Below are 72,089 nucleotides of genomic sequence, written 5' to 3'. Positions count from 1 at the left end.
GGGGCTTTGGTTTTGTGACTTAACTCTTGTGTTGAAGAAGTGGATGCAGCAATGTGTGCTCGACCACACAAGGTTGATGGGCGTGTAGTGGAACCAAAGAGAGCTGTTTCTAGAGAGGATTCTGTAAAGCCTGGTGCCCATCTAACAGTGAAGAAAATTTTTGTTGGTGGTATTAAAGAAGATACAGAAGAATATAATTTAAGAGACTACTTTGAAAAGTATGGCAAGATTGAAACCATAGAAGTTATGGAAGACAGGCAGAGTGGAAAAAAGAGAGGATTTGCTTTTGTAACTTTTGATGATCATGATACAGTTGATAAAATTGTTGTTCAGAAATACCACACTATTAATGGGCATAATTGTGAAGTGAAAAAGGCCCTTTCTAAACAAGAGATGCAATCAGCTGGATCACAAAGAGGTCGTGGAGGTGGACCTGGCAACTTTATGGGTCGTGGAGGAAACTTTGGAGGTGGTGGAGGTAACTTTGGCCGTGGTGGAAACTTTGGTGGAAGAGGAGACTATGGTGGTGGAGGTGGTGGCAGCCGAGGGAGTTATGGAGGAGGTGACGGTGGATACAATGGATTTGGAGGTGATGGTGGCAACTATGGCGGTGGTCCTGGTTATAGTAGTAGAGGAGGTTATGGTGGTGGTGGACCAGGATCTGGAAACCAAGGTGGTGGATATGGTGGCGGTGGTGGAGGATATGATGGTTACAATGAAGGAGGAAATTTTGGAGGTAACTATGGTGGTGGTGGAAACTATAATGATTTTGGAAATTACAGTGGACAACAGCAATCAAATTATGGACCCATGAAAGGGGGTAGTTTTGGTGGAAGAAGCTCGGGCAGTCCCTGTGGTGGTGGTTATGGATCTGGTGGTGGAAGTGGTGGATATGCTAGCAGAAGGTTCTAAAAACTCAGAAGAAAAGGGCTACAGTTCTTAGCAGGAGAGAGAGCGAGGAGTTGTCAGGAAAGCTGCAGGTTACTTTGAGACAGTCGTCCCAAATGCGTTAGAGGAACTGTAAAAATCTGCCACAGAAGGAACAATGATCCATAGTCAGAAAAGTTACTGCAGCTTAAACAGGAAACCCTTCTTGTTCAGGACTGTCATAGCCACAGTTTGCCAAAAGTGCAGCTATTGATTAATGCAATGTAGTGTCAATTAGATGTACATTCCTGAGGTCTTTTATCTGTTATAGCTTTGTCTTTTTCTTTTCATTACATCAGGTATATTGCCCTGTAAATTGTGGTAGTGGTACCAGGAATAAAAAATTAAGGAATTTTTAACTTTTCAATATTTGTGTAGTTCAGTTTTTCTACATTTTAGTACAGAAACTTTAACAAAATGCAGTTTTGAAGGTGTTTCCTTGTGAGTTAACAAGTAAAGAAGATCATTGTTAATTACTATTTTGTATGAATTTTGCTAAAGTTAACTGTAAAGAAACACCTGCTGACTGGCAGTTTAAGGGGAATCTATTCTCCCCATTTCCAAACCATGAAGTGAATGGCTCTGACATGTGGAGAGAATAGATATTTGTATGTTTGCAATGTGTGTTTTAGATAATAGAATTGGGTATTTAAATTAGCATATTTGTGAATTTAATAGCATTAAGATTTACCTTCAAATGAAAAATCTCAAAATTTCAAAAAAAAGCAAACTATTAATAAAACAGGGAAAATGAACAGAAAAAAATAATAAAATGAGAACAAGAAAATAATTGGCATATTGCTAAATGGTACAGAGATACTAGAAGTATTACTATTTGTCAGAAATAAGGCAAAGATGCCACTATCATCTCTATTCCTTAACATTTATTGAGAACTTTCTAATGCATATAGAAAAGGGTGAGAAGAAAGAGGCATCAACATTAAAAGTAGGAGTTAATTCTTTAATTTTTCACAGATGCTATGACTCATATACGTTAAATTAACAATACAAATACATGTAAATTATTAAAAATAGTAACATCCTTCTTCCTTTTCTTTTCCCTTCTCTTGGAGATGGTCGTGTGACGGAAATTTTTTTTTTCTTTTTTAAAATTTATTTATTTTTAAAAATTTAATTGGAGGCTAATTACTTTACAATATTGTAGTGGTTTTTGCCATATATTCACATGAATCAGCCATGGATGTACATGTGTTCCCCAGCCTGACCCTCCCTCCCACCTCCCTCCCCATCCCATCCCTCAGGGTCATCCCAGTGCACCAGCCCTGAGCACCCTGCCTCATGCATTGAACCTGGACTGGTGATCTGTTTCACATATGATAATATACATGTTTCAATGCCATTCTCTAAAATCATCCCACCTCTAGCCTTCTCCCACAGAGTCAAAAAGTCTGTTCTTTACATCTGTGTCTCTTTTGCTGTCTTGCATATAGGGTCATCGTTACCATCTTTCTAAATTCCATATATATGCATTAGTATACTGTTTCATCCACCTCATTAGAACTGATTCAAATGCATTCTTTTTAATAGCTGAGTAATATTCCATTGCATATATGTACCACTGCTTTCTTATCCATTCATCTGGCGATGGACATCTAAGTTGCTTCCATGTCCTGGCTATTGCAAACAGCACTGCGATGAACATTGGGGTACATGTGTCTCTTTCAATTCTGGTTTCCTTGGTGTGTATTCCCAGCAGTGGGATTGCTGGGTTGTATGGCAGTTCTATTTCCAATTTTCTAAGGAATCTCTACACTGTTCTCCATAGTGGCTGTACTAGTTTGTATTCCCACCAACAGTGTAAGAGGGTTCCTTTTTCTGTGACAGAGATTTAGAAGCTGACAAGGCCAAGGAGCCAGTGGGCTGAGGAAATGCAATGGGTCTATGGGCTGAGGAAGTCACCAAGAGGGAAATTGATTATATATAAGAATATTGAGCATATCAGCAAATATATTGAGAATCATGAGAGCTAAATATCTCATTGTCAGAGAATTTACAAACACGTGGATTTACAAACACAGAAAGGGGAGGGCTAGAAAGAATCCTAGGATGTTGGGTTTGAATTGGAAATATTGATGTGTATTCATCACACACACACACATAGAAAAATAGATATGAATGTATGTGGGGTGTGAGTGTGTTGTGTACACATATAAACACATATATACAAAATATTTCCTAGTTCTATCTACTAGAGGGCACTGAAGGCACAGATCTTGGTTTATAAATATCACTCACTTCTGAAAAGAACCAAAGCTCCTTGGAAAATGACTGATTATGGGACGAGAGTGGGAAAAGTACAAGATGATCCTGGAACATCTAATTGTATTTGACAGATAGGAAGGCAATCAAAGAATAAAAGAGTTGTGTCAAAAGGGCAATGGAGCAAGCCTGAAAAGATGCCCACTAACCAAATATAGGATAATTTGAGCATCAAAATAAGTAATGATAAGGATTACAACCAAATATTTTAAGTATAGGATTCCACAAGTTCATATGAATACAAAAGATTAATGAATTTTTTAAAAAGAGGTGAAATAAAAATGTTTTTAGAGTAGAATATAAGCTAATGAATGTAAAGAAATAATATAAAGAGAAAATCATCATTTGAGAATTACCATAGTAGTGGTTAAGTTAGGCAGAAATCATCAAGGCATGTTAGTGGGTGACTGAAGAACAGGGTAGTGGAATAGATGAAGCACAAGCTGGAATCAAGATTGTCAGGAGAAATATCAATTACCTCAGATATGCAGATGACACCACCCTTATGGCAGAAAGTGAAGAAGAACTAAAGAGCCTCTTGATGAAGGTGAAAGAGGAGAGGGAAAATGTTGGCTTAAAGCTCAACATTCAGAAAACGAAGATCATGGCATCTGGTCCCATCACTTCATGGCAAATAGATGGGGAAACAGTGGAAACAGTGGCTGACTTTATTTTTCTGGGCTCCAAAATCACTGCAGATGGGGATTGCTGCCATGAAATTAAAAGACGCTTACTCCTTAGAAGGAAAGTTATGACCAACCTAGATAGCATATTAAAGAGCAGAGACATTACTTTGTCAACAAAGGTCCATCTAGTCAAGGCTATTTTTCCAGTGGTCATGCATGGATGTGAGAGTTGGGCTATAAAGAAAGCTGAGTGCCAAAGAATTGATGTTTTTGAACTGTGGTGTTGGAGAAGACTCTTGAGAGTCCCTTGGACTGCAAAGAGATCCAACCAGTCCATCCTAAAGGAGATCAGTCCTGGGTGTTCATTGGTAGGACCAATGTTGAAGTTGAAACTCCAGTACTTTGGCCACCTGATGCGAAGAGCTGACTCATTTGAAAAGACCCTGATGCTGGGAAGGATTGAGGACAGGAGGAGAAGGGGCTGACAGAGGATGAGATGGTTGGATGGCATCACCGACTCAATGGACATGGATTTGGGTGGACTCCGGGAATTGGTGATGGACAGGGAGGCCTGGCGTGCTGCGTATCATGGGGTCACAAAGAGTCGGACACAACTGAGCAACTTAACTGAACTGATCTTCTCAAAAAAAGACAACAATTATAAAGGGAAAAATGATAACTCTAAGTTTGAGAAACCTGAAAGACACCATCTTACGCAAGTAATGAAGACTATCATTATCACTGGTATTAACAGAACTGGATTGCCATCATTGCCTCTTGATGCTCTGTTTAAAGCATAATTTCATTTCTGTATTCTTTCTGCCAGGATTGCATTGCTTGAATTTGGAAATGAATAATTACCAAATTTCTTGGGCTCCAAAATCACTGCAGACAGTGACTGCAGCTATGAAGTTAAAAGACACTTGTTCCTTGGAAGAAAAGCTGTAACAAACCTGCTGCTGCTGCTGCTAAGTCACTTCAATCATGTCTGACTCTGTGTGACCCCATAGACGGCAGCCCACCAGGCTCCCCCATCCCTGGGGTTCTCCAGGCAAGAACACTCGAGTGGGTTGCCATTTCCTTCTCCAATGCATGAAAGTGAAAAGTGAAAGTGAAGCTGCTCAGTCGTGTCTGACTCTTCGAGACCCCATGGACTGTAACCCACCAGGCTCCTCCGTCCATGGGATTCTCCAGGCAAGAGTAACAACCTAGGTAGTGTATTAAAAAGCAGAGACATCACTTTGCTGACAAAGTCCATATAGTCAAAGCTATGGTTTTTCCAGTAGTCATGTATGGATGTGAAAATGACCATAAAGAAGGCTGAGCACTGAAGAATTGATGCTTTTGAACTGTGGTGTTGCAGAAGACTCTTGAAAGTCCCTTGGACTGCAAGAAGATCAAACTAATCAATCCTAAAGGAAATCAACCCTGAATATTCATTGAAAGGACCGATGCTGAAGCTGAAGCTCCAATACTTTGGCCATGTGAGGTGAATAGCCAACTCATTGGAAAAGACGCTGATGCTGGGAAGGATTGAAGGCAGGAGAAGAAGGGGATGACAGAGGATGAGATGGTTGGATGGCATCACTGACTCAATGGACGTGAGTTTGAGCAAGCTCTGGGAGATGGTTAAGGACAGGGAAGCCTGGTGTGCTGCAGTCTGTGGGGTCACAAATAGTCGGACACGACTGACAAACTGAACACCAACAGATTTTCAAATAAATCCGGTTTGAGGGATATCATATAAAATGGAAGACATGTATTTATTAAACTTCAAGGTCATGAAAATCAGAAAAGATTAAGAAAATGTTCTATATTGTGGGAGAGTACTAAAAAAATGAAGATTAAAAGTAAAATGTGTTCCTGGATTGGATCTTGGACCAGAAAATAAGAAGAGACATTGTTCTACATTTGGCACAATTTGAACAGAATTTGTAGGTTGTATCGTAGCACTGATCAATGTTAGTTTGTTGATATTTCTATTTGTGACTATGAGAGACAACATTCTTGCTTTTGAGAGTACACTCAATTGAACTGAGTAGTACTCAGTTGAGTACACACATTTCAATAGGGTACACTCAATTGAAATACTGGGGTATTTTGGAATGATTGGGCATATACATGAAATTTGCTCTCAAACCAACTGTTTTATTAAAAAAAAGTAATGATTTTGTGTGTGTTCATGTGTATGTGTGTCTATAGAGAAAGGGAGAAATAGAGTGAATATGCTAAAATATTAACAATAGGGTAATATGGATGAAGGGGATACAGGAGTTCTTTGAAGGCTGAAATAGTTCACAAAATACTGAATCACCATGCTGTACACCTGAGTAGTTTTACAATATAATACATTATAAATCAATTATGCCTCAATTTTTTAAAAAATGAAAAAATTAAATCTACCACACAACATTATAATTTAGACCCAAGAAGGTCTTTGAAATAAGTATCCTATAGGATAGAAAAAATAGGAACTATAAATAATGTTAAATCACCTTTTCTATAGCAGAGAAAGTATTATCAAGCATTCTGTTTTAAGATTTATAATGCCATTCAAAATTAATCCAAATGTATAGTTTATTTACTTAAAAATAAACATTTTATTCTTTAAAAAACAAGAGAGATAAAAAAGACAGATAACACAAAAATAAAAATTAAAAAGTGCAAGTGTTCAAATATAAACACATTTTTTAATGTCATGAAAACATAACATTTACAATTGCAACTATAAGAGCAAACAAACAAACAAACAAAAAGAATCTAGGAATAGACCTAACTAGAAATGTGTAGGGAGCACATAAAGAAAACATAAAACATTATGCTGGGTCATAAAAGTTAATGAATGGGATGACATACTTCACCTTAAATTCATCTATACTGTTAACAGGATCCTATTGATACATCTACTGATACACCGATAGGAAGCTTTAGACTTTATTTTTTAGAGCAGTTTTAAGTTTATGACATTTACAACATTGGGAGGTAGTACAGAAGTTTTCCACATGCCCCTTGCCACCACAGATACATACCCAACACCTTTATCAACATCATTCAGCAGAATGATACGTTTTTTTAAACCAAGGATGAACTCAAATTAATACATCATTATCAGTCAAAACTCATAGTTTACTTTAGAGTTCACTCTTGGTATTGTACATTCTCTGAATTTGGACAAACACATAGTGACATATATCCATCAATAAAGGAATTTTTAGAATTTTTAAGTTTATCAAGCTTATTTTAAAATTATCTGGGGAAAATCATTTAAGCATAAAATAGGACCTTTCTGCAAAAGAATAATGAAATGGAACTGGCATACAATCTCTTATGCATTAGACCCAAATCATATTGGAATGTGGTATTTCAAGCAGATGGCAGTTAAATAGGAAAAAGAAGAGATGATGATTTGATTAATAAATGGCCCTGAGACAAATGGATTTCCTACTAAGAAAAAAAAAGATTTTGCTCCTGATCTCATACCATATACCAAAATAAATTTCAGATGGCTCAAAGACGCAAATTTAAAAATGAAGACAAAGTACTAGAAGAAAATATGTTAGCTCTTGTCTTTCATTTCAGAGTAGAGATGAGCTCTCTAAGTATGACATGAACCAAGCAGTCATAAAAGAAAAGACAGATAAATTAACTATTCAAACCTTTATTAATTTCCACTTCTGGAAAAACAGAATATACCTAATTTTTCCTACTCACCCTGCTAAATACAGATTAAAACTTTCAATATTATATATAAAATAACCTTTAAAATACTGAAAGTGGAGAGAAAAAGATAGGCCTGGAACCTCAGGACCCATAATCAAAATTACAATAGTATTTTTCTCAGAAATGGAACAAACAGTCCTAAAATTTGTATGGAACCACAAATGACCCTGAATGGCCAAGGGGATCTTGAGAAAGAAAAATTTCTCCCTGATTTCAAATCATATTACAAAGCTATTGTAATTAAAGCAGTATGGTATTAGCATAAAAACAAACACACAAATCAATGGAACAGAATGGAAAGCTCAGAAATAAACCCACACATATATGATCCTTAATTTATAAGAAAGAAGCCAAGAATATACAGCTGGGAAAGGACATTGTCTTCAATAAATGGTGTTTGGAAAACAGGACAGCCACATGAAAAATAATGAATCTGGACCATTATCTTACACAATATAAAAGAAATTAAATAAGATGTATTAAATACTAGAATGTAAAACTTGAAATCATTAAACTCCAAGAAGAAAACATAGGTGGTAAGCTTCTTGACATAGGTCTTGCTGATGACTTTTTGAATCTAATACCCAAAGCAAAAGTAATAAGTGCAACTACATCATACAAATGTTGAAAGCTCCTGCACAGGGAAGAAAAACCAGCAACAAAATGAAAAGACAACCTACTGAACAGCAGAAAATAATTGCAACACATATATCTGTTAAGGGAATAATATCCCCAATGTGTAAAGAACTCATACAACTTAATTGTTAAAAAATATGATTAAAAAATGGACAGAAGGAGGTAGCCCCAAGATGGCAGAGGAATAGGACGGGGAGACTTTCTCCCCCACAAATTCATCAAAAGATCATTTGAATGCTGAGCACCTTCTACAAAACAACTTCTGAATGCTGGCAGAGGACACCAGGCACCCAGAAACACAGCCTATTCTCTTCAAAAGGATGTAGGACAAAATATAAAACACAAAAAGAGATACAAAAAGTTAGGGACAGAGACCCGTCCTGGGGAGGAAGTTGTGAAGGAGGAAAAGTTTCCAAACAGTAGGAAACCCTCTCACAGGCGAGTTTGTAGGCAGTTTTGGAATCTCAGAGGGCAACATAACTGGGAGAAAAAAAAAAACCCCACAGAATACGCACCTAACCACAACTGCCAGCAGAGAAGTAGCCCAGACACTTGCGTCCACTACCAGCGAGCTATCCACCAGGGGGCTGGACAGGGAGACACGGGCTGCATCATTGGTCCTTAGGGTAAGGACCAGGCCTGAATGCCCTGAGGACAATCTGAGGGAGCTAACATGAGATAGCAACCCAAACTGTGGGATGGCCAGGGAGAAAAAAAAGAGAGAGACAGAGAACTTTCCTGCGAAAGGGTCTAATGCACAGCCTGGCCCACTCACAGAACAAAGGATTGAGCAAATACCAAAGGAGAGCTAGCCAGCTGCATACAGACCCCACCCCCCTACCAGAGGCAGAGAGGCAGACAGGCACCTGACAGACAGAGCCAGAAGGCAAGGGGCAATCTCAGCCCCAGAGACCACCATTCTCCACCAAACTGTGAGCAGGCTCCCAGTTGCTAATCATGTCTTCCTGGGATCCTGGACAGTTGACATCTGCCAGGAGAGTCACAGCCTGAGATCAGCTCTCCAGAGGGGACACAGAGCACACCTGAGACGGAGCTCTTGTGGCACACCCGGGAAACTGAGCAGCCAGGACTGGGGAGGTGATTAAGACGCACAGCCCACCTAGGACTGTGTACTCATCAAGCACCTAGTCACCTGCGCTGCTCGGGCCTGGGAAGGGCACAAAACACTCGCCCAACCGAGTCTGTGCCCTTGTAGAATACCTGAGAACCTGAACCTGAGCAGCTCAGACCTGGGAAGGGCACAAAATGCAGGGCCCACTTTCGATAGTGCCCCTGCAGAGTACCGTGGACCCTGAGCAGTGTAGACCCAGAAATCATGTGTCACCGTGAGCTGGGGCAAGTCCAGTGTGGTCCATACACTGTGATCACTCACCACACATGCCAGCAATATCTGTTGCAGTGTTGCTCCCTCCCCACAGCACAACTGAACAAGTAAGCCTAAATAAGTGACCACCTTTGCCCCTTTGAGTCAGGGTGAAAATTAGACACTGAAGAGACTTGCAAACAGAGGAAGCCAAAATAAACAAAGAAGAGGGAACTGCTCTGGAAGTGATGGGTGCAACAGATTAAAACTCTATAGTTAACATTGATTAAGCATTGGAGGGGGCCTAAACACTTTGAGAACAAGTACAAGCTGGAACAAGGAACTATCTGAAACTGAACTGACCCCACAATGCCCACAACAGCTCGAGAGAAATTCCAAGATATATTTTTACTATTATCACCTTTCAATCTTTTTAATTTAAGTTTTTTATTATTCTTTTAATTTTCATTTTTATAACCTACTCAGTTCAGTCGCTCAGTTGTCTCCAACTCTGCAACCCCATGAACCGCAGCACACCAAGCCTCCCTGTCCATCAGCAACTCCCAGAGTCCACCCAAACCCATGTCCACGGAGTCGGTGATGCCATTCAACCATCTCATCCTCTGTCATCCCCTTCTCCTCCTGCCCTCAGTCCTCCCCAGCATCCGGGTCTTTTCAAATGAGTCAGCTCTTTGCATGAGGTGGCCGAAGTATTGGAGTTTGAACTTCAGCATCACTCCTTCCAATGAATATTCAGGACTGATTTCCTTTAGGATGGACTGGAAGGATCTCCTTGCAGACCAAGGGACTCTCAAGAGTCTCCAATACCACAATTCAAAAGCCTTAATTCTTCGGCACTCAGCTTTCTTTATAGTCCAACTCTCACATCCATACATGACCACTGGAAAAACCATAGCCTTGACTAGACGGATCTTTGTTGACAAAGTAATGTCTCTGCTTTTCAATATGCTGTCTAGGTTGGTCATAACTTTCCTTCCAAGGAGTAAGCGTCTTTTAATTTCATGGCTGCAATCACCATCTACAGTGATTTTGGAGCCCAGAAAAATAAAATCAGCCACTGTTTCCACTGTTTCCCCATCTATTTGCCATGAAGTGATGGGACCAGATGCCATGATCTTCGTTTTCTGAATGTTGAGCTTTAAGCCAACTTTTTCCCTCTCCTCTTTCACCTTCATCAAGAGGCTCTTTAGTTCTTCTTCACTTTCTGCCATAAGGGTGGTGTCATCTGCATATCTGAGGTTATTGATATTTCTCCTGGCAATCTGATTCCAGCCTGTGCTTCCTCCAGCCCAGTGTTTCTCATGATGTACTCTGCATATAAGTTAAATAAGCAGGGTGACAATATACAGCCTTGTATAAATAAGCAGGGTGACAATATACTCCTTTTCCTATTTGGAACCAGTCTGTTGTTCCATGTCCAGTTCTAACTGTTCTAACTGTTGCTTCCTGACTTGCACACAGGTTTCTCAAGAGGCAGGTCAGGTGGTCTGGTACTACCATCTATTTCAGAATTTCCCACAGTTTATTGTGATCCACACAGTCAAAGGTTTGGCATAGTCAATAAAGCAGAAATAGATGTTTTTCTGGAACTCTCTTGCTTTTTCGATGATCCAGCAGATGTTGCCAATTTGATCTCTGGTTCCTCTGTCTTTTCTAAAACCAGCTTGAACATCTGGAAGTTCACGGTTCACGTATTGCTGAAGCCTGGCTTGGAGAATTTTAAGCATTGCTTTGCTAGTGTGTGAGATGATTGCAATTGTGCGGTAGTTTGAGCATTCTTTGGCACTGCCTTTCTTTGGGATTGGAATGAAAACTGACCTACTATTACCTTGCAAAAAAGACCCTATTTTAAAACAAATTTCATATATATATATATTTATAATTTTTGTGATTGATTTTGTTTTGTAATTTTATTATTGTATTTTTGAGAGTCTAACTTCTATTCTAGGTTTTTAGTCTTTGCTTTTTTTAAAATTAATTTTGTATCTTTAAGAATCTAATCTTCAGTATCCATTTTCACTTAGGGGTGTGATTACTGGCTTATTGGTCTCTGCCCTTTTGACTCTCCCTTTTCTTCCCCAGGTCACCTCTATCCCCTCCTGCTCCCTTCTCTTGTCTACTTAACTCTGTGAATCTCTCTGGGTGTTCCAAGACTGTGGACAACACTTAGGGAATTGATTACTGGCTAGATTGCGCTCTCCTTTTTTGACTCCCCTTCTTCTCCTCCTTGTCTCCTCTATCTCCTTCCTCCCTCTTCTCTTCTCCATGTAGCTCTGTGAATCTCTCTGGGTGTCACTCGTGGTGGAGAATTGTTTCACCATACACAGACTATACTACAAAGCTACAGTCATCAAGACAGTATGGTACTGGCACAAAGACAGAAATATAGACCAATGGAACAAAATAGAAAGCCCAGAGATAAATCCACACACCTATGTACACCTTATCTTTGACAAAGGAGGCAAAAATATAGAATGGAAAAAAGATACTCTCTTTAACAAGTGGTGCTGGGAAATCTGGTCAACCACTTGTAAAAGAATGAAACTAGAACACTTTCAAACACCATACACACACACTCAAAAAAACTCAAAATGGATTAAAGATCTAAATGTAAGACCAGAAACTATAAAACTCCTAGAGGAAAACATAGGCAAAACACTCTCTGACATAAATTGCAAGATCCTCTATGACCTACCTCCCAGAGTAATGGAAATAAAAACAACAATAAACAAAAGGGACCTAATTAAACTTAAATGCTTTTGCACAATGAAGGAAACTATAAGTGAGGTGAAAAGACAGCCTTCAGAACGGGAGAAAAGAATAGCAAACAAAGCAACTGACAAAGAATTAACCTCAAAAATATACAAGCAGCTCATGCAGCTCAATACCAGAAAAATAAACCACCCAATCAAAAAACGGGCCAAAGAACTAAACAGACATTTCTCCAAACAAGACATACAGATGGCTAACAAACACATGAAAAGATGCTCAACATCACTCCTTATCTGAGAAATGCAAATCAAAACTACAATGAGGTAGCATCTCACACTGGTCAGAACGGCTGCCATCAAAATTTCTACAAACAATAAATGCTGGAGAGGGTGTGGAGAAAAGGGAACACTCTTACACTATTGGTGGGAATGCAAACTAGTACAGCCACTATGGAGAACAGTGTGGAGATTCCATAAAAAACTGGAAATAGAACTGCCATACGACCCAGCTTACACACCAAGGGAACCAGAATTGAAAGAGATACATGTACTCAAATGTTCATTGCAGCACTGTTTACAATAGCCAGGATATGGAAGCAACCTAGATGCCCATCGGTAGACGAATGGACAAGAAAGCAGTGGTACATATACACAATGGAATATTACTCAGCTATTAAAAAGAATGCATTTGAATCAGTTCTAATGAGGTGGATGAAACTGGACCCTATTGTGCAGAGTGAAGTAACTCAGAAAGAAAAATGCCAATACAGTATATTAATGCATATATATGGAATTTAGAAAGATGGTAACAACAATCCTATATGCAAGACAGCAAGATCCTATATGCAATACAGGAGAGGATGGGATGTTTTGAGATAATAGCATTGAAACATGTATATTACCATATGTGAAATAGACAACCAGTGCAAGTTGGTTGCATCAAGTGATGCATGAAGCAGGGCACTCAAAGCTGTTGCACTGGGACAACCCAGAGGGATGAGATAGGGAGAGAAGTGGGAAGGGGGTTTAGCATGGGGGACACATGTATATCCGTGGCTGATTCACGTCAATGTACGGCAAAAACCATCACAACATTGTAAAGTAATTAGCCACCAACTGATTTTCTCCAAGATCGAAAAGTAGAAGGACGTGCGCTCATCTTCTCATGCGAGAACTCCAAAATTACAACTCCCTGCTGAGGAACCATAGTCAAGAGATACCTGGACTAACAGGCAAATTTGGCCTTGGAGAACAAAACGAAGCAGGTCAAAGACTAACAGAGTTTCGCCAAGAGAACAGACTGGGCATAGCAAACACCATCTTCCAACAACAAAAGAGAAGACTCTACACATGGACATCACCAGATGGTCAATACCAAAATCAGATTGATTATATTCTTTGAAGCCAAAGATGGAGAAGCTCTATACGGTCAGCAAAAACAAGACCGGGAGCTGACTGTGGCTCAGATCATGTACCCCTTATTGCCAAACTCAGACTTAAATTGAAGAAAATAGCGAAAACCACTAGACCATTCAGGTATGACCTAAATCAAATCCTTTACGATTATACACTGGAAGTGACAGATAGCTTCAAGGGATAAGATCTGATAGAATGCCTTAAGAACTGTGGACAGAGGTTTGTGACATTGTACAGGAGGCCATGATCAAAACCATCTCCAGGAAATAGAAATGCAAAATGGCAAAATGGTTGTCTAAGGAGGCCTTACAAATAGCTGAGAAAAGAAGAAAAGCAAAAGGCAAAGGAAAAAAGTAAAGATATACCTGTTTGAATGCAGAGTTCCAAAGAATAGCAAGGAGAGATAAGAAAGCCTTCTTCAATGACCCTCAAAGCCTTCCTATGGTGTAGGTAATGAAGATAATGGCAAACTCCTTCAAAAGGTCCCATGCACGCACTGCTACACTCAGTAGCCCCAACCCTGCAGCAGGCCACCCCCGACCCACGCCTCCACCTGAAACTCCTGGACACTCACGGGCAAGTCTGGGTCAGTCTCTTGTGGGGTCACTGCTTCTTTCTCCTGGGTCCTGGTGTGCACAAGGTTCTGTTTGTGCCCTCCAGGAGTCTGTTTCCCCAGTACTGTGTAAGTTCTGGCGTCTCTGAGGTGGGGTTAATGGTGACCTCCTCCAAGAGGGCTTATGCCTTATCCAGGTCTACTGCACTCATAGCCGCTGCCTCTGTAGCATTCCACTGCTGACCCATACCTCCTCAGGAGACACTCAAACACAGTTCTGTCTCAGTCTCTGTGGGGTCTCTGGGTCTTGGTGCCCACATGGTATGTTTGAGCCCTCTGAGCATCTCTGATGGGTATGGGGTTTGATTCTAAACATTATTTCACCCCCCCCCACCATCTTCCTATGGCTTCCTCCAGTAATGCTGAAGAAGCTGAAGATGAATGGTTCTCTGAATACCTACAAGACCTTCTAGAACTAACACCTAAAAAAGATGTTCTTTTCATTATAAAGGACTGGAATGCAAAAGTAGGAAGGCAAGAAATACCTGGAGTAACAGAAAAATTTGGCCTTGGAATACAGAAAGAAGCAGGGCAAAAGCTAATACAGTTTTGCCAAAACACACTGGTCATAGCAAACAACCTCTTCCAACAACACAAGAGAGACTCTACATACGGACATCACCAGATGGTCAATACCAAATTCAGATTGATTATATTTTTTTGCAGCCAAGGATGGAGAAGCTCTATACAGTGATCGAAAACAAGACTGGGAGCTGACTGTGGCTCAGATCATGAACCCCTTATTGTCAAAATCAGACTTAAATTGAAGGAAGTAGGGAAAACCACTAGACCATTCAGGTATGACCTAAATAAAATCCCTTACGATTATAGAGTAGAAGTGACAAATAGATTCAAGGGATTATATCTGATAGACGGAGTGCCTGAAGAACTATGGATGGAGGTTTGTGACATTGTACAGGAGGCAGTGATCAAGACCAAGCCCAAGAAAAAGAAATGTAAAAAGGGAAAATGGTTGTCTGAGGAGGTCTTACAAATAGCTGAGAAAATAAAAGAGGTGAAAGGCAAAGGAGAAAAGGAAAGATATACCCAATTGAATGCAGAGTTCCAAAAAAATAGCAAGGAGAGATAAGAAAGCCTTCTTCAGTGATCAGTGCAAACAAATAGAGGAAAACAACAGAATGGAAAAGACTAGTGATCTCTTCAAGAAAATTAGAGATACCAAGGGAACATTTCATGCAAAGACAGGCACAATAAAGGACAGAAATGGTATGGGCCTAACAGAAACAAAAGATATTATGAAGAGGTGGCAAGAATACACAGAAGAAGTATACAAAAAAAATCTTCATCACCCAGATAACCACGATGGTGTGATCACTCACCTAGAGCCAGACATCTTGGAATGCAAAGTCAAATGATCCTTAGGAAGCATCACTATGAAGAAAGCTAGTGGAGGTGATGGAATTCCAATTGAGCTATTTCAAATCCTAAAAGATGATGATGTGAAAGTGCTTCACTCAATATACCAGCAAATTTGGAAAACTCAGCAGTGGCCACAGGACTGGAAAAGGTTAGTTTTCATTCCAATCCCAAAGAAAGGCAATGACAAAGAATGCTCAAGCTACTGCGCAATAGCACTCATCTCACACACTAGCAAAGTAATATTCAAAATTCTCCAAGATAGGCTTCAACGGTACATGAACCATGAACTTCCAGATGTTCAACTTGGATTTAGAAAAGGCAGAGGAACCAGAAATCAAATTGCCAACATCCAGGATCATCAAAAAAGCAAGAGAGTTCCAAAAAAACATCTACTTCTGTTTTATTGACTATGCCAAAACCTTTGACTGTGTGGATCACAACAAACTGTGGAAAATTCTGAAAGAGATGGGAATACCAGACCACCTGAACTGCCTCCTGAGAAATCTGTATGAAGGTCAAGAAGCAATAGTTAGAACTGGACATGGAACAACAGACTGGTTCCAAACCTGGAAAGGAGTACATCAAGGCTATATATTGTCACTCTGTTTATTTAACTTATATGCAGTGTATATATGAGAAACACCAGGCTGGATGAAGCACAAGCTGGAATCAAGACTGCTGGGAGAAATATCAATAACCTCACATATGCAGATGACACCACCCTTATGGCAGAAAGTGAGGAAGAACTGAAGAACCTCTTGATGAAAGTGGAAAAGGAGAGTGAAAAAGACTTCAAACTCAATAATCAGAAAACTAAGATCATGGCATCCAGTCCCATCACTTCATGGCAAATAGATGGAGAAACAGTGGAAACAGTGGCAGATTTTATTTTGGGGGCCTCCAAAATCAGTGCAGATGGTGACTGCAGCCATGAAATTAAAAGATGCTTGCTCCTTGGAAGGAAAGTTATGAACAACCTAGACAGCATATTAAAAAGCATAGACATTACTTTGCCAACAAAGGTCCATCTAGTCAAATCTATTGTTTTTCCACTAGTCATGTATGGATATGAGTGTTGGGCTATAAAGATAGTTGAGTGCCAAAGAATTGATGCTTTTGAACTATGGCGTTGGAGAAAACTCTTGAGAGTCCCATGGACTACAATGAGATCGAACCAGTCAATACTAAAGGAAATCAGCCCTGAATATTCATTGGAAGGACTGATGCTGAAGCTGAAACTCCAATACTATGGCTACCTGATGTGAAGAACTGACTCATTGGAATAAACTCTGATGCTATGAAAGATTGAAGGCAGGAGGAGAAGGAGACGACACAAGATGAGATGGTTGGATGACATCACCAGCTCTATGAACATCAGTTTGAGCACTCTCTGGGAGATTGTGACAACAGGGAAGCTTGGCATGCTGCAGTCCATGGGGTCACAAAATGTTGGATACTACTGACTGAACTGAACTAGCCTCCAATTAAAATAAATTAATTAATTTTTAAAAAATTGGACAGAAGATCCAATTAGACATTTTTGCAAAGAACACATACACATGGCCAACAGTTACATGAAAATATTCTCAGTATTGTTAATCACCCAGGAAATGCAAAGATACAGCACCTCACACCTCTCAGAATGGCTGTTATGAAAAAGACAAGATATAACAGGTTGAGGTGATGATGTGGAGAAAAGGGAGCATTCATACACTGTTGATGGAAATATAAGTTGGTGAAACCACTATGGAAACCAGTATAGAGGTTTCTGGGTATTTATTCAAAGAAAATGAAAATACTAATTCAAAAAGAAATATGCACTCTCATGTTCATTGCAGCATTATTTATATTAGCTAAGATATGGGAACAACCTAAGTGTTTATTGATGGATAAATGGATTAGGAAATTGTGGTATATATAATATTTCATTTTATATATGTATATAAAGCCATAAAAAATAATGAAATGATGCCATTTGCCACAACATGGATGGATATTGAGGACATTATGATAAGTGAAGTAAGCCAGACAAAGACAAGTAGTGTATGATTTCTCTAATATGTGGAATCTAAAATTAAAAAAAAAAAAGAGTCATAGATACAAAGAACAGATTTGTGGTTGTAAGAGGTGGTGGTGAGGGGGTGAGAGAAATGAGTGACCTGTTTTTTTTGTTTTGCTCTGTTTAAGTAAATTGAATATTTGTAATGATTTACAACATAAAAAGAGGAGAGTGAAAAAATTGGCTTAAAGCTCAACATTTAGAGAACTAAGATCGTGTCATCTGGTCCCATCACTTCATGGCAAATATATGGGGAAACAGTAGCAGACTTTATTTTTTTGGTCTCCAAAATCACTGCAGGTGGTGACTGCAGCCATGAAATTAAAACATGCTTGCTCCTCGGAAGAAAAGCTATAACCAACCTAGACAGCATATTAAAAAGCAGAACCATTACTTTGCCAATAAAAGTCCATATAGTCAAGGCTATGGTTTTTCCAGTAGTTATGTATGTATATGACAGTTGGAGTATAAAGAAAAGTGAGTGCCAAAGAATTGATGTTTTTGAACTGTGGTGTTGGAGAAGGCTCTTGAAAGTCCCTAGGACTGCAAGGAGATCCAACCAGTCCATCCTAAAGGTGATCAGTCTTGAGTGTTCATTGGAAGGACTGATGTTGAAGCTGAAACTCCAATACTTTGGCCACCTGATGCAGAGAGCTGACTCATTTAAAAAGACCCTGATGTTGGGAAAGATTGAAGGCAGGAGGAGAAGGGGCCGACAGAGGATGAGATGGTTGGATGGCATCACCGACTCAATGGAGATGAGTTTGGGTAAACTCTGCGAGTTGGTGATGGACAGGGAGGCCTGGGGTGCTGCAGTCCATGGGGTTGCAAAGAGTAAGACACAACTTAGCAACTGAACTGAACTGAACATCATAAAAGAATCAGAATCATAAAACAAGATACTATTTTGAGAAATCAGGCAGGGATCATAAAGAACCAAGTGGAAACTTTAGAACTGAAAAAGATAGCCTTTAAAATGAAAAGTTTATAACTAAATTAAACAACATATTTGATAGAATCAAAAACAGTATTAGCAAACTGAAAAATAAATCTAAAGATGTAATCCAGAAGAACACATGAATGGAAATTATTAGAGAGACTAAAAGAGAGGTTAGAATGAAGAGATTTTAAATCATATGTAGTGAGAGTTCCCAGAAAATAGATTGAATGAGAGAAAAGTAATATTCAGAGAACACATGTATGTGTCTTAAAATGAATGTAAAGAAAAGCCAATGAAGAAAATGAGATGGTTCTTTACTAACAGTCTCTTGAATCCCTTCTCTAGCATAGTAAATCATGAACTCCTTATTGCCAAATTCAGACTTAAATTGAAGAAAGTAGGGAAAACCACTAGACCATTCAGGTATGACCTAAATCAAATCCCTTATGATTACACAGTGGAAGTGAGAAATAGATTTAAGGGACTAGATCTGATAGACAGAGTGCCTCATGAACTATGGACAGAGGTTCGTGACATTGTACAGGAGACAGGGATTGAGACCATCCCCATGGAAAAGAAATGCAAAAAAGCAAAATGGCTGTCTGAGGAGGCCTTACAAATAGCTGTGAAACGAAGAGAAGTGAAAAGCAAAGGAGAAAAGAAAAGATATTCCCATATGAATGCAGAGTTCCAAAGAATAGCAAGGAGAGATAAGAAAGCCTTCCTCAGCGATCAATGCAAAGAAATAGAGGAAAACAACAGAATGGGAAAGACTAGAAATCTCTTCAAGAAAATTAGAGATACCAAGGGAACATTTCATGCAAAGATGGACTCGATAAAGGACAGAAACGGTATGGACCTAACAGAAGCAGAAGACATTAAGAAGAGGTGGCAAGAATACACAGAAGAACTGTACAAAAAAGATCTTCACCACCCAGATAATCACGATGGTGTGAACACTCACCTAGAGCCAGACATCCTGGAATGTGAAGTCAAGTGGGGCTTAGAAAGCATCACTATGAACAAAGCTAGTGGAGGTGATGGAATTCCAGGTGAGCTATTTCTAATCCTGAAAGATGATGCTGAAAAAGTGCTGCACTCAGTATGCCAGCAAATCTTGAAAACTCAGCAGTGGCCACAGGACTGGAAAAGGTCAGTTTTCATTCCAATCCCAAAGAAAGGCAATGCCAAAGAATGCTCAAACTACCGCACAATTGCACTCATCTCACACACTAGTAAAGTAATGGTCAAAATTCTCCAAGCCAGGCTTCAGCAGTACATGAACTGAGAACTTCCAGATGTTCAAGCTGGTTTTAGAAAAGGCAGAGGAGCCAGAGATCAAATTGGCAACATCTGCTGGATCATCAAAAAAGCAAGAGAGTTCCAGAAAAACATCTACTTTCGCTTTATTGACTATGCCAAAGCCTTTGACTGTGTGGATCACCATAAACTGTGGAAAATTCTGAAAGAGATGAGGATACCAGACCACCTGACCTGCCTCTTGAGAAACCTATATGCAGGTCAGGAAGCAACAGTTAGAACTGGACATGGAACAACAGACTGGTTCCAAATAGGAAAAGGAGTACGTCAAGGCTGTATATTGTCACCCTGCTTATTTAATTTATATGCAGAGTACATCGTGAGAAACGCTGGGCTGGAAGAAGCACAAGCTGGAATCAAGATTGCCGGGAGAAATATCAATAACCTCAGATATGCAGATGACACCACCCTTATGGCAGAAAGTGAAGAGGAACTAAAGAGCCTCTTGATGAAAGTGAAGGAGGAGAGTGAAAAAGTTGGCTTAAAGCTCAACATTCAGAAAACTAAGATCATGGCATCTGGTCCCATCACTTCATGGCAAATAGATGGGGAAACAGTGGACACAGTGGCTGACTTTATTTTTCTGGGCTCCAAAATCACTGCAGATGGTGACTGCAGCCATGAAATTAAAAGATGCTCACTTCTTGGAAGGAAAGTTATGACCAACCTAGATAGCATTTTTTTCCTTCTTTTTTTATTTTAATTTTTTCCATTTATTTTTATTAGTTGAGGCTAATTACTTTACAATTTTGTAGTGGTTTTTGCCATACATTGACATGAATCAGCCATGGATTTACATGTGTTCCCCATCCTGAACCCCCCTCCCACCTCCCTCCCCATCCCATCCCTCTGGGTATCCCAGTGCACCAGCCCCGAGCACTTGTCTCATGCATCCAACCTGGACTGCCGATCTGTTTCACACTTGATAATATATATGTTTCGATGCTGTTCTCTCAGATCATCTCCCCCTCCCCTTCTTCCATAGAGTCCTAGATAGCATATTTAAAAGTAGAGACCTTACTTTACCAACAGAGGTCCGTCTAGTCAAGGCTATGGTTCTTCCAGTGGTCATGTATGGATGTGAGAGCTGGACGGTAAGAAAGCTGAGCGCTGAATAATTGATGCTTTTGAACTGTGGTGTTGGAGAAGACTCTTGAGAGTCTCTTGGATTGCAAGAAGATCCACCCAGTCCATCTTAAAGGAGATCAGTCCTGGGTGTTCATTGGAAGGACTGATGCTGAAGCTGAAACTCCAATACTTTGGCCACCTCACGCGAAGAGTTGACTCATTGGAAAAGACCCAAATGCTGGGAAGGATTGGAGGCAGGAGGAGAAGAGGATGACAGAGGATGAGATGGCTGGATGGCATCACTGACTCAATGGACGTGGGTTTGGGTAGACTCTGGGAGTTGGTGATGGACAGGGAGGCCTGTCGTGCTGTGATTCATGGGGTCGCAAAGAGTCGGACACAACTGAGCGAATGAACTGAACTGATCTGAAATAATATCACTACACACTGAATAATTACTGTTATTCTTTCCTATATTGTATATTATAGGTTTCTCTTGTGTCCAGAAAAAATATCTATCAGTCAATGACAATAAAACCAACCTAGTTTAAAACTGTGCAAAAATATGAAGAGTTTACAGATAGCTGTTTAATACAACAAACATAAAGCCAAGATTAATAGGTTCAATAATACATTGCATTGACAAAAATGGGTGGAAAAAACATCCACATATATTATTGGTAGAGGTGTAAAGGTTTTGAAGTCTCATTTAATTTTGTCCAGCAACTCTAGTTTAATTAATTATCTTTCAGATATACTTACACGTTTTTTCAAAGATTTATGCACAAAGATTTATTACACATTGTTGCAGTAGCAAAAGACAGAAAGCAATCTAAATGTCCATTAATAGGGAACTGATTCATCATCGTGCATTCATACTATGAAATACCATGCAGTCATTAAACAAAGAAGAAGCTATCTCTATGTCGTTTGATGCAGTGGATTAAAACTTATAGACATTGAAAACAAATTTATGGTTACCAAGGGAGAAAGCAGGGTGGGGGAGGGATAAATTAGGAGGTTGGGATTAATGTATGTGTGTGTGTGTGTTCAGTCAGTCATTTAGTCATGTCTGACTCTTTGTGACCCCCATGGACTGTAGCCCGCCAGGCTCCTCTGTCCATGGGATCTCCAAACAAGAATATTGGAGTGGGTTGCCATTTCCTCCTCCAGGAGATCTTCCTGTCCCAGGGATTGAGCCCTTGTCTCCTCATCTACTGCATTGGCAGGCAGATTCTTTACCACTGAGGCCCTGGGAAGCCCCGTCACCAGTAACTATAGTTTTAACATATACACACTACTGTATATAAAATGGACCACCCTGGTGGCTCAGTTAGTAATCCGCCTGCAATGCAGGAGATATGGGTTGGATCTCGGGCCAGGAAGACCCCCTGGAGAAGGAAATGGAAACCCACTCCAGTATTCTTGCCTGGGAAATATCATGGACAGAGGAGCCTGGTGGGTTACTGTCCACAGGGTCATCAGAGTCGGATATGACTTAGCTACTAAACCACTCACTACCACCACCACCATGTATAAAATAGATAAGCTCTCTCTCTCTCTCTATATATATATATATATACACATATACATATATATATATATCACTCACTTGCTTAGTTGCTTTAGTCATGTCTGACTCTTTGCAACCCTATGGACTGTAGCCTTCCAGGTTCCTCTGTCTGTGGGATTCTCCAGGCAAGAATTTTATATATATATATGTATAAAATAATTTTATACATATATATATATAATAGACCTACTGTATAGCACAGGGAACTAACTACACTCAATAATTTTTTATATCCTATAAGGGAAGAGAATTTGAAAAAGGATACACACACATATGCATATGTATGCATGCATGCTAGGTCACTTCAGTCATGTGTGACTCTTTCCCATCTTATGGACTGTAGCCCCTCATGCTCTTCTGTCCACGGGATTCTCCAGGCAAGAATACTGGAGTGGGTAGCCATTGCCTTCTCCAGGGGATCTTCCTGACCCAGGGATCGAACCAGTGTCTCATTATGTCTCCTGCATTAGCAGGCAGGTTCTTTACACTAGCGCCACCTGGGAAGCCCATATATATATACATATATAACTGTGTATTGTATATATGTATACATTGTATACAATGTATACAATGTATATAATGTATACATTATAACTGTATATGTATATGCATGTATAACTGAATTGTTATGGTTGGTGTACACTTGAAACTAATACGATATAGATATTATAAATCAATTATTCTCCAATTTAAAAAAGAAAATATTATTCAAAAATTCTTGTCAGTCCAATCAAAAGGCTCAAAGTCTGTGCCACCATCCCTTGAACTTAGCTGGGGCTTTGAAACTGCTTAAATGAATAGAATACAGCAAAAATGATGGTGTGGGACTTCCAAGGCTAGGATAGGAAAGATCATACAGCTTCTACCAGTTTCTCTTAGGGCAATTGCTCTCGCAGGATTTAGTTGCCACACATGTAATCTGGCTACCATGAAGCCACAATAATGGGTGGAGGGGGAGCAGAGGGAAGAAAAGGGTAGGGGAGAGAGAAACAGAGAGAGGCGAGAGACAGAGAGGGAAGGAGATATGGCTGAGGAGGAATTGGCCCTTGTCTCCAGAGCCAGGCATATTAAATAATGAAGCCTGTGGCTTATAAAATTATTCCACCTCAAGTTACCATCTGATTACAGCCACATGGGGATCCTGAGTGAGAATTCTACATGAACCCAGTCAACCCCAGATTGATTGTCAAAATAAATGACTGTTGTTGTTTTAAGTCACTCTTTTGAGACTTTTTCTTGTGCCTGAAGCAATAACTGGAATAGCTGATAGAGAACATTCTCTAAAATATACTTTTAAGTGGAAAAAGTAAGGTGTAGAACAATATGTACAGTGAAATATTTTTTAAATTTTTCAAAGGCATGTTTTAATGTATTATAACATGGAAGGATGAACAAAAATGGATACGAGTAGTTGCTCCTTCAGAGGAAAACTGGAGGACAGCAGACAGTGGATGAGAGGAAAATTTTTCACTGTATATTAATTGTGTGCATGCATGTTAAGTCCGTTTAGCCATGTCTGACTCTGTGCGACCCTATGGACTGTAGCCCACCAGGCTCCTCCATCCATGGGATTCTCCAGGTAAGAATACTGGAGTGGGTTGCCATGCCCTCCTCCAGGGGACCTTCCTGACTCAGGGCTCGAACCCCCGTCTCTTATGTCTCCTGCATTGGCAGGTGGGTTCTTTACCACTAATGCCACCTAGGAAGTCCTGTATATCAATTACTACCATTTAAAAATGTTTTATCATATGTGTGTGATATTTTAAAGAATTTTTAAAATTTACCCTGAATCATTTATGAAGCAGAGATAGGATTTGTTTAGAATTCTGGTTAGAATATTTCCTTCTGGTTAGTAATGCCAGTCCCAGGGAATCTTTCTATGGCTCCTAAAATAACGCTATTTATACTAACAATTAGAACTAGAAGGGCTGATTTTTTTCTTAAATAACAACCTTATATAGATATAATACACATATTTAGACACAACTCAACTATTTAAATTGTACAATTAAATGATTTTTGCTGTATTAACAGAGTTGTGCCACTGCCACCACAATCAATTTTAGAATATTTTCATCATCTTCCCCAAAATCTTCGTACCAATCAGTAGTTACTCTTGATTCTCCTCTCTTCCAGCCCCTGGCAACCACTGTTATATATTTTGTCTCCATGCATGCTGTGTAACATCAGTCATGTCCGACTCTTTCTGACCCCATGGAATGTAGCCCGCCAAGCTCCTCTGTCCATGGGATTCTCCAGGCAAGAATGCTGCAGTGGGTTGCCGTGCTTTCCTCCAGGGCATGGCGAGGAGGAGTCTCTTATGTCTCCTGCATTGGTAAGTGGGTTCTTTACCATTAGTGCCACCTGGGAAGCCCCTTGTCTCCATAGGTTTGCTCATTCTGGACATTGCCTAAAAATGGAATCATAGAGTATATGATCTTTTGTGACTGGTTTCTTTCTCCTGGCATAATGAAATCAAGATTCATTCCTGTTGTAGCATGTATCAGTACTTGATCCCTCTTATAGCTGAATAATATTCCTTTGTTTGGATATACCACATGTGTTCACTCATTCATTGATGGATTGTTGGATAGTTTCATCTTTTTGGCTATAGAAGATAATGCTTCTATGAAACATTATGCACAACTTTTTGTGTGGACATGTATTTTTATTTTTCCTGGGTATATACTTAGGAGTGAAAATCCTGGGTCATATGGTGACTCTACGTTAAACTTTTTGAGGAACTGTTTATTTTAAAGGCTTCCCTGGTGGCTCAGTTGGTAAAGAATCCACCTGCAATGCGGGAGACCTGGGCTCGATTCCTGGGTTGAGAAGATCCCCTGGAGGAGGGCATGGCAACCCACTCTGGTATTCTTGCCTGGAGAATCCCCATGGACAAAGGAGCCTGGCAGACCACAGTCCATGAGGTCACAAAGAGTTGGACACGACTGAGTGACTAAGTACACACCATTTTATTTTCCCACCAGCAGTTTATAAAGCTTCCAATTTCTCCACATCCTTGCCAGTAAACTGATTTTTAGAAGAAGTGGCAAGAGCATAGACACAGGGGAAAGTTATGAGGAAGAAACCTGGTGAGGGAATCAAAACAGAGACAGAAAACAGACAAAAGAGGGTTGAAAGGCTGGTGATCTCAAAGAAACCAAGACTTCAAGAAGTTTAGACATTAAGCTTGTCTGAGTTCAAAATCTCCGATTTTCCAACTATTCTATTTCTATGTGAGAAACAAATGATGGAAATGAGGGGGAAATTAGATTAAATAAGGAAGATAGGAAAACACTCATTGAGATCATTCTTTTTCTATTGAGGCTGAAATAGCAAAGTCCCAATTTGGGCACTGGATATGCAAAGTCATGTCTGATCCTTGAAGAAAGGATAGTTCATTTTTTATCCTAGATTGAAGCTATGCTTTCTCATCTGCCACCACCTTGCCACTATGGCCTCTGTGTGTGCTCAGTCATTTCCAACTTTTTACGACACCATCTATCCCCGCTACTCAGTTACAATGGAGTAGCAACATCTCATCCAGGGTTCTGCCTCTCCATATTTGGGATTCCCCACTCACTTGTGTTCCAGGCTGAAAAAGATGCCTTAATTATATTCCTGGAGCTGGAGACCAGAGCATTAGAGGCTAAAGGTGTTATTAGATATTACAAACGGTGTTTTTTATTTGTGAGTAAAGAAGTAAAAGTTACATTCTTCACATATGAAGAACTTTAATTCCACTACTCCGTGTGTCGTTTTCATGGAATGCAGTTGCAAAGCTTTGCAAAGATTTCTCCTGTTAGTGGCTGGTATTGTTATTGCTCCCTATTTTTTCAATTGTGTAAATGAAAACTACTGCCTGGCATTTTCCTTAGATGAAATTTTTACTAATAATGGAAAATTTTTCACAAATACCTTTTATGTACATTATCTTATTGAGTTCTCACAATAGTGCAGATAGGAAGAAACTGTGATTACCTTTAGGTCATACATGAGGAAACTGAGGCTATATTGCTTTGGGCTGAATCAGAGGTTCAAGTTAAAAATATGTAAATATTGTTGGATAAACATAAGAACTCCCTGCTCTCAAGAGAATACCTACTGGAGGTGAATGGAGGGGAGGATGGATAGGTGTAGGGTTTTCAATGCTGGCAATTATCAAGTAGAAAGGGAGACAGCCATCTATCCAGATGGTTTAGACTAATGATTCCCAACATGTTCCATGTTATGACACACTAATTTTGTCTAATTTTACTAATTCCCCAAAGCAATATGTGGGTTCTTAAAAGTAATTAAAGTAGAATTAAATATTATGTTAATTAAACATGCCTTTAAATGAATTTTGAATGATGTAAATTGGTTTTACCCCTTGGGATAACTCCAAATTGCCTATACTAATTTTGTGACAACTCTGAGTAGGAACAAAGCTAGAGGACCAAACCAGAATATTGTCAGATCCCTGAGCTTGTGTCTTAGGAGGTTTATCTCAGATGCTTTTGGGGAACTATGGAAGGAAACTGTAATGTTACAGCAAAGTTCATTCTCCTAGAACTGACTGATCCTCCACAGAGTTACCTTTATTATAACTCTTCTCTTGGGCTAATGACCCTCCTCTGTGCTATCCCTATATTAGCAAAACTGGCTGGCCATCTTCACTGGGGTGAGTCTCCTTTTATCTCTCTGTCCTGCTTAGATTTCTCTGCTCATTGTGCTCATGGCCAGTATCCTGTCTAACTTGTTTTCCAAGCACCGCAGACCATGAACTCCACTACTGATGACGTATTTTGTGATACTCCTCCTTTGATGAAGCTGCCATGTTTTTCTCCTTATTCTCTGTGATTTTGAAGCCTTTAACTCCCTCTACACTGCATTCACAAACACTCATCATCCTCACCATCATCAGAAGCCTCTCAGCTCCAGGGCAAACACAAGTCCTTCATGCCCCAGCCTCCTACTGACTGCTCTCAGCCTCAGTTATGAAATCATGGCATTCACTTGCTTTTCTCCCTCTGTCCTTGGGATGGACACTCACTGGGCTGACACAGGCTGGCTTCAGTGTTCTACACTGAAATAATATGCCTGTTCAACTCCATAACCTGAGGGAAAATGTCTGGTAAAATCTTTTAGAACATCAGCCTTTTCTCTTTTCCACTCATTCAAACGAAAGTATCATTTAAAGTCTTTGTGCTCACATGAGATTTTATCATAGAATATAATTCTTCTTTCTAGTAACTTCATTTAACCAAGGCTCGTGGCTTCCCAGGTGACACAGTGGTAAAAGAATCTGCCTGCCAATGCAGATGACACAAGAGACATGGGTTCGATCTCTGGGTTGGTAAGATCCCCTGGAGTAGGAAGTGGCAACCCATTTCAGTATTCTTGCTTGGAGAATTCCATGGTCAGAGGAGCCTGGTGGGCTATAGTCCAAGGGGCTGCAAAGAGTCAGACACAACTGTGCACAACATAGCACTCATGAATTTAACAAAATGCAGTCACATTCCAAATTGTGTATTTCATCTTTTGCTTTGAGCACATGATAGAAGCTGTATGTTCTTCTTATCAATCTTTTCAAAGTTCTTTGTTAACCATTAGTCCTGAGAGTTCATCCATACAGTGGGTATTATGAAACCATTAAACTCAGAGGAACAATGCTTATTGACTTGCATATTTTTCTAATGTATTTCAAGTGAAAAGAACATGGTGCAAAATAATATTACATCATTATTCTACTAGAAATACATTTATAGACACACATGTATGCATGCATTTAAAAGTATAACACAAAAAGACATATAACAAAGTACTGGCAGTTGTCTCTAGGTGCTGAGTCAGTCATCTTATTTCTTTGTATTTTCCACTTTCCCAATAATGTGCACGCCATTTTCTCATAATCAGGAAAAAAGTAATTTTAGATAATTCAATTAGTTATCGGGGTCAATCAGCATGTGTGGAAAAGGCTGCAGTTCTTACCAAAGAGAAATTAACACCTTTATTGTTGTTTTGAATTGAGGTTACATTTTTTAGGTAGGAACAAGTCTCTAAAATTAAAATGTGAATTAGTGGGAACTTCCCGAGTTTGAAATAGTCATTTCACAAACCCCCTTTCAAGAAAAACATCAAGTAAAATCCATTTCTGCTTGACTTTTTCTTTATGTACTTAAAACTTTTCTTCTCTGGGGCCCAAATTTTATGCTCCTCAAGAGAAAAGGTTATCTCCCAGCTCTCTCCCCATTCTCTTTTCTATGCTTCTCATACAGCCTAGAATAAGTTTGTATACACCACGAACACTCAGAAAATATTTGTTGTTGGATTTGCTTATTTCTGTTTTCCATTAGTCCAACCTGAGCCATGGTCTCAGAATTCTACCAAATGGCTTCTGCCTCTTCAGAAGCCTGGTATCTGTTCCCAGTGCCCCTGCTTTAGTGCTCTGGGTCCCAGAACTCCACTTGGGCAGTGAGAGAGACCTCAGCCACTTCCAACCTCCAGGATTTCTTCCCTTGCATGGATGGTAGATTCGCTCCAGCCAGTCCCCTTGATCCAGGTAGGCTTGAACGAGACGCCTGAACAGGAGACCATTCAAAATCCAGGAGGCAAGATGGAGACTTTCCTCCCTGAATGGTGAGAATTGGAATATCTCCTGCCAAATCAATAAACAAGGATGTTACCATCATCACTGATTCCAGCCCTCCAGGGCGATCAGGAAAGAGAAGAATACCTAGGATCAGCAGCATCAGGCTGCAGCCACTCCATATACCCTGAGGTGCTCAGGATGTGAAAAACACAGGATACTGGCCTCAGATAACTGAGATGCATATGAAAGGACTGATTTCAGTAAGCCTAGACTCTCGCATCTTCCCATACAAAAAAAGTGCTTCCCAATTATTTTTATTAGTTGGAGGCTAATTACTTTACAATATTGTAGTGGTTTTTGCCATACAATGACATGAATACAGAAATTTGATTAGACTCAGACTCAGTCCCTTTGGCAACATTGCAACTTATACAGTGTTCTTTTATTAGGAGGTACAAGCTGTTTGGTTGTCCTTCTTTTTGTGATATTAGCAGCTGTGAATGCTATAACTAGATCCATTAATTTGATGGGAGTTATAAAATGGTGATATTAAAAAAAAAGTGTTACATTACTTAACTTGGGATATCTGGTTTTCTTTAATTCACAAAAATACTTTTGATGTTCAGACTGTGCAGACGTGTGTGCTCAGTCACATCTGACTCTGCGACCCCATGGACTGTAGCCCACCAGGCTCCTCTGTCCATGGGATTTCCCAGGCAAGAATACTGGAGCAGGTTGCCATTTCCTCCTCCAGTGGCTCTTCCTGATTCAGGGACAGAACCCGGTTTTTCTGTGTCTCTTGCATCAGCAGGTGGGTTCTTTACCACTGTGCCACCTAGGAAGACCCACCTGCCCTTTGTTGCAAATTTCTATATAACTTGACTCCTCCCCCCCACCTCCTGGGAGCAGTTCTCTCAGGGTTACTTGAGATGCTGTCTTCTGGGCTTGAAGTCCTAAAAATTCCCACAGAAAGAAACACAACTCTCAACTTTTAAGTTCTGACCATTTTTTAAGTCAACAATGAGACACCCCTGACCAGATCCTACAGGAAACCCAAGTGGCCTGGGCCAAAAGAGCCCCTAAGATGCCCTTGGCTTGGACAGTAGCCGGGAACCACACAGCCAGCCGGACTCTGCAGCTCAGCCTTTGGATCTGTAGGATCTTGTCACTGGGACCCCCAGAACCACCCTCCCCCAGTATCTGAGCATGTGCTCAGCTCCTGACTCAGCCTGAGGACAGGCTCTGGCTGAGCTCAATGTGACTGAGAGCTCTGTCAGCAAGACCCTTCAGTCAGAGAGATAGAAGCTGCTCTGAGCACTGCAATCTGGAGCCGTGCTGGGGAGGAGACCCGCCCCTAAGCGTAGCTGCCTGCAGCCCACCTTGCCTGTGTGCAGAGCAGAGACAGAGGGCTTGGAGACAAGCTGAGAGCTCCCTGGGAAGCAAGGCTCAGGTTCTTCTGTCACTGTGAGTGGCAAGTGCAGAGAGAGGTCAGTGGTTATTCTCTGGTCACATCTGAGGGTATAGGAATGTTCCTGCTGGTCCAGTGGCTAAGACTCCATGCTCCCAATGCAGGGGAGCCAGGTTCAATCCCTGGTCAGGGGATTTGAGCCCACATGCTGCAACTAAGAGTTTGCTGAAATGGGAACACCAGAGATTGCCTTGGATGGTCCTTTTCATTAACCCTATAATTAAGAGCCATTATTTATAAGACAACATCCTCTTCTTGAAAGCCTATTGGAAAAGCAACAAAACGAGAAGTGATGTCCCTGAAGTTGAATTTAATAGTCTGATGTTGCAGAAACCAGTACCCAAGAGCACCACACTTGGAGAGTTGGAGAACTCAGGTTTATTATACCGGCGGGCCCAGAGGAGTTTACGCTCCAAGCTCTGAGCCCCGAACAAAGGGATTACAGAGTTTTTATAGACAAACTATAGTGGGCAACACTAGCTGTTAATAGGTTGGTTTAAACTAAGGGGTTTTGTGAGCGCAGGAACAGCAGTCAAGATGGGGAGGGGGATGCCTGACCTTTACATGGGCAAGCATGATTAAGCAGGTTTGCAGGGGCCGGGCAATCACAACAGCAGGACAAGGACGGGTGAGATAAGCTCCAATTCCTAGTATTGTAAGTCCCCACTTTCTGAGACTTCGTGACCTACATGATCCAGACTTTGCAAGGAGCGAGCTGAGTTACAGAGGCAGAAGGAGCAGGCAGTTATGTAAAGTTTTAACTTTTCCTCTTCATTGAAACCCAGTGTCGTATAGCCTAACACTAGCTCAAATGGGTCCTGAGTCTGTGGAAGAAAAAGACTCTAAACTCTACCACTGACAGCTGACTCAGCTCACTCAGTTTGTGTAAATCTAGTGGAGTTTCCCTGAAGCCTGAGCAGTCACTGGAGACTAGGTCTGGTTATATGCTGTACATACAAGCTGAGTAAACACCATTTGGAACACAGACCTAGAGCAGATCCAGAGTAAACAAAACCTGATGCCTGTGTGAATACCTAAGAACTGTAGAAGCCTAGTGTTAGGGGAAGCACACTGACTGAAACCGCCCACCCTGGCCAGGCACCGTAGTCACCATTTGCATGAGTTGTTTTATGACAGGAGGTCCTGGTAAGGAACACAGAACTAATAAGCCACCACCAACAGAGAGGGTTCAGGAAAACTCAAAAAGTGACACCACATGTCCAACCATCTCCCAGAGTCCTTCTCGCTGGCATCCATCTTGGCTGAACAAGACGGGCGCCATCAGGAAGGACTCTGAGTGAGAATGATTGGCTAAAGACAACCTGGAACCTAATCCCATCACCATAAAACCCAAGACTGCAAGCAGTTCTCCTGAGTTCCTTAACCCCACTGCTCTTGGCCCAGGCACAGATTCCCAATAAAATCTCTTGCTTTGTCAGCACATGTGTCTCCTTGGACAATTCACTTCTGAGTGTTAGACAAGAGCCCACTTTCAGGCCCTTTTCTGCAACACTAGGAACAAAAAATAAGAATGAAAAAGTTATTAAGTGGATAACATGTCCGGGCATTATTCTGTTCAATGTGCATGCATTACCTCACAGCAGCCTTAGGAAGTTATTGTCAACTAAAAAATATAGCCACAACTTGAAAGTAGAGAGTTATTTTAGTTGGTGGAAATGTTTAGGACTCTGACCCCGGGAGACAGCATCTCAGTATCTCTGAGAAAACTGCTCCAAGGGAGCAGGGAGGTTGAGTCAGGCTATACACAAGTTTGCAACAAAGGGAGCAGGCAATCTGAATGTCAAACATCAGGTATCAAGTTAAGGAATTTAACATTCTTTGTATGAGAAGATGCAAGCCTGTGGGCTCACTGAATTCATTCCTTTCATATGCACCTCAGCTATCTGGGGCCAAATCCTGGTTCCTCGTTCACCTTAAGGAGTGGTAGATGGCTGGCTGCTTCTTGCATTTCCCAAGGTCCTCAACAATCACCGTCGGGGTGGCAGCATCCACTGGATCGCAGTTTGGGGAGCCCTCATTCACATTTGGAGGCAAGAAATCGCTGATGGCTATGACATTTCTTGTTTATTGATATGGCAGGAGATATTTTCATTTCATATAATCTTATTATCCTTATTGTACAGATAAGAAAATTGAGATAAAAAAGTTAAGTAACTTGTATAGGGTCAAAAAAAGGTGAGGGAGCTGGGCCTCAAAGTCTGGCAGTCTGATTCAGAGCTTGTGCTCTTAACCACTACACTATACTGCTTGACAAAGAAATCTCTGTCTCCAAGCAGAACTGGCTTCATGGACATGTGATTAGTGCAGTAGTACAGGGTCCTGAGCTTAGAAGAGACTTGTACTTGCCACTGTTTGAATTTTAATAATTCAAATTTGTGCTTTGTAAGTGAAAACCAAAATGTGATAGAATAATTGACTAGGCACTTGAAGCTCGGAGTCTCAGCTAGCACACAGTCTCATCTTTCACTGCTTCTCTACCTCCCGGGAACGGATTCTCTGTCTTACTAGTGACTGCTGCAGCCCTCCACAATCAGGGATCTGGGCATGGGCCAGGGGAGGACGGGGGTCAGGTACACAGGCCCTGTAACATCTCGGGGTTGAATGTGATGACAGCCAGCCATCCTGGCCCCACTGTGGTATTACCAGGGCATATTTGGCAGATCACTCAGCAGGGCCTATTGCCCATCTGGATCCAGGTACCTAGTGCATCCTGGTGGAGAGGCTGCAATACCCTTGGTGGTCACCTGTCCATCCTGGGTTGGGGTGGCTGACCCATGGGAAGAGGATATGACTGGGTCTACTTATTTACTCTTGACCAGGGTACAATGCATCTTCCCAGCAGGAAGGAAAAGGACCCAGCAGCTAGTGGGCCCCACACATGTGCATCAAATCACAGGGTGGGATAACAGGGCACTTGTGAGGGTCTTCACTTGCCCCACAAGTATCCCAGTGCCTGAGAGGGGTATGAAATTAAAAGGAAAATTTTAAACACCATGAGAGGTTGACAGAGACATTCCAGTTGAAAGAAAAAAACTGTATTTGAATATCTTTAATGGCAATTTTTTCTGCTTTTTGAACAAAGGATTTCACATTAACATTTTATACTGGGGCTACAAATTATATACCCAGTTCTGACTGTGAGGACTGTCTATTATTAAAGTATTTTGGTATCCCCTGAGATCTACCATTCCCCGTGTAGAAATGATGAAAGCCGATGAGGTTGTAACTGTCTCTAGTCTTACTGGGTCTGATTAGAGGATAGGGGACACTTCTACTTGCCAAAGAAGCAGCCCATTTCATCCCAAACTCCCAGCTGTGTAAAGTATCTCACTTCATGAAAGGGAATTTGGAGGATGTGGTAATAAACAATATTCTGTGGTATGAATCAGGAGACCTGAATTCCGAATCTGCCTCCGCCACTAACTAGTTAAGAAAGTTGCTCTCTCTTGGGGATGCTGTTTCTTCATATATGAAAAGAGCAGTTTCAATTAACCTGGTGTTTTCAAACTATCATTGAGTTTCTACAACAGTGCCTCGGAGAGGGAGAGGTGAGTACTAGGCAATGGACCCATAGGCACCTAGCACTTTTCCAGCCAAATTTGTTCAACTTTTGTTTTATATTTTTTGTTCTGCATTGGGATTCACTTGAAGAAATCATTCTGATGCTTAAAAAATTGAAACCCATAATTCTCAATGATCTCTATGGTCTCTTATACTTCTGACTTCTGATTCTGAGACCTCTTTACCCTTGAATCCTACAAGGATAAATCTATCATATGCATGGGCTTGCTACCATAGAAGAACAGAAATTCAGGGAGGACAAGGGGCTAAAGGGTAAACACCTTGATATGTGTTAGTCATTCAGTTGCATCTGGCTCTTTGTGACCCTATGGACTGTAGCCCTCCAGGCTCCTCTGTCCATGGGATTCTCCAGACAAGAATACTTGAGTGGGTTGCCATCCCCTTCTCCAGGGTATCTTCCCAAACCAGGGATGGAAGCCAGGTCTCCCACATTGCAGGCAGATTCTTTACCATCTGAGCCACGAGGGAATCTCAATTGATTGTACATAGGGAGTGAAAGGGGAGGGAAGTAACAAGGACTCACTCAGGTTTTGGACTTAAGAGACTGGGTGATGCCATTTACTTGATACGATACAGGGAAAGAGGAGGAGCAGGTTTAGAAGAGTTCAGTTTCTGAACATTAAGTTTGAAGTGCCTAAGGAACTTTCAAGAGGAGGTTCCAGCTGGTAACTGGATATAACCATCTGGAGTTCTAAGAGGGTTGGTTTTCACATTGCTACCAAATAAACCACAGTCCCTCACAACTGGGGCTTAGGAGTCCTTGGCAGTTGGCTACTAAAGCTAGACCATTTCTGGGAATAGAGGCAGAGGCAAATCCATTCTTGAGGGCTAAAAGTTGCTTCTAACCTAGATGTGGATCAAGATTATCAATCAATACTTTCTGTTTTTCCTTTTAGCTTGGGCCTTTCAATAACTTTTCCCTAACTACTTGTTAGATATTAGTTACTTTCTCTTCTCTTGGCCTTGGTTTCCTCCTCTGTAAAAGTAAAATATTAAGGCTTTATATTCTTCGGATATAGAATTCTATGTTTTTAAGGATAGCCTGTTGGTCAACATATTTAGACAAGCTAGCAATGTACACACATTTCACGCATCTTTACAAATTCTGCAGACTAGCCTGAACTAATAAATTAATTGGGATTCTATTTACACTTGTGTTTCCTATTGGAAGTATATTCAGGAATACCAATGGACTTGGCTCAAGTCCATTCAAACTTTGCATACCAAAAAACAACATCCCGTAACTGTAATTCATGTCTGGAATTTCCACTAATAAATGATCCATTGTTTCTTACAAAAGATCTTCAAATCCTAGTCTAATTAGTGAACCCAATCTCTTGTTTGGCAGAGTATTCTCTTTGTGATATATCCCTATGAATCTCAACAATTGTACATGTGAATTCACATATAGACTTACATTTTACAACCTCAATGTGGCAGATATCATAGAGCATTTGGAAAACACACATCTGGGAATCTTCTGAGTCCTTATGAAAGACAGGGATTTAACTTAATTTAGCCTGAGATATGTCACAGAAATCCTCTAGATAAGCACATGAGTGGTAAAGCAAAGGAATTCGTGTTCTCTTCTATAACTTATAGTCAAATTACATTGTTTTCTAACCTTGTTATCTTGGAATGAACTCATGGCTAGTGTTAAAGTAGTTCACAACCAATTGACATATTCATTCAACATATTTTCTTCTCTTAAAACATTTCTTATAAGTTGTTTCAGAAAATGCATATTATTTTGTCCATAGAAGTTCTTCCTATTATATTGCTGTTCATCTACTTCTAAACACTTAGCCAGAGCAATTCAATTATTCTTACAAGGCTTTATTCACAGGCAGAGAAAACACTGAATAGAACTGTGGGCAGGTCTTCATAGGATGTAGTATATTCTGGAGACTCAGAATGAGAAATTAGGGACTTTGCTCCAATATTTTCCATAAAGCAACTTTCACTTCCTGGTTTCTCGAACTGTAGATGAGAGGATTTAACATGGGGATCACCATTGCATAAAACACTGAGACCATCTGATTTCCTACCTGGGATCCACTTTGAGAGGGTTGCAAGTAAGTGTACATAGTTGTTCCATAGTATAGGCCAACAGCAGTCAAGTGGGAAGCACAGGTAGAGAAAGTTTTTTGCTTTCCAGAAGCTGAGGGGATTCTCAAGATAGTCATAAGGATGGACAGGTAGGAGACAAGGATTACCATAATGGAGGTGATCAGTGTGGATCCCCCACAGCCAACAACCAAGATCTCGGTGACCCAGGGGTCTGAGCAAGCCAGTGCCAGCAATGGAGGGATGTCACAGAAGAAGTGAGGAAGGACATGTGGTTGACTGAATGATAGTTGTGTGATGGAAGTTGTCACAGAAACCATGTTAACTAACCCACCAAGGTAGCATCCTGCTATCAGGAGGAGACAACGGACTCTAGACATGGTGATGCAGTAGAGCAGTGGGTTACAGATGGCAATATAGAGGTCATAGGCCATAGAAGCCAAAATGTTGCATTCAGCAGAGGCAAAGATTATGAACAAGCCCACTTGAGTCACACATTCAAAGAAAGAAACAGCCTGAAACTTAGATAATAAATTTGCTAAAGCCTCTGGGACTGTGACTGAAGAGAAACAGACATCAAGAAAGGACAGATTAAAGAGGAAAAAATACATGGGGTGTGGAGGCAGGGACTGACTCTGATCAGGACTATCAGGCCTGGATTCCCCAACAGAGTAACAGTGTAAACAAGTAACACTCCAAATAGCAGGACCCCAAGTTGACAGTCATCTGTCATGCCCAAAAGAATGAAGTCAGTCACTGTAGATGAATTCTCCATCAATACAAGCTAAGTATTATTCTTGATGAGTAAAGAGTTCTTTTGACATGCTTTAAGTAAGGAAATAATAGGGAACTGAATGATATGTGGTAAACAGTCCCACTCAAAACATAAGAATCCACAACACTCTCCAGTCTTCCCCCTAGTGTACATTCCTACTTTAAATACCTTCCCAAGTAGTATCATTATTTTTTAAAAAGTTTAAAAAGAGAGAGAAAAGAGTTTAAACAAAAAAGAAAGTTAAAAAAAGAGAGAGAGAAGGGGAAGGAAAAAGAGGTAGAGAAAATTCAGAAAGCAAAAGGAATACAATAAGGAAGAGAGTAAATGCCTAAGATGGAAGAGAAACTTAATATTTGTTGAAGGAATAAGTGAGGTAGAAAGAAAAACAGATCTCATCAAGTGATCTTCTATATATATATACATATACATGTATATATCTCACAACTTTGTATGTCAATTATAACAAAAAATTTTTTAAAGATAGTATTAAATTTTTAAAAAGTGAGACGTTCTCTATGATGCAGGATTACAAACTCTTAGAAAATTTGGGGGTGTGGAATTCCATCTCACCCTCCCTCACTTTTCCAAATCAATCTCAAGGAATTATTGCAGATGAAGTAACAATAGAGGAAATGTGTCAACTGATTTCATCTTGACAGACAGCCCCTTCCTCCCTTCAGTATTAATGATATTATTTCTGAAACAGTAGAAGTCACAAACACTCACTGTTTTGCTCAGGAAGTAGAAGGTTTCCCATGACCTTGATCATCTCTTCACTGGTAGATGGCTGCAGAATCAGAATGCCCCAAAATGGTCATCAGAAACTGAACTCAAGGTATCAGGTATCATTTGTATCCTGTGAAAGAGCAACAGAAAGATTCATGAAGTTCTTGCCTGATCATCACCTGAGTGATTCCTTTAATCATGCTTGGGACAAAGGTAATGCAGCTGCAGAAAACTGACTGCAAATTCCACAAGGCCTTGTTGATCAGATCCATCTGAGCAAAGGACCAGATCACAAAACAGTTGGAGTCAGGTGACATTGAGTTTACGTGCATGGACTCTATCCCTCTCTCTTGTAGTCACAGGCTATTTCTAATGCTGACTTGCTCCCTCACACAAATGCCTGGGTCTTGCCCTGGATTAAGTACCTAACAAGAGAAGGGATAAATCCATATGGATACATCTCCATGTGTAGAGTTTAAACTAAATTATAGCCCTGTGGTTCACTGGAATGGCCATCAGCAATGGGTGTTTATGTTTGATCTTTGTTAATTTGATTAATATGTGTCTTGGGGTTTTTCGCCTTGGGTTTATCCTGTTTGGGACTCTCTGGATTTCTTGAACTTGTGTGACTATTTCCTTCCCCATTTTAGGGAAGTTTTCAGCTGTTATCTCCTCGAGTATTTTCTCATGGCCTTTCTTTTTGTCTTCTTCTTCTGGGACTCCTATGATTCAAATGTTGGGGCATTTCATATTGTCCCAGAGGTCCCTGAGGTTGTCCTCATTTCTTTTGATTCTTTTTTCGTTTTTCCTCTCTGCTTCATTTATTTCCACCATTTTATCTTCTACCTCACTTATCCTATCTTCTTCTACCTCATTTATTATCTAGCAATGGGTGTTTAAAGCGATTTTTTTATTTGGTGAGAGGCTGGACGAGGAAATCTCAGAGGGCTCTCCCAACTTTGATTTTAAAAAGAGCAATATCTGTTTCATTTCACCAGAAAACATAGGTTCTTTATTTGGTATAGTAGTTAAGATGGCTGATTCTGGACCTATACAGACCTATTTGAAACCTGGTTTTAGAGATCACTCATTTTGTGACTTAGGACTTAACCTGCCTAAGTGCACTAAACTGTAAAAGAAGGGACCTGTGTCATGGCACAATAGTGAAGGTTAAGTAAAATATTTTAAGTAAAGCACTTGGTACATATCAGTTGCTCACTGAATTCTACTCTCTTCATTTGTGACCACTGCTACTTTATGTATTTACTTTTTTTCTTCTCCATTTCACCAAATGGAATCAGAAGTATTGCCTTGTGGATACTATCACGTCACACCAACAGCAGTGAACCTTAGAGAGGCTGACTAAAGAATTAATGTAATCTCCATGTTGCAGCCCCTTTTCATCCCTCACACACACACACACACACACACACAGCAGTTTTGGCCAGAACAGATAAAAGAAGCATCTTTACTTGTGGTAGTAATCCACACCTTTTTGCTCTACCCAAACTGTTGGAATTAACTCCTACTGCCTCTGCTACTGTTGGTCAGCAGAGCAGCCAGTCCAGGGGAGTATTCAATAAATGGCAAGTATTCAACGAGTACCTCCAAATGGGAAGGTACTTGGACGTGTACTTACAGGAAGTAATCAGGCACTCCTGTTATTTGTTGAAGAAGATTGGAGTAGAAACTCCTGGGAGGAATGGACACGATTGGAGTAGGAACTCCTGGGAGGAATGGACACAATGGATAAAACACTGCTTTGAGTGGAAAAAGACATGAGTTTTAGTCCTGGCACTAATTTGTATTGTCTTTCAGTGGAAAAGCCACTTAACCTCTTTGAGCCCCATATTTTCTTATTTTAAAACCAATATCCACCATGCCTCTCTTTTAGGGTTGGCATGAGGATCAACTAAAGTAATGAATGTGAAAGCACTCTGTAAACTCTGAAGGGTGATACAATACACATGGAACAGATCCCTATTATTATTCCATCATGGGAGGTGGGAGAGGGAGGAGGAATACATCAATATGATCCTTTTCTGCTGCCTGCTTCAGCTCCTGCTTACTGAGCTGCACTCTTTGCCCTCCCACTCACCCCCTACACACACATCATCTGCTCTGCCTCTCCACTGTGAAAGTTTCAACCTGCACAGGTTTAAACAAACAGCTCCTCCTTGTTCATGTATCTTGAATCATAAAAAAGAGGTTTTCAATGTTAGTTTCACATCCTTGTATCATTTTTTAAATTTCCCATTTTAGGATAACTCTATTCCTTGACATCGGTAGGCACTATAGGCATTCAATAAATATTACTTGAATGAATAAGTGACTATTAGTCTTTAGAAGATAGTGAAATCTTTTTCCCTTAAAATAAGATTGAATTGCTTTTTCTTCTCAAAGGAAATAAGCATACAAAATTAAGATTGTATTAAGGAAATGATTTGATACACTCCATTTGCGCATGCCACTGCATTAACTAGTGTCAATATAACAGCCACAATGGGTATGTTATTAACTTGGCTAATGTTTCTTGGATGTGTACTTATAGGAAGTAATCAGGCACTCCTGTTATTTGTTGAAGAAGCAATGCTTCATGTTTAAAAATGCATTCATGCATTTAACCTAGAGGCACATAAATTTACAGTACCAGCTCTTTAAGAAAAATGTTTTGAAAAAAGAAAAAGGTTTTGGGTATGTCTCTTTTCAATTCTTCAGTTATGTAGTTCACAGGGAATCTTCCAAAAATAGCATAACATTTAGAACTTAAATAAAGGTTCGCTTATTTACTTATTCAATAAAATTTCTTGAGTGTTTAACAAATGCAGTCTTTCAAAAGATTCCATATTCCAACTCACATATTTCCAGATGAAGAAGCAGAAGTCCAGAGAGGTTAAGAGACACAGTGAATTAGTGGCAGAGCTGGTGTTGTAGCCCAGATCTCCTTGACCTGATTCAGTGACCTTTTCACATCACTATCTGGCTTTCCCCTTAATTTGCTTTCTGAAGGTATTCTCGATAGGAGAATTCACCTTTGGTACATTCATTGTTCCAATAACAGATGAAAGGTCACTCTCAGTCACTGTATTTGAGCTATACCATCTTGTGCAAATATCTTGCTTTTTCTGGGCCCTAGATTCTTCATCAATAAAATGAAGCAGCTAGACGAGGTGGTCTCTGAGGTTCTTTCCAGCTTTGAGCTATAATTTCCCATGGCTCTGTAAGTTAAACTGTACATACACCATTGGTTATTCTCAATATCTGACTGGGGGAAGCTGAAAGAGAAATTGTCTATAGTTCCATGAATCTAGGCTATACAAAACACTCCATCCTACTCTGCTTCTCAGCCCTCACAGTAACAGGAATGTCATACTGGTGCTTGGTCTTAGTGTGAGGAACCGAGGACCATTACTGTGAGAGGATGAGAAGGGTGGTTCCAAACTTCCTAGCCACTGTGATGTAGAAAGACTTGGTCAAAGATCTGGGCAAAGTGTCTAGGCTATGTCACATTGTAATCCTGTGATCCTAGACATTTTTTTTCAACCTCTCTGCTTTCAATTCCATTACATAAAATGGAAATAATATTACCTAAATAAATGACTATCTTAAATGACTGTTTTGAAGATTAAATAAGAAAAAATATATACAAACTGCTTAACAGTTATTTAGGTGCTTAACAAATGTTGCTTTTGCTTCTCCTTAAAAGTTTATTTTTTAATTTTATGATTCCATATATGTGAAAAGTCCAGAATAAGCAAATCTACAGAAGCAAAATGAATTAGTGGTTGCCAAGGTCTTGAGGAGTGGTGCAGGAATGGTAGATATAGGGAGGTGATTTGTTTGTTTTGATTAAAAGCTATCTGATTTTTTAAAATTTGTGTACTTTTACTTTATTTAATTATAAGAGTTGGACCATAAAGAAAGCTGAGCACCGATGAATTGATGCTTTTGAAGTGTGGTGTTGGAGAAGACTCTTGAGAGTCCCTTGGACTGCAAGGAGATCAGACCAGTAAGCCCTAAAGAAAATCAACCCTGAATATTCATTGGAAGGACTGATGCTGAAACTGAAACTCCAATACTTTGACCACCTGATGCAAAGAACTTTTCATTGGAAAAGACCCTGATGGTGGTGAGCTGTAGTCCATGGGGTCGCAAAGAGTCGGACATGACTGAGCGACTGAACTGAATTGAATTGAACTTTTAATAGGTCTTAAACTTTTGTCACTTCTGTTGCCAAGGACCTTATTGTTAGTTTATTTCAATGTCCAGCATGATTTGATATTTGCATATATTTACAAATTTCTCACTCTTCCTCTCTTTTTGGTGATGATACATTCTAAAATTGTAGGGAAGTTTGCACAGCTTTGAATGTATTAAAAACTACTGAATGTACACACATTCATATGTGTGTATTGTAATGGTATGTGAATTACTTCTCAATAAATCTGTTACCAAAAAAGTAATCCTGATTAATACTAGGGGAAAAAGTCTATAATAAATTGGTCATCCTTGACTGAATCTAAATCCTTCTATTGACCTACAGCAGAGAGCCCTGGTAAGAACTGGATGAGATCATTAATTTAAAAGTAATTTGAAAAATTTAATAATGACAAAATAAATGCACTCAAAGGAAATGATACAATCATAATTGGAGAAATAAAGAAATGAAAAAAAGACACCTTGCTTCCAATCAGCAAGGCTAAAATATAAAAAACATGAGACTCTAAGTTAATGTATAGAATTAATGCAATATCAACTTAAAATTCTGAAGAATATTTTATAGGCTATGACAAATTTATAGTGAAATTCACCTGGAAGAATAAGAAGACAAAAATGCCAAAAAATATTATTTTTAGTAATGATGGAGATAGCCTCTCAAAACCTTTTTTTTTTCTCTCAAAACCTTTTAAACCTTATTACAAGGCCATACATATAAAAAAAGACCATTTGGCATTGAGTAAAAAATTAATATTGATCAATGAAATAGCATATTTTAGAAAAGGAAAACCAAATATATAAAAATATTTCCAGTTGGCTAGAAAGAATACACACACACATATACACACACACAATAAAGGAAACACTAACAAATAAATATTATGGGGGAAAGTGTATACTCATAAAAAGAGAAACAAATTTGGATATGTATCTCATGTCATCTATTTCAATGAATTTCAGATGGATCAAAAAGTTAAACATCAAAATCTAAACTGTGAAACTAAGGGAAAAAAAGAACAGCATTGTTTATCTAGCTAGTATAGCCATTGAAAAAATTGAGGGTAACATCAAAGCCAGGATGATGTGTTTAAAATATGACTAAAAATCTTGTGCACTTTGTACTATAACAAAATGGAGATCTAAAAGGAAACCACCAAAAGAGAAAAATAGGCAATTGAGCAGAACTTTAAAAACATACCCATCAGAACATATAAATGATGAAACATATGAGATCAATGTATGACGCTCACCAGATGAGTGGTCACAAAACGAACAACATGCATGGTAGGGAACATACTGAGTAAGTAATGACATGATATAACATGTGACCTCAACATAATGCAAATTAAAACACAAGTTTCCCAAAAACCTTGGTACGTATGTATGTGTAATAAAGACCACTGTCAGGAAACATGACTCTGCAAAGTGCCGATGGCAATATTTATTCTTTGTCTTGCCCAGTCTGGTGTTCTGTGGTTACCTGGAGGGATAGGATGGGGGACGGGGAGGGAGGCTAGGGAAGAAGGGGATGTATGTATAATGTATCCCTTGATGTATTATACATCAGACTGATTTGCATTGCTATATGGCAGACACCAATGCAACACTGTAAAAATTTAAATAAAAAAATAGGAAACAAACAAAAAGGAATACACCTCTAAGGATATAATCCAAGATAAATAAAAGCAATTTATGCAGAAATGTTCATTATATTGCTATTTAAATATTCATCTACTCTCTATACATAAATCACCATGTTATATATTTAGGGGGTTCAGTTATGTGTAAGACCCAATCCCGGCCCTCAAGGATCCCAGAACATAGTAAGGAAGGCAACTGTATGCAAAATAAAGACAAAGAACTACAGCAGCAAAGAAGAACCTTCGTGAACAGTGTCATTCTTTGGGGGTGAAGTGGAGTAGGCTTGGAGAAAAAAAAAAGGCATAGAGGAGGTAATATTGAATGTGGATCTTGAAAGGTGAGTGGGGTTTGGTGCAAGATGGGAATGGTTAAAAGACATTTCGTGAAAGATTCCAAATGATCCATAACTGAGGGATGGCTAAAAACACCATTTGATATTAATAGGCTGGATGAATATATAATCACTAGAAACAACCAAAAGAAATATATCTGTGAAATAACCTCAAGCCACATAAAAACATAACTGTAAATGAAAAACGTCAGACAGGCATGCAGAGTGCTGGCTATCCACAATGTCTGACTCAGTAAAGTTGCTCAAGTTTCATCATTTTCAAAAGTCAACACCACTATACAAATATGACTGCTAAGACAAACCAACAAGCAGTTGAACTGATCCTTCTCTGCAATTAAACTCTCAGGGTCAGGAAGGCTGTGAACGTTGAGTTCCTGCCGTGTCTTCAGGAAAATGAGTGGTAGTTGCTTGTGGTTACTGCAGGGAGTTAGATTCTGTGCCTCGTCCATTTACACATCTTCTATGAACACAAGTCGTGTACTTGATGACTGCTCCCTCCTCTATTCTGCCTCTAACCCCCTCACAGCCTAGCCCACTAAATCCTCTTCTATTTCAACGCAGCAATTACACTGCCTTGTCTCCAAAATCCTTGAGTAATGGGACAGGAGTTAGGAGGACTCAGAACATCTATCTTGTTTTACAAAGTCTACCAACAGGGAGAAAGAAAAGCACCAAGGATTGGAAACCTTAGTTTATGTAAGCTTGGAATTCATCAGCTCTGATTCCTGTCCACTACATTCTTACCCAAATTTATTGTGTGTTCCCTCTGTGGACATAAAATAGAAATGTGAAAAGCAATTTGGAGTGACTCAGAGAAAAACTTCTCTCTCCGTCTGAAGTTTTTCAAGTTCTAGGCCTCAAGCAAACATATTAAAATAGATCAAATTTTACTATATGACCAAAATCAGTGGCTCTTTCTGAAAAAGCCCACCCCATTGTTCACTCTTCTCCACTCCAAATGTAAGGATTTCAACAAAATGCACAATGCCACTAAACTCACCTACAACGTCTTGCTATTTCCACCAAGGATACTTTTCAGCATTTAACTCATCTCCTTCAAATCTTTCTTCTGGAAGGACTGAGGCTTTTAGCTTTTTGGACTTCTATCTGTATAAATAGCCAGTCATGGTCCAACTGTGTGGTATTCAACACAAGCAATATACATCATATAAAACAGAATCGTTCTCCCCTGAGAGAATCTGAGGCTAATTGAAAGGCTCCTAAAAAAAAAAAAAAGGCTGCTGTGTAAATAAGCTCTCTTTCCTTAATTATATCTTATGTTTTTGCAAATGCTAAAAGAACCTCATGCCACTAATTTTTTTCATCCAAATCCCACTCAAATCTTTTCCTGCACTTTCTTTGTTCCAACACCCCTGTGAGATTAGGAGGCCAGTGTTGGTACACAGACACACCGGGGCAGATTAGGATCAGGCCCCATCTTCAGGCCTCAAATTAGAAGCAGCAATGGGCAGATTGTCTGAAGAGGTGGGCTCTGGCCTCAGCTCTGCCACTAAGTAGCTGTCTGATCTTTGGCTAATAACTCCTCCTTTATGGTCCTCAGTGTTCTTACCTATAAACCAAGATATTAAACTGGATGGATTACAGTTTTTTTCCCCCTATTTATAAGATTCAACGAGTTTAAGTTCACAGACATGTTTCAGAGGCAATTTGCTATGCACAAATGATAGTACTAATAAGCTGAAAATATATTGGCTTTCTAGTACAACCAAACTGAATCTGAATCTAGGATATGCTACTAACTAGCAGTGTTACTTTAGCCAAGTTGTTCTCTCTGAGCCTTACATTTCTTGTTGGTAAAAAGGCAATACTAACCGCATATGCTTATAGCAATGATTAACTATGAAAACATAGGCAAAGCACACGGCACATGATAGCTTCTCAATAACTAGTGGCCATAATTAGCTGCCTGTAGGTGAATATATCGTAGCTTTCCCTTCAGAACATATTTGTACATTGTTGTTGTTTAGTTGCTAAGTCATGTCCGACTCTTTGCAATCCCATGGACTGTAGTAGCACACAAGACTCCTCTGTCCATGGGATTTTCCAGGCAAGAATACTGGAGTGGGTTGCCATTTCCTTCTCCAGGGGATCTTCCCAACCCAGGAACTAAACCTGCCTTTCCTGCGCCTCCTGCATTGGCAGGAAAATTCTTTACCACTAAGCGACCAGGGAAGCTCCAATAATAATTTGTACCTTAATTATTCATAAATACTCTTTCTAGCCCTCAAAATAAACATGGATCTTCTCTAATTTCCCAGTCAAATAATAGCTTAGCAAAAGGGCAATTACTATATTCACAACCTGATTTTACACATCAGGAAACCAAAGTTATATGATTAGTTCCAAATTGGGAAAGGAGTACGTTAAGGCTGTATATTGTTACCCTGCTTATTTAACTTCTATGCAGAGTACATCATGAGAAATGCTGGACTAGATGAAGCACAAGCTGGAATCAAGATTGCTGGGAGAAATATCAATAACCTCACATATGCAGATGACAGCACCCTTATGGCAGAAAAGTGAAGAACTAAAGAGCCTCTTGATGAAAGTGAAAGAGAAGAGTGAAAAAGTTGGCTTAAAACTCAACATTCAGAAAACTAAGATCACGGCATCTGGTCCCATCACTTCATGGCAAATAGATGGGGAGACAGTGGAAACACTGGCAAGCTTTATTTTTCTGGGCTCCAAAATCACTGCAGATGGTGACTGCAGCCATGAAATTAAAAGACACTTGCTCCTTGGAAGAAAAGCTATGACCAACCTAGACAGCATATTAAAAAGCAGAGACATTACTTTGCCAACAAATGTCCATCTAGTCAAAGCTATGGTTTTTCCAGTAGTCATGTATAGATGTGAGAGTTGGACTATAAAGAAAGCTGAGCGCCAAAGAATTGATGCTTTTGAACTGTGGTGTTGGAAAAGACTTTTCAGAGTCCCTTGCACAGCAAAAAGATCCAACCAGTCTATCCTAAAGGAATCAGTCCTGAATATTCATTGGAAGGACTGATGCTGAAGCTGAAACTCCAATACTTTGGCAACCTAATGCAAAGAACTGACTCATTTGAAAAGACCCTGATGCTGGGAAAGACTGAACGCGGGAGGATAAGGGGACAACAGAAGATGAGATGGTTGGATGGCATCACCAACTCAATGGACGTGCGTTTGAGTAAACTCCAGGAGTTGGTGATGGACAGGGAGGCCTGGCATGCTGCAGTCCATGGGGTCACAAAGAGTCAGACAAGACTGAGGGACTGAACTGAACTGAACTGACGATTAGTCTAAAGTCACACAGTGAGTGAGTGACAAAACTGAATGTAGAACCCATATCATCTTATCCCCAGGTCAGTAGATTTTATGCACTCAGCTGATACCCTTTAGACTACACTGTATTGCTATTGATAGTTAGTGGTGTCAGACAATAATAATAATGATTTTCATTCACTTTATTCCTTATCTAAGTCCAGGCGGCACAGTGATAAAGAATCCGCCTACCAATACAGGAGACGCAAGATGTGTGAGTTAGGTCCCTTGGTCGGAAAGATCCCTTCAGGGAGGAAATGGTAACTGACTCCAATATTCTTGCCTGGAGAATCCCATGGACAGAGGAGCCTGGTGGGCTACAGTCCATGGGGTCGCAAAGAGTTGGACAAGACTAAGCACACACACGCAAGAAGAGCAAAACAGAATACTGGAAATCTGAGTTCAGTTCATTTCAGTTCAGTTCATTTGCTCAGTTGTATCTCTTTGTGACCAAATGGACTGCAGCATGCCAGGCTTCCCTGTTCATCACCATCTCCCAGAGCTTGCTCAAACTCATGTCAATCAAGTTGGTGATGCCATCCAACTGTCTCATCCTCTGTCATCCCCTTCAATCTTTCCCAGCATCAGGGTCTTTTCCAATGAGTTAGTTCTTCACATCAGGTGGGCAAAGTATTGAAGCTACAGCTTCAGCATATATCCAATGAATATTCAGGACTGATTTCCTTTAGGATTCACTGGTTGGATCTCCTTGCAGTCCAAGGGACTCTCAAGGGTCTTCTCCAACACCACAGCTCAAAAGCATCAATTCTTCGGCTCTCAGCTTGTTTTATGGTCCAACTCTTACATCCATACATGACTAATAGAAAAACCATAGCTTTGACTAGACAGACCTTTGTCAGAAAAATAATGTCTCTGCTTCTTATATGCTGTCTAGGTTTATCATAGCTTTTCTTCCGAGGAGCAAAAGTCATTTAATTTCATGGCTGCAGTCACCATCTGCAGTGATTTTGGTGTCCAATAAAATAAAATCTGAGTAATTCAGACTAAAACTTTTTTCCTAAGTTTGGGGCAAAAGAACCAAATGAAAAACACTTGGGCAGCAAAACAAGCAGGTCAAATTAACGTCAATGCTTGCTTCCTCATATCTACTCTTGTCCTCTTCCAATTAGTCTGACCATCTGAGTGAAGGGTGCCACTGTCCATCTAGCCAGAAACCTAGGATTCACACTTAACACTTTAATGTCTCCTTTTTTATCTACTTCTCCCTCATCCAAAGGTAACCAACTTCTTCTAACTCTATCTTCTAAATTCCTCCACCTTCTGTTCAATTTCTAATCCCTTTACTAGGTGACAATTTTTTCTCACCTGCAATACTGCAAAAATCTGCTAACTGATCTCCATTTGGCTTTTCTTACTTCTTTAAAATAAATTTATTATGCACAGCCAGTTGGTCTTTTAAAATTAAAATTGGAATATGTATGGAAAAAGGGAAAATTTATGTACCATTATTACACATATTGTTAAATACCTCTTTTCCTTGAGTCACTAGTAATATTATTTTTATTTGACTAATTTGCTATATGAGAGTTCCTTGTACAGCAAGGAGATCAAACCAGTCAATCCTAAAGGAAATCAACCCTGAATATTCACGGAAGGACTGATGCTGAAGCTGAAGCGCCAATACTTTGGCCACCTGATGGGAAGAGTCAACTCATTGGGAAAGACCCTGATGCTGGGAAAGATTGAGGGCAGGAGGAGAAGGGGGAGACAGAGGATGAGATGGTTGGATGGCATCACCGACTCAATGGACATGAATTTGAGCAAACTCTGGGAGATGGTGAAGGACAGGGAAGCCTGGTGTGCTGTAGTCCTTGGGGTCACAGAGTCAAACACAACTTAGTGACTGAACAACAGAAATTTGCTATATAAGTATTTTTACTTTTTCTGGCAAATACTATCAGATGTGAAGACTACAAATATAATTGTTTCCAAATAATAAAATGTGCCAGATTAGTTTATTCAATAAATATTTACTGAGCATCTATTATGTCCTAGGCACTAGAAATGCATAGTGAATAAGACAAACAATATCTCAATTTTTGTGAAACATGCACACTTGTAGATAGAGACATATAATAAGCAAATAATAAATATATAACATGACAAAAATGCTACAACAAACATGCTAAATGCTATGATGAAAAAGGGTTCCCAGTTAAATGCAGTGGATCAAACATTCATATTTATCTACAAATGACATAAAAGAGCTATTTTAGAGCCGTAAGCCCATGATAAAAAAAGAACAGCAAAGAGGATGAAAACAGCAGCATTTTAGGAAATGGAAAGTTAAAGACAAAATGTCAACTGATTAGCAGATCCAAGAAACCTGAATCCTAAACCAGCAGTGAGAAAATGAACAATACAGCTCATACCAATGAACTTCCAAAAGGCTCAGAAGCTAGCAGCGTCAAGTCAGCATCCAGTATTTCTGTAAGTGAGGGTGAAAGTGGAGCCAGAAACATGGGAATTAGTGCAAAGGTGATTCGTGAAACAACTGGGCCTCCACATCCCGTTCTTTATTCTTCTCAGCCAGGTAATTCCCCTATGTACTTTCCTCTTGCAGAAGACTAGAGACTTATTCTATGAGAATTTAAATAGGAGTTCTATGTGTCTCAGAGCTGAGTGTAAGATTAGGTGAAAGTCTAGCTATATACTGCATGTTGAGATGCCTAGTTCTCTTCTACTTGGTTCCCAGAAACTTACAGCCAAACCTACCTTGTATCCCCCAAGTAGAAGATTAGAAGATTATTTTCTGAAAGAATTTGACCAGACTTACAGGAAATTATCTGAAAATAATTAGGGGTTCACCAAAGTAAAGGATCCAGCCAAATCATCCTATAGTAGTGCCCACCATGACAAAACTTTTTATCATCCGTGTCATCCCCTGTTCAAATATAACCAAACATCCAAGGATCCCAAGACATATGATTTTTTTTTAATTCTTTCATGAAAGAAAGAGATTAAAACAAATGAGGGAAAAAAACGAACTTGGAACATTTCAGGAAGATGAGAACTTAAAAATCTTTTAAGATCATCAAAAATATAAAAGAAGATATTGTAATCATCAAACAGGAATAGTATATTTTTTAAATAGGCATTAAATAAAAGAGTTCTTGGATATTTTAAATGACAGCAGACATAAAAACTTCAGTAGAAGTAGTGGAAAATGAAGTTGAGAAATTCTCAAATAAACTAGCCCAAAGAAACAAAGAGATAGAAAATTAAAAAAAAAAAACATTTATTTAGAAAATCAAACCAGGAGTTTTGGAATAGGTTTAACAAGAAAAATAGGTTTTCCTAAAAGAGAGCAGTGAAAATGGAGGAGAGGAAATTATCAAATAAATCATTTAAGTAAAATTCCCAGAACTGAAGAAATAGTTTCCAGATTAAAAGGGTCAGTTGAGTAACTAACGATATCGATGCAAGTAGAGTCACACTAGGGCATGTCATATTGAAATATAAGAATACTGGAAATCAAGAGAAGATTATATTTTAATGGCAGAAGTTGAGTAGAAAGGCAAAGATGAATAAGAACCATTGGGATGACCATAGTCGTGGCATGGCATATAACCCCTATATCTAATCTATCAAACTTTGCCTGCTCTATTCTAAAAGGACATACAGTATCCAAAGACTTCTCTTTACCTTCTTAGCCCAATTCAGTTGTCTTTCTCTTAGAGTACTATGGTAGCATAGACTGGGCTTTCAGTCTTTGTCCCTGTAGCTCATCGTTCAGATAGCAGCAAGAATCATCTCTGCGAATTGTGAATCAGACCCCTTTCCCTCCGTTCTGAATTCTATTAATGGTTTTCCACTGCTTCCAAAAGTAAGTCCAAACACTTTACCATAGCATTCTGGATCACCCCCTCCCTGTCATTATATGGCCCTAGCATGCCTTTTGACATCATCATCTATCTGTCTCTCTCATTACTTCCAGACACGTTTGATTTAATTTGCATTCTATGTACATGACCTGTACATGTCCAGCTTAAGTCTTTTGCACTAGTCTCTATCTGCAATTCTCCAGCTCTTTCTCATCTCTCATTAATTAGATCTCAGCTCATTTGTCACTTACTCACAGAAAAATTCCCTGATCAACTTACCTAAAACAGTCACTGACCCAACAATTCTCTATACTATTTTATTCTAGTATTTATTCTAGTTATTATTAGCTAAAAGTATGTTTTTAAATTCATCTCTCTATATACATTCATTACCTGTATTCTGCCACTAGTATACAAGCACTATATGAGCAAAAATGAATTTGTCTTTCTTATTCATCACTATCTTAGTATCTAGAACAGAACTCTGCATGTTCATAGGTGCTCAGTAAATATTGCCTGAATTAACTTATTAATGGATTAACTACTAAGAGTTCATAGAACTCAACAAGTAACAGAGTAAAGTTGCAGATATACAAGGTGACATAATGACCATATATTTGATAATCCAAAAAGTATCCCCTGGTTGAGGAAAAAATGGTAAACAGGCTCATCAATGTCATACCTGAAGAGAAACCAATAGTTCTGAACTCTGCTATAATGTCCTCTAGCTTCTTTGTTCCCATGATTAAGGGGTAGCAAACATGGAAAAGAGACACCCGAATAAAGAAGAAATACACAAACTGTATAAAATGGAGTCTGTATGTACAAGGTAGGGGGGATTATTTTGATACAAAAAAAAGGGTAATCAAGCCCAGTTTCTCACTGTAACAATCAAATAATTTGTATTGCCCCCAAAAAGAGACCCCTGAAGAGTCAGGTTCTAACACATTGTCAAGAACATAAACTCAAGTTGGTGGTGTTAGATTTCCTTTTTTACATGTCACATGGCAAGATCAGTTTAGGAGAGGGTAACTGTCTTAGTCTGCTCAGGCTGCCATAACAAAATACCACTGGGTGGCTTAAACAGCAGAAATTACTTTTCCCAAAGTTCTGGAGGCTGGAATTTCCAGATCAGGGTGCCACCATAGTCAGTTTATTGTGACAGCTCTCTTCCCAGCTTGCAAACAAGCACCATCTTACTGCGTCCTCACATGGCAGAGAGAGAAAGAAAGAGAGAGAGAAAGAGAGAGAGAGAGCGCACTTTGACATCCCTTTTCATTGTTGTTCAGTCACTCAGTCATGTCTGACTCTTTGCAACCCCATGAACTGCACCATGCCAGGCTCCTCTTTCCTTCAGTATCTCATGGAGTTTGCTCAAACTCATGTCCGTAGAGTCGGTGATGCCATCCAACCATGTCATCCTCTGCCACCCTCTTCTCCTCCTTCCCTCAATCTTTCCAAGAATCAGGCTCTTTTCCAATGAGTTGGTTCTTCACATCAGGTGGCCAAAGTAATGAAGCTTCAGCTTCAGAATCAGTACTTCCAATGAATATTCAGGGTTTACTTCCTTTAGGATGGACTGGTTGTATCTCTTTGCAATCCAAAGGACTCTCAAGAGTCTTCTCCAACACCACAGTTCGCAAGCATCAATTCTTCAGCACTTAGCCTTCTTTATGGTCCAACTCTCACATTCATGCATGACTACTGGAAAAACCATAGATTTGACTAGACAGAACTTTGTCAGCAAAGTGATGTCTCTGCTTTTTGATATGCTGTCGGGGTTCATCATAACTTTTCTTCCTAATCCCATCATGAGGTCCCCATCCTCACATCTCATCAAACTTAATTACATTCAAAAGATCCCATCTCCAAATACCATCACACTGGGGGCTAGTGCTTTAGCATATGGATTTAGGAGGGACACACAATTCAATCCATAGCAGTAACGAAACTTATAGAGAAGAGAGGCAAAGTATAAGGCAGCTCTGCTAGGTGAGACAGTTGAATGAAAGAGTTTGCAATTGCATTCCCCTCAAGATTTATCTATTGGTGGAGCTCACTAAAGCACTTCTACTTTTCCAATTATCAAAATCCCTGCAGTCCCCTCTCCATCTACTACTCTTCCAAACCATCATGTGGCAAATATAGAGATTTTTATATGCTAAAGTTATCTTGAGGTGAATGAACCTAGAGCCTGTTGTTACACAGAATGAAGTCAGAAAGAGAAAGACAAATATTGTATAGTAATGCATATATATGGGATCTAGAGAAGTGGTACTGATGAACCTATTTGCAGGGTATGAATATAAATACAGATGTAGAGAATGGACTTGTGGACACAGAGGGGAAGGAGAGGGTGAGACGAATGGAGAAAGTTGCACTGACATATATACACTATCATGTGTAAAATAGAATAGCTAGTGGAAAGCTTCTATATAGCACGGGAGCTCAGCCTGGCGCTCTGTGTTGACCTAGATGGGTGGGATGTGGGGAGGCTCAAGAGGGAGGGGACACATATAATTATGACTGATTCGCATTTTTGTATGGCAGAAACCAACACAACATTGTAAACAATTATCCTCCCATTTAAAAAAAATTAAAAATAAATTTATCTGATGGAATCAAGTCACACAGCCAGGAAAGGAATTCCTTTGTGTTTAATAGATCATAAATCTGATATGCATTTTAGGGAAATAATATGTTCAAATTTACACTGAAAATAAGGTTTCAAGCCAGACTGGGACCAGAGGTCTTGTATCCCAGCAAAAGGCTTTTTCCTTTGAAGACATGGCTATTGTCCCAAGAGACCCATGTCTCAGGTTGGTTCTAAAAGAAGGCAATGGAGATTTAAGGGTTGCTAAACCCTGAGTCACTGTGACCCTTACTCTGCACTTCACTGTTGAAATCTGCCTTTCTGGACACTCCATCCAAGTAACTGAAAATTAGGAAGATCCTCGTTCTCCACCAATCTTGAATCTCATTAGGGAAGAAGTACACTATGTACTTGTTCCCTTGGCACTTCAGGTGGCAAATTTTATCCTTTTCCAGGCCAATTAGAAGCTTGCAAGTACCTTGTTCCCTTGCCAGCTGTCTTCAAGGACAGTGTGCTCCCTAATACCCACATGATAGCAAATATTACTTAACATAGACCAATAATACTATACCATGGTTGAAAATGTCAAGATTACTACTGAGATTGAAGCATTGACTAGAAAGGTGTCCCGGTGACCTGATTATGAAACAATTCTGCATATAGGAATGGTCACCCCCCTCAACTTCTGTCCTCCGGGAAGTCCTTATTAAAACCCACCTAACTCGGCCTGCTCAGATCCTCTACTTTACTTTCTATCATCTGCCCTTGTTTAGTTGTTGCTTTGAAAGACTACTTTGGGAGGCAGAGTTGTCACTGTACATATATGTGTTCTCCTGAAACAATTTATGTGTTCTGTATAGCTGCTTTTGAGTATGATCTTGATTACCTGTGCTTTATCTATTCTACATTTTACTTCCCTGCATTTCTTTTCACTCACACAATAAACTAACATCATGGGGAAGCATAAAATCTAAGGGTTGGCAAACTATGTTTCATGCATCAAATAAAGCAAGCTGAATAGTAAAGTGTGACACCATCTGCTATGATTCTCTACAATAATAGGAACTAAATGATTTAACTTTGATGACCAAATATCTCCCTACTGGTCTTCCTTCAATGCTCCCTCTATGTCCCAATGTCGCCTTATGTAGCTGCCAACAAAACCTCCATAAATTGGTAATTGGATGGAACAGGGATGCTGTAGTTAATGTAGCCCTTGATCTCTCAGCTTTCTCACTCCTCTCAGTAATGTTTGGTTTTTTTCCTGTTAAGGATGTTTGTGGAGGAGAAAGAGAAACAGGTAAGAAGGAGAGTGAATCCCGGATCCTTGCATCCCCGCTCCCAATTGAATGAGAGTTAGAGGAGAGAGGAGACCTATGGGATGCTTTTCTCACTTCATTTCCTCTTCTCTAATCCTGAAGAAGAGCTCTAACACTGCCTCTTTATCCCATTAGTGAAGCAACCAATAAATGGATAGTCTGTTTATCCACCTTGAAGAGGTTTCCATTTAGGGTTTAAATAGAGATTGGCTCCAATTTAGTTGACAAGTTTCCTAGTGTTTTTTAAAAACTTCTATTAAACAGATTATTTAAAGCTATGTTTAATCTTTTACTCCCCTTTCTCCTGTCTGTTCATCACAACCAGGAGCTTACCTTTATTACCACCTCCAGATGCCCTCTATTCGCTAACACACTCTTCTATAATAAGCCCCCTACCCACACACACAACATAGGTGAACCGATTAAACAGAATATAATTTTATTGTCACGAACTCTCCCTAAGCTAAAAATTGAAAAACTTCATGAATTATACATCAACACACACACACACCAAACCCACTGTGTTAGATGAAAAGAAATTGTATTATTTCTACTATCCACCTTCGAGTCATATAAGATCACATCTCCACCACAACATGCATAAATGTACCCAATTAGAAATCATAGAATTGTCAAATGTCAGGGTGGGAAGGGAGCGTGGAGATAATTTAGTCTAACTCACTCATTTTACAGAGAATAAAACTAATACCCAGAGAAAGGGTTTTCCAAAGGTCACTTGGGTAGTTGAGAATATAAGTGCAACTGAAACCCTGGCCATGTTTATGATCCTCTGTATCAAACAAACATATACTCAATTAAGAATTTAAGGGTATATGGATCCATCCTCCAAATGAGGAAGCATCAATCTTTTCAAAACTAAAATGACTCCATTCATCATATCTAAACATCCCTGCTCTTTTCTGTACTGTTTTGCTGCTATTGTCAATTCCCAGGACACTTTCCTTCCCCAGCCTCTGAACAGCCCCCACAAATGAGCAATTCCTAAACGCATTTGCTATGACGTTTGCAAAGGCAGCCTCTCAGAGAAAAGGTCAGTGTCACTGTTCTCTGTTTCCAAATATGTCCCTTAAAAGAATCAGACATTACAATGCTGCATACCAATTGCCTGAAGACTTACAAATCTCCTCTAGGAAAGTCCAAGTCTCCTGGAAAAATGGACAATCCAATGACATTTGTGATGTGATTTATCAAATTGAAAAAGGGACACAAAAGAGGCATGAAGAGACACCATTTTTCTACAGGTCCAGGGAATTGTGCTGATATGTTTACTATAGAGTGACATGACTCCTCACTCCTCAATCTTTATAACTAACTCCACCCTTTCTCCAGTGACTTGGAAAGTCATGCAAGCCCGATACATGCTCTCTGGTCACTAGAAATAGGGAGTCAGATTTCCAGGGAGACTCCAAAAAGAGAAGTAGAGCCACAAAGGAAAGGAGGAATTATGGCTATTTTGCTTTGTATTTCTGATGTTAGTTCTTCCCCAGTACCTGACAGTCAGCTCTGATCTCTGAATTTCCCACAGCACAAAATGACTCTTGCTATTTCTCTTAGATGCTGCCAAACATCATTAATTATATGTTATACACAAAACCTTCACAACCATACTCAACCTATTACTTTCTAATCTCACCTTCTACCCCTTTCTCCCTTGCTCACAGCCCACACTGGGCAACTCTAAGTTAACTGCACCTGTCTTGTACTTTGAAGACTCACATTTCCCCACCTATATCGAAAAATTATGTTTCAAATTGCTAGAATGCCTCAATCTCATCCTTCATTTCATTATGCAACACATATTTTTAAACCTATTTTCTCTTTAAAGTCTTCCATGAACTCTATGTGCATGCTGAGTCACTTCAGTCGTGTCTGACTCTTTGTGACCCCATGGACTGTAGCCCGCCAGGCTCCTCTGTCCATGGGATCCTCCAGGCAAGAATACTGGAGTGGATTGCTCTGCCCTCCTCCAGGGGATCTTCCCAACCTAGAGATTGAACCTGGGTATCTTACGTCTCCTGCATTGGTAGGTGGGTTCTTTACCACTAGCGTCACCTGGGAAGCCCTCCTTGATCTCTACTCCCACTCCAAATTAAATGTTCCATAAATAATTTCTATTCTTTTACTTCCCTTATAGCTCAGTTGATAGAGAATCTGCCTGCAATGCAGGAGACCCTGGTTCAATTACTGGGTCAGGAAGATCTGCTGAAAAAGGGGTAGGCTACCCACTCCAGTATTCTGACCTGGAGAATTCCATTGACTGTATAGTCCATGGGGTTGCAAAGAGTCAGACATGGTGGAGAGACTTTCACAATTAATTCAATCATTCACAAATTATTGAGCACGAACAATTTGTCATGCACTTTGCAAAGCTTTGAGAATGCAGCAGTAGATAGACATATTCCTGTACTTATAGAATTTATAGAATAATAGAAAATTAAGTACTCAAAGTACTGTTTATGGAAAATATATAGGTGGCTATAGGATGTCACTGCAAGGATTTGACATAGGTTTGAGAGATCAGAGAAGGTATACCTTCAGAAGGAGAATTTAAATTGAGACCTGAAAGGGCTTCCCTGGTGATTCAGTGGCTGAGACTTCGTGCTTCCATTGCAAGGGGCTTGGGTTTGATCCCTGTTCAGGAAACTAAGACCCTGTGTGCCACTCAGTGGAGCCAAAAAAAATTTTTTTGAGACCTGAAATAAAAACATATTAGCCAAATATAGAGGGTATTCCCTTCCAGAAGGAAAATATAAACTATGAAAAAACAATAAGGCAAGAAGGAATTTGGGACTCTCAAGAAACTGAAAGAAGGGGAAAGTGGTACAACATGAGAACTCAGAAGGCCAGGCATTGTAGGTGCGTTATTAATTCTGGGCCATAAACTAAGAGGACTACGAAGTCCCTGAAGAGTATCAGCCTAAAGACTATTTGGAAGGAATAAAAGTAGAGATAGAAACGTGGTGATGGCTTCAAAAAGGGTGATGGAGAAATACATTTGAGAGATATTTAAGATGGGGAATCTACAAGACTTAAATAATGAGATCTTAAGAAATAAAGATGGAAGTTATAAAAAATGACAAAAATCAATGATGTTACATTTTACTGAGGTAAGGCATAATGGAACAGGGCCGAAATTGGTTTCAGCAGTGGTGTGGGCAGACAATGAGTATGGATTTGAAAATACTGAATTTGAGGTGCTTATGAGATATAGAAGTGTTTATAACAAACAGTTAGGCGTATGATTCCAGGGCTCAGAGAGAGAGAGCTAATTAAAGAAAAGAAATGGAAACATCAATATAAAGATTTAACTGAAGTAATGAAGTGGATAATTTTATTCTAGGGATAGAATAGAGTGAGCAAATAAAAACTCTGTGACATCACAACAAACATTTAAAGGTTATATGGGAGAGCCATGAAGGGAGATGGAGAAAGAGTGGTTAAAGAGATAGAAGGAAAACCAGGGGATTCAGGGTTCTCAACATCCAACAAAAGAGGGTACATCAAGAAAGAGGACCTACTGTATAGCACAGGGAACTATACTCAATATTTTGCAATAACCTATAAAAGAAAAGAATCTAAAGAGCAACATATAGATATAGATACATACATGTTTATATGCCTGAATCTCTGCACTGTACACCTAAAACTAAGACAACATTGTAAGTCAGCTATCAGTTCAGTTCAGTCCTTCAGTCTCTTTTAGATCCCATGGACTGCAGCACGCCAGGCTTCCCTGTCCATCACCAACTCCCGGAGCTTACTGTAACTCATGTCTATCGAGTGAGTTTGGTGATGCCATCCAACCATTTCATCCTCTGTCATCTCCTTCTCCTCCCGCCTTCAATCTTTCCCAGCATCAGGGTCTTTTCCAAGGAGTCAGTTCTTTGCATCAGGTGGCCACAGTATTGGAGTTTCAGCTTCAGCATCAGTCCTTCCAATGAATATTCAGGACTGATTTCCTTTAGGATCTCCTTGCAGTCCAAGAGACTCTCAAGTCTTCTCCAACACCACAGTTCAAAAGCATCAATTCTTCAGCGCTCAGCTTTCTTTAGTCCAACTCTCACATCCATACATGACTACGGGAATATATATATGTATATATATATATATACACACACACACAGCAGTAAAGAATCTGCCTGCCAATGCAGGAGACCAGAGTTTGATCCCTGGGTTGGGAAGATCCCCTGGAGAAGGAAATGGCAACCCACTCCAGTATTCTTGCCTGAGAAATCCCATGGACAGAGGAGCCTCACAGGCTATACAGTCCATGGGGTCACAAAAGAGTCGGACACAACTTAGCAACTAAAAACAACAGAACAGCAATATGAAGAAAGAGGACTGTCATCTGAGGTGAGTGCTGTTGAGTTGCCAAGAAAGGTGGATTTAGCAACATGAATGTCACTGTGACCTTATCAAGAGCTATTTCAGTGGAGTTGTGTGGGGCAGAAGACAGATTGGAGTGGGTTGAGGTGAAGAAATGGAGACAGAAAGGTAGAAAATTCAAGAAATTTGTGTTTAATGGTAGATGTGAGATTGTTTAGTAACTGAAGAGGCTAAGGAATCCTGGAGGATTTGCTTGTCTGGTTTTTTTTTTTTTTTGAATGTAGGAAAAATTATAACATGTTTTAAAGCCAAAAGAAAAATCCAGATATAAGTTAGAAGATATAAGAAAGAAATTAGCTGATAACATAAGTCCCTTGGGAAGGCAATAGGGGAAGGAATCCAGAATATAGGTGAAGGGATTGGCCTTTAATAATAGGAAGGATGTCCTTCCATAATAACATTAAGAAAGAAGAGGGTAGTGAAACGTTCACAAACTCTTGGTTTGGATGTAGAGTTAAATAGGAAGTGAGGACATTTGCTGGGATTCAGGGTAGGGAGAAAGATATGAGTGATATTTCCAAAGATATTTTTAGTCAAATTCTCAGAATTCCTTTCCCCCTTCCAAAGATCCCCCATGATTAATAAGTGATAATTTAATGCAGCAATTAAGAAAATGGTATCAAGAGCAAGAGTTTATGGTAAGAACCTTGGCTCTGCCATCAAATAGTTGTATGACCTTGGGCAAATCATTTAACCTTTTGGTTTTCAGTTTCCTCCTCTGTGAAAAGGGGATGATATTTTTATCTACCTCAAATTTTATCGTGGAAATAAACTGAGTTAATATATATTAAGGGCTTAGAATAATGCCTGACAAATAATAAGTACTCTTCAGTGTTGCTTTCATTACTAAAGCTCTCCAAATATTACCTGAGTAATATTATTAGATTATATGGAGATACAAAAGATAACTATTAGGTAGAAAGGAAGGTGAAGTTTTCCTTCAAAAGCTGGTATTTCAGTTTTCTAACTAGAGTGAAAATACAACAGGGACATAGGCTTGCTTTCTATTCATATATATATACATATATATATGACTTATATATATAATTTATATGTATACATTATACTATGCATATAATTAATACAAATTATTCATATATAATAATTATTTCTATTTATAATAAAATATATCAGAAATCAGTGAATATCAATATATCCCAGTAGGGAGGTCTTAGTCCATAGAGGATGGAATTGAGAGTAGCTTCTAATGAGTAGCCTAGAGGATTGTATCCTGAGCCCTAGGGTGATCTTTTTCTAAATCCAAGAGTAGGGACAACACCACCGGTTGAGGTTTTCAGTTCTATTTCAGCCCTCTCCTCTGCCTTTTTCTGTTTTTAGGAAGGGAAAATGTTCACATCTATGGCTGGGAAAATCCCCATTTTTTTTAAGTTGAAGTGGAATTATTTCCTTCTGAAAAGCTTTGGAAATAGCCACAAAACATGCAGGTAAGTTCCATAGGAGAGGGACTCTCAACTGAAATATGCAAACATTTGTTCCTCAAGTTCACTACAAAAGTATTGTGCCAAATCAGTGACTTGAATACACAAGGGTTGAAAAGCTGAATATACTCATGTGTTTGGTTGTAAAAGATGGTGCCAGCTTGGGGAGAGTAGATGAGAACAAGTGATTAAATTGAACTAACTGGTACGATGTTTGAAGATCATATCAGAAACATGGACTGTCAAATTTTGCTAATATAGTCTGCATCAGTGAAGAATCTATAATAATATGTCAGTTTATTATTTTCAGTACATTCTGTACATATGAAATGGCTAAATGTTGCCTAGCAGAGGTCGCACAAGAACTGATCCTGCCCGGGATTTATAATTAGCACATTTATTTGTTAGTATGCAAATGAGAACTGCTACAGCACTTGGGGAAAATTGTGTTGTTAAGTAAGTGCAACATTTCTCCTGCAATTTTGCTTCAACTATTCATTAGTTCTGCTAACCTCTTTTTTTCAGAGTGTACAAAGCTAAACAGCAAACCAACAGAAGTAGGTGAATTAATACAATGGCAATCCAGTCATGTTAGACTGGAAAGACGGTATGAAGACATACAGATTTTTGAGTAAGTAACAAGTGTGTATTAATAAAATGGATCTCACATTAGCATAGATAAGGTGCAAATTGGAATAAGCAAAGACAAAGCTTCCCATTTGTAGGCCCATCTGCTCTCATTTGGACTTACACAGAGATGGCAAAAACATTTTGGCATCAAGATTCAAAGTCAAGCTCCACCATCTACTAGCTTTTGGACTTCGGCTGAGCAAGCTCTTCTGTGCCTAAAACATAGGTGAGGCTCTTCACAAACACAAAGCCATAAGCAGTATAGTAGTAATATAGCATGGTATTAATAGTTCAGCAAGAAAGGCTCTGAAGTCAGACTGGGCTCAGAATATACACTAGCTATGCATCACTCTTATCAAATTATTTAATTCTTGATTTCTTCATCTGCAAATGGAACATATTCTTAATAGACCTACTTAGCTCACCAAGTTGTGGTGAGTATTTAATAAAATAATTGATGTAAAGCACTTAGCACTTGAATGCAACTGCAACATAGTAAGCCCTCAATAAACACTTGTTGCTAAAGTGTTACCCCTAAATTTTCTTCATTGTGGCTTTTTCCCAAGTAGCTCCACCGTAAATGGTCATGTTAAGAACACTTACCATTGCATTGCTTAATTCAGTGGATATCCCTACAGGACTTCAGCAGCATTTATGGTAATGACTAATTTCTCCTTGTTGAGATGTAAAAACTGGGAAGTTTTCAGAAAGATTTGAGGAAGAGCTAATTAGCAAAAGGATAAAATTTTGGATCAGGTGTTGTAAGTCGAGTGTAGCATCTTTGTCTCTGGAACAGTGAAACATGATCAGCTAAATCATCCTATGTGTATTGAATACTTAACTGCCCGAAGACAGAGGTTCAGCTATATGTTCTCTGAAGGTTTCTTTTTGCCTCTAAAGTCTGTGATTTTTCCAAATTAGTGAATGATAGCAGCTACTATTTCTGAGGCAATAGCTAAAATACAGATATAGGCATTTTACATGTGTCCTTGCCATCGTCACAAAAATCCTATAAAGTGGATATTCTCCACGTTTTATTTTTTCTTTTTTTTCATTTATTTTTATTAGTTGGAGGCTAATTACTTTACAACATTGTAGTGGTTTTTGTCATACATTGACATGAATCAGCCATGGATTTACATCCACGTTTTAAAATGGATGAAATAGGCTTAGAAAAGCACAGAAAACAGTCATGAAGATAGTGAGTCATATGTTCAGAATATTTATTTTTTAATTTATTCACTCATTCGTGTGTAAACGCAACCAATATTTAATGAACACCTACTATGTTCTGGACACTATCTTTAGCACGGGTGTACAGCACTGAACGTAGTAGATAAAATTCATACCCTTATGGAGCTTGTGTTTTAGTAAGCAGAAAATAAGATTCAGAAAAGAAGTTCCAAGGCTTGATTCACTTTTATAATATGGTACAATGTCCTCTGACTAGTTTTGTGTCATGCTACCATTTTACAGTAAAGTCACATTTTTTCCCTTTTTAGACACAGGAGAATCATGCTCCAAGGAAACCAAACTATCTCTGAATTTTTCCTCCTGGGACTCACAGCGGTGTCTGAACAGCAGCAGCACATCTTTGAGCTGTTTTTGTGCATGTATCTGGTTACCATGGTGGGAAATTTACTTATCATCCTGGCTATTGTCAGTGATGCTCACCTCCACAGCCCCATGTACTTCTTCCTTGCCAATCTATCCTTCACCGACATCTGCTTCATATCTACTACAGTCCCCAAAATGTTGGCAGACATCCAAAGCCAGAGCCCAGTCATCTCCTTTGCAGGATGCCTTACACAAATGTACTTTTTTATGTTGCTGGTGGACCTGGACAATTTCCTCTTGGCAGCCATGGCATATGACCGGTACGTTGCCATCTGTCACCCATTACACTATGCTGCATTACTGAGTCTGAAGCGTTGTGCCCTGTTGGTAGTGACTCCATGCGTTGTCTGTAATCTTGTTTCAGTACTTCATCTCGGTCTGCTGGGCCTCTTGAATTTCTGTGATCAGAGAGAAATTCCACACTTCTTCTGTGACCTGGAACCCATTTTAAGACTGGCTTGTTCAGACACTCAGATCAATGACTTGATAGTCCTAGTAATTGGGGGATCAGTTATCTTCATTCCATTCACCTTCATCTGTGTTTCCTATTGCCTTATTGCTTGCACTGTACTTAGGATTCCTTCAGCCAAGGGGAAGTGGAAAACATTCTCCACTTGTGGCTCCCATTTCTTAGCTGTGTCCCTCTTCTACGGATCTATCGGTGGGGTCTACTTTCTTCCCTCTTCTGCCTACTCAGCAGAAAGGGATAAGGTGGCTGCCGTCATGTATTCAGTGGTGACTCCCATGATGAATCCCTTCATCTATAGTCTAAGGAACAAGGACATGAAGGCAGCTGTGAGGAGACTACTTATCAGGAAAAACTATTTCTGGAGATGCTGATTCCTGCCATAAGAAATGCCTATATCACCTTCTTACACTTCAGTGAGCACACAGAGTCCAAAACCTCAGGCTACTGGGCCACCATGATAGTTTCTTTGCCATCCATTTCCTACCCTGAATCCAGATCCAAGAATCTAGATCAGACTTATCTCTCTAGGTAAAATAATAACAAAACAAAAATGCTCCTTTATTCCATAGTCCTTCACAATTTAGAGTTTCCCCTGAATCAACTAATGGTTGTGTAGTCAGTATTTACTAATTTGGGGTCACCTGCATCGCAGGTGGATTCTTTACCAGCTGAGCTACCAGGGAAGCCCAAAGAATGACAAAGTATCCAGTGCAGCTGGGATGAAGGGTGTTGCAAAGATGGTGAGGGGGTAAGGAATGATGATTCTTACGTTTGGAAATGTAAGTGAGGGCATTTCGAATTACATTGGAATTCGAATTACATTTCGAACTACATTACATTGGAAGTGTAAGTGAGTTGTTTCCTTTCCCCACCTACCAAATCATCCTTGCTAAATCATTGATAGGAAGGAAGGAAAGGAGGGAGGAAGAAAGAAAAAATGAAAATAGCTTAAAATATCTTACAGATAATATCATTTTAAAATTCACAACTTCAAAACAATGTCTTGATTCACACAATAATACTTTAAGGTGAATACTGTATAATTCTCATATACTAAGGAAGGAAAAAAGACACATTAATAGAAGAAAAACAAACTAAGGCAAAAAACAATCACAGCATCTGTCCTGCTTTGAGCCCTGCAGAGGCTCCCCAGCAAAGCTAAACTTCTTCAGCATGTAAGATGCTCTACCACCTGCCTTCACTTACATTCCCAAATGTAAGAATCATCATTCCTTACCTCCTCACCATCTTTGCAACACCCTTCATCCCAGCTGCGCTGGATACTTTGTCATTCTTTGGGCTTCCCTGGTAGCTCAGCTGGTAAAGAATCTGCCTGCGATTCAGGTGACGCCGGTTTGATTCCTGGGTCGGGAAGATCCACTGGAGAAGGGATAGGCTACCCACTCCAGTATTCTTGGGCTTTCCTGATGGCTCAGACAAAGAATTTGACTGCAGTGCAGGAGACCTGGATTGGGAAGACCCCCTGGAGAAGAGAAAGGCTAACCACTCCAGTATTCTGGCCTGGAGAAATTCATGAATAGAGGAGCCTGGCAGGCTACAGTCCACGGGGTTGCAAAGAGTCTGACATGACTGAGTGACTTTCCACACATGGATTTGCATTACTCTTTTCTTTGTACAGGTTACATCTTCTCCAGGAATATCTGTTCCATTCCCTCTTCCTGTTACAGACATTTGACACTTTTTAAATGCTCTCTCTCAAGTCTTACATTCTCTGTGACTTATTTCATAATTCCTCCTCCTTTATAGGTAACATTATTCTCTTATCTCCTCTACAATCCTGTAGCATTTTATTTTGCTATTGTATCATTTATCATAATGAATCATAATTATAAAGATATTTATCAATGTTATCCAAGATGATCTGAACTCTTTATAGTATACAGGACTGTTTTTTTCACCTCTGTAGCTCTAGCATGGTATAATGCCTGAAACAGGGTAAGTATTCAGTAAACCAAATTGAATTAAATCATTGTCATCTCTCAAAATAGAAAATTTATTTTTAGTTTATCTTCTGCTGACTTGTTTAGTAATACTAGATGAGTCAATTAAATCCCTCTGAGTTTAGTGTCCCATTGATACGATCCATGAAACACTGTACTAACTTTTGCCTCCTAGTTACCCCCTGATGATAGAGAACACGTTTGAGATTAAAATTTCTGGGACAGAGGCTGTTAAAGTGCCACACTGGGTAAGTGTCAGGAGTCCAAAATAAATCAATAGAAACATAAAGAAAATAATATATTAACATACATAAGAATATGAGGATTTGAGGTGTGTGTATGAAAGCTGACGTGATACCTGGGCTCTTTTATTCTTAATCTGTGACTATCCTAACTTCTAATCATAAAGTAAATGTTAGATTTTCCTGCATCCAATACTGCTAAAATTTATCCCAGTTATACTGTTTGGGTTGAATAAACCTAGCTCTTTGTTTCACCTTCAGGCTGGGTTTGTGGTCTGTTCAGTTCAGTTCAGTCTCTCAATCGTGTCCGACACTTTGTGATCACATAAACCACAGCACGCCAGGCCTCTGTGTCCATCACCAACTGCCGGAGTCTACCCTAAACCATGTCCACTGAGTCGGTGATGCCATCGAACCATCGTATCCTCTGTTGTCCCCTTCTCCTCCTGCCCTCAATCTTTCCCAGCATCAAGGTCTTTTCAAATGAGTCAGCTCTTTGCATCAGGTGGCCAAAGTATGGGAGTTTCAGCTTCCACATTTGTCCTTCCAATGAACACCCAGGACTAATCTCCTTTTAGGATGGACTGGTTGGATCTCCTTGCAGTCCAAGGGACTCTCAAGAGTCTTCTCCAACACCACAGTCCAAAAGCATCAATTCTTCGGCGCTCAGCTTTCTTTATAGTCCATCTCTCACATCCATACATGACCACTGGAAAAACCATAGCCTTGACTAGACGGACCTTTGTTGACAAAGTAATGTCTCTGATTTTTAATATGCTACCTAGGTTGGTCATAACTTTCCTTCCAAGGAGTAAGTGTCTTTTAATTTCATGGCTGCAATCACCATCTGCAGTGATTTTGGAGCCCTAAAAAATAAAGTCAGTCAGTGTTTCCACTGTTTCCCCATCTATTTGCCATGAAGTGATGGGACCAGATGCCATGATCTTAGTTTTCTGAATGTTGAGCTTTAAGTCAACTTTTTCAATCTCCTCTTTCACTTTCATCAAGAAGCTTTTTAGTTCTTCTTCATTTTCTGCCATAAGGGTGGTGTCATCTGCATATCTGAGGGTATTGGTATTTCTCCCAGCAATCCTGATTCCGGCTTGTGCTTCTTCCAGCCCAACGTTTCTCATGATGTACTCTGCATATAAGTTAAACAAGCAGGGTGACAATATACAGCCTTGATATACTCCTTTCCCTATTTGGAACCAGTCTGTTGTTCCATGTCTAGTTCTAACTGTTGCTTCCTGACCTGCATACAGGTTTCTCAAGAGGCAAGTCAGGTGGTCTGGTATTCCCATCTCCTTCAGAACTTCCCACAATTTATTGTGATCCACACAGTCAAAGGCTTTGGCATAGTCAATAAAGCAGAAGTAGATGTCTTTCTGGAACTCTCTTGCTTTTTCAATGATCCAGCGGATGTTGGCGATTTGATCTCTAGCTACTCTGTCTTTTCTAAAACCAGCTTGAACATCTGAAAGTTCGTGGTTCACGTATTGCTGAAGCCTGGCTTGGAGAATTTTCAGCATAACTTTACTAGTATGTGAGATGAGTGCAATTGTGTGGTAGTTTGAGCATTCTTTGGCATTGCCTTTCTTTGGGATTAGAATGAAAACTGACCTTTTCCAGTCCTGTGGCCACTGCTGAGTTTTCCAAATTTGCTGGCATATTGAGTGCAGCACTTTCACAGCATCATCTTTAGGATTTGAAATAGCTCAGTTGGAATTCCATCACCTCCACTGGCTTTATTCGCAGTCATGCTTCCTAAGGCCCACTTGACTTCACATTCCAGGATGTCTGGCTCTAGGTCAGTGTGAGCGATCACACCATTGTGATTATCTGGGTCATGAAGATCTTTTTTGTACAGTTCTTCTGTGTATTCTTGCCACCTCTTCTTAACATCCTCTGCTTCTGTTAAATTCATACCATTTCTATCCTTTATTGTGCCCATCTTTGCATGAAATGTTCCCTTCATATCTCTAATTTTCCTGAAGAGATCTCTAGTCTTTTCCATTCTGTTGTTTTCCTCTATTTCTTTGGATTGATAGCTAAGGAAGGCTTTCTTACCTCTCCTTTCTATTCTTTGGATCTCAGCATTCAAATGGGAATATCTTTCCTTTTCTCCTTTGCTTTTCACTTCTCTTCTTTTCACAGCTATTTGTAAGGTCTCCTCAGACAGCCATTTTGCTTTTTTGCATTTCTTTTTCTTTCGGATGGTCTTGATTCCTGTCTCCTGTACAATGCAACGAACCTCCAGCTCTGTTGTGACACCACAATACTCTGGTCTGTGAGTGCAAAGTATAGTTTGCAGACCTGTGCTAGTTACAAAACTATTTGTTACTGATCAGCTGGGGGATTGATGTTAGCTAAGTTTAAAAACTGAGATGAATATTTAGAAACAGAATAATTTCACATTTTTTGGTGCCCTCCAGGAGTCTGTTTCCCCAGTCCTGTGTAAGTTCTGGCAGCTCTATGGTCAGGTTAGTGGCGACCTCCTCCAAGAGGGCTTATGCCATACCCAGGTCTGCTGCAACCAGAGGCTCTGCCCCTGTGGCAGGCCACTGCTGACCCGTACCTCCACGGGTACACAACAAACTGTGGAAAACTCTTTTTGTGTGTGTGTGGAAAACTCTTAAACAGATGGGAATACCAGACCACCTTATATGCCTCCGGAGAAATCTGTATGCAGGTCAAGAAGCAACAGTTAGAACTGGACATGGAACAACAGACTGGTTCCAAATAGGAAAAGGAGTATGTCAGGGATGTATATTGTCACCCTGCTTATTTAACTTATATGCAGAGTACATCATGCGAAACGCTGAGCTGGATGAAGCACAAGCTGGAATCAAGATTGCCAGGAGAAATATCAATAACCTCAGATATGCAGATGACACCACCCTCATGGCAGAAAGTGAAGAAGAACTAAAGAGCCTCTTGATGAAAGTGAAAGTGGTGAGTGAAAAAGTTGACTTAAAACTCAGCAGTCAGAAAACTAAGATCAAGGCATCTGGTCCCATTACTTCATGGCAAATAGATAGGGAAGCAATGGAAACAGTGACATACTTTATTTTTTAGGGCTCCAAAATCACTGCAGATGGTGACTGCAGCCATGAAATTAAAAGACACTTGCTCCTTGGAAGAAAAGCTATGACAAACTTAGACAGCATATTAAAAAGCAGAGACATCACTTTGCCAAAAAAGGTCCGTCTAGTCAAAGCTATGGTTTTCCCAGTAGTTATGCATGGATGTGAGAGTTAGACCATAAAGAAAGCTGAGCACCGAAGAATTGATGCTTTTGGACTGTGGCGTTGGAGAAGACTCTTGAGAGTCCCTTGAACTGCAAGGAGATCCAACCAGTCCATCCTAAAGGAAATCAGTCCTGAATATTCATTGGAAAGACTGATGCTGAAGCTGAAACTCCAGTACTTTTGCTACCTGATGGGAAGAACTGACTCATTGGAAAAGACCTGGATGCTGGGAAAGATTGAAGGTGGGAGGAGAAGGGAATGACAGAGGATGAGATGGTTGGATGGCATCACTGACTCGATGGACATGAGTTTGAGTAAGCTCCCTTAGTTGGTGATGGACAGGGAAGTCTGGTGTGCTGCAGTCCATGGGGTTGCAAAGCATCGGACATGACTGAGTAACTGAACTGGGCTGAATTTCACATTGCTATGAAGTTGTTTCATTTTACAAAAGTATCAGTCTACAACAATTTGGAAATTAAAAAATTCTAGAAACACTAGATTCTTCTCTTTCTCCTCCTCCTTTTTCTTCTCCTTATCTTCCCATTCCTCCCTCCTCCCCGCAATTTCTCCTCCTCCTTCATCTTCTTCAACATACAATCTTAAGCAGGACTCTGTATGATGAGTAACTTTTTAACAAATGCCGTCATGATCTGATATTGGCTTGTTAATTTTAAACATCAGTTAAAGCATTTCCAAAATATACAAACAGCTCATACAGGTTAATATAAAAAAAAACCCAATCGAAAAATGGATAGAAAATCTGAATAGCCATTTCTCCAGAGAAGACATGCAGATGGCCAACAGGCACATAAAAGATGTTTAACATTGCTAATTATTACAGAAATGCAAATCAAAACTACAATGAGGTACCACCTCACACCGATAAGAATGGCATCATTAAAAAGTTTACAAACAATAAATACTGAAGAGGATGTGTTGAAAAGGGAACCCTCCTACACTGTTAGAAATGTAAATTGGTGCAGCCACTATGGAAAATAGTATGGAGGTTCCTTAAAAAATTAAAAATAGAGCTACTGTATGTTCCTGCAATTCTACTCCTGAACATATATGTGGAAAAGATGAAAATTCTAATTTGAATAGATACATGCACCCCAATATTCATAACAGCACTATTTATAATAGCTAATATGTGGAAGCAACATAAATGTTCATCAACAGATGAATGAATGAGGAGGGTGTGGTGTATATATATATTAATACATACATATATGTATGAAAAATTGCTCAGCCATAAAAATGAAATAATGCCATTTGCAGCAACATGAACGGCCCTAGAGATTCTCATACTAAGTGAAATGAGTGAGTAAGACAGAGAAAGACAAATCTCATGTCTGATATCACTTCTACATGGAATCTAAAATATGACACAAATGAACCTATCTACAAAACAGAAACAGACTTGCCAATGTAGGTAACAGACTACTGGTTAGCAAAGAGGAAAGGGGGACTAAATTATGAATTTGAGTTTAACAGAGACACACAACTATATATAACATAGATAAGCAAAAAGGACCTACTGTATAGCACAGGGAACTGTATTCATTATCTCATAATAACTTACAATGGGAAAGAATCTGAAAAAGAATATATATATATATATGTGTGTGTGTGTGTGTGTGTGTGTATGTATACTGAATCACTTTGCTGTACAGTTGAAACATTGTAAATCAGCTATACTTCACTTAAATAAATAACTGAAAATATTAAAAATTAAAAATAACTTAAAAAATCAATTAAGTCAGTTCAGTCGCTAAGCTGTGTTCGACTGTTTGCAATCCCATGGACTGAAGCACACCAGGCTTCCCTATCGATCACCAGCTGGGGAGCTTGCTCAAACTCATGTCCATCAAGTCACTGATGACATCCAACCATCTCACCCTCTGTCGTCCCCTTCTCCTCCTGCCTTCAATCTGTCCCAGCATCAGGGTCTTTTCCAATGAGTCAGTACTTCTCAACAGGTGGCCGAAGTATTGGAGCTTCAGTTTTAGCATCAGTCCTTCCAATGAATATATTCAGGACTGATTTCCTTTAGGATGGACTGGTTGGATCTCCTTGCAGTTCAAGGAGTCTTCTCCAACACCACAGTTTGAAAGGCTCAGTTCTTCCTCACCCAGATTTCCTTAAGTTCCAACTCTCACATCCATACATGACTGTTGGAAAAACAATAGCTTTGACTAGATGGACCTTTGATGGCAGAGTAATGTTTCGACTTTTTAACATGCTGTCTAGATTGGTCATAGCTTTTCTTCCAAGGAGCAAGTGTCTTTTAATTTCAAGTCTGCAGTCATCATCTGCAGTGATTTTGGAGCCCAAGAAAATAAAGTCTGTCACTGTTTCCATTGTTTCCCCATCTATTTGCCATGAAGTGATGGGACCAGATGCCATGATCTTTGTTTTTTAAAAGTTGAGTTGTAAGCCAGGATTTTCACTCTCCTCTTTCACTTTCATCAAGAAGCTCTTTAGTTCCTCTTCGCTTTCTGCCATATGGGTGGTATCATCTGCCTATGTGAGATTCTTGATATTTCTTCTGGCAATCTTGATTCCAGCTTGTGCTTCATCCAGCCCAGCATTTAGCATGATGTACTCTACATACAGGTCAGTTTTCATTCCAATTCCACAGAAAGGCAAGGCCAAACAATGTTCAAACTCATTGAACATTGCACTCATCTCATGTGCTAGCAAATTAATGCTCCAAATTCTCCAAGTGAGGCTTCAACAGTAAGTGAACTGAGAACTTCCAGATGTTCAACCTGGGTTCAGAAAAGGCAGAGGAACCAGAGATCAAATTGCCAACATCCACTGGATCATAGAAAAAGCAACAGAGTTCCAGAAAAAAATATCAACTTTTGCTTTATTGACTATGCCAAAGCCTTTGAATGTGTGGATCACAAAAAACTGTGAAAAATTCTTAAAGAGATGGGAATGCCAGACCACCTTAT

General features: G+C 39.6%; 1 protein-coding gene, 1 long non-coding RNA gene and 1 pseudogene across 2 annotated transcripts; 2 read left to right on the top strand and 1 right to left on the bottom strand.

Moving 5' to 3' along the window:
* The window catches only part of LOC122434814, a 1,333-nt pseudogene extending 39 nt beyond the window's left edge, over positions 1 to 1,294 (top strand).
* Positions 1,295 to 13,207: 11,913 nt separating this feature from the next.
* LOC122434541 lies at positions 13,208 to 37,215 on the bottom strand. Its single transcript, XR_006267399.1, has 3 exons — positions 37,205 to 37,215; positions 28,775 to 28,780; positions 13,208 to 13,361 (listed from the first exon to the last, which is right to left on the bottom strand). It is a non-coding gene; the product is annotated as an uncharacterized LOC122434541 (long non-coding RNA).
* A 25,892-nt stretch (positions 37,216 to 63,107) lies between these two features.
* LOC122435705 (olfactory receptor 1361-like) lies at positions 63,108 to 64,049 on the top strand. Its single transcript, XM_043459833.1, has one exon. It carries the CDS (start codon positions 63,108 to 63,110, stop codon positions 64,047 to 64,049), a length of 942 nt encoding a protein of 313 aa, XP_043315768.1.
* The last annotated feature ends 8,040 nt before the right edge of the window (positions 64,050 to 72,089 follow it).

Source organism: Cervus canadensis, chromosome X, assembly GCF_019320065.1.
Source record: "Cervus canadensis isolate Bull #8, Minnesota chromosome X, ASM1932006v1, whole genome shotgun sequence".
In the NCBI taxonomy this organism is placed as follows: Eukaryota; Metazoa; Chordata; class Mammalia; order Artiodactyla; family Cervidae; genus Cervus; species Cervus canadensis.
Note: the sequence above shows the minus strand (reverse complement) of the source record. Positions and strands in the feature narration are given on the sequence as shown.

Excerpts from the sequence above, each read along its gene's own strand:
- LOC122435705 (XM_043459833.1), top strand. The coding sequence starts at position 63,108 with ATGCTCCAAGGAAACCAAACTATCTCTGAATTTTTCCTCCTGGGACTC.